Raw genomic sequence first — 72,089 nt, 5'->3', positions numbered from 1 at the left:
AAGCAAGGAAAGTGGGCCACCTTTTTCTAAATCTCAGGAAAGAGATCTAACTCCTGCCAGGCCCTCCTCAGTCACTCAGGACTCCTCCAGCTCCCTATTCCATCACTGCCCCTCCCAGATCCTATGTGAATGGCCTTATTCATATTTTACCTAAAATAAACAATTCACTGGAGATTTTTAAAAGTATATTAGGGTAGCAGAAGAAGGGTCAGTAAGCTTGTTGACAAATTACCAGAAAATATCTGACCTTAAGGATAAAAGGAAAAAAAGAAGCTTTAGGAAAATATTAAACAGTCTAATAATAAGATATAGCTAGAAAACCTGAAGGTGAAAAAGAAGGAATTGAGCCTTAACAAAGTATTTGAAGAAATAATATCTTAAGACATCCCAAGTTAGGGGAAAATCAACTTGAAAATCCAAAAGGCTTCATAAACCACAACGAGGGTAAACACAAATATTTTTCTATTTTATATATAGCACTTATGAGTTCTAGAATTTCCATTTGGTTCTTTTACATTGTTTGCATTTCTCCACTGAGATTTCATGGGCTTTGCTTAATATGATCATTTATCCCTTTATGTCCTAAATTATAACAGCTGATGTAAAGTCCTTAACTGCTAGTTCCAACTTCCCAGTCATCTTGTATTCTGTCTCTATTGAAAGTTTTTTTTTAAGTATAGGTCAATTTTTCTTGCTTTATCATGTCAATTATTAACATGCCTTTATATAAAAATACTATAAAAATACTGTTACTGAAAAGTAAATACTTCTGGGACCTCCCCTGGTGGCGCAGGTGATTGAGCGCCACACTGTGAAGCTGTCTGCAGCCTCTGCAGTGCAGGTTCGATCCCTGCCAGCTGGGGAGAGTCCCACATGGCGAGCAGACCTCTGCTGTTTCGCCTGCTTCTCCCCTCAGCAGTGTGTTTCGTCAGTCTGCCTGTTCTGTTCCCTGCTCTGTCTGGTGAATCCTCTCACCCTCCCGCGCATCTGGCATGTACCCCAGTTCTTGTATAAATAAATAGATAAATCTTTAAAAATAAATAAATACTTCTTTTGCCTGTTACAATTGTTAAGAGATTTTATTTAATGTCATAAGTGCAAATACCCAAAGCAGATAAGAATATGGTAAAATAGTAACTGTCACATTTTTTTTTTTTTCTTGGTGGGACCCTCACCGGTGGCCGGGGATCGAACTGGAGCTGCAGAGGCTGCGGGCAGCCTCGCAACCCAGCGCTCCCAGGAGAGGTCCATGTCACTTTTTTTTTAATTTAAATTTTATTTTTATATTCCCCATACAATTACAACCCCTTATTTTGACCCCAATCCCACCTTTCCCTGCCCTCCACGCGCCCATAGAGTGTCTTTGGTTCATAGTTGTTTGTTGATTTTGATATTTTCTTTCTTATAGTTATTCTTTTTCCTGGTCCCTTATTTAAGTTTTCTAGATTCCTGCTATGAGTGAGACCATCTGGTATTTTTATTTTCCTTTCTGGCTTATTTCGCTGAGCATGATCCCTTCCAGCTCCATCCATGTTGCTGCAAATTGCATGTGTTTATCTTTTTTGAATGCTGAGTAATATTCCATGGTGTATATGTACCACATCTTCTTGATCCAGTCATCTATTTTTGGGCATTTGGGCTGTTTCCAAAGCTTAGCTATTGTAAATAGTGCTGCTATAAACATAGGGGTGCAGGTGCTCTTTGGAATTGATGCTTCTGTGTCCTTTGGGTAAATATCTAGGAGTGGAATTGCTGGATCATATGGAAGCTCTATGTTTAGTAGGTCCAGAAATCTCCACACAGCTCTCCATAGTGGTTGGACCAGTTTGCACTCCCACCACAGTGCAGGAGAGTTCCTTTTTCTCCACAACTTCGCCAACATTTGTTGTTGCTAGTTTTTTTAATACCATGTCACATATTTTTGATGGGACTTTATTAGTATAATATTAGTGAAAAACAATTTGGCAATAGATATCAAGATTGTTTAAACTGTTCATGTGGTGATACTGTTTCTGGGAACCAAGTCTAGGGAAATATTTACAGATAGCTGTAAGTGGAATAGTTAGAAAGTTGAACAAATGGAGAAGGTTTAAATAAATATTGGTAGATGTGGTATATAACACAGACATGAATGATTTTAAAAGAATTTCATTGACATTTGAATGTGTTCATAATATTAATGTTGAATATAAAAGAAAAATGTAAAATTCTCCATATTTTATAATTTATAAGCAAAATCCAAAGACAGGAAGAGACTATACTTCATAGATGTATGGAATTATGTGTGTATCAGTGAGAGTTTGTCAGAGAAATGATATACAACCACAGTTCCCAAACTGTGTGCTGAGGCATCCCAAGGAGCACTATGAATTCACAGGGGTGTCATGGAATATTTCCAATTCTCACCTGACATTTCTTGGACACCCTGGGTCAGGACTTTAATGTCTCTCTGAGCCTCTTTTCATATTTACAGAAAAGGATAGTTAAGTCAAAGGCAGCTATAAAGACTTGGAATAAAGGTCTTGTCCTGTGGTTGTGATAATTGCTCATAATCCTTTTGTCCCCATGCTACTGTGCCCACCAGTTAAGGGAGTTACCATGTCCCTCTCCCCTTTTAATACTGGCTGGATTGAGCAGCCAGGTAAAGCCATGTAACAGGCAAGTGGGCTAGAGGAGGAGCTCTTGCTTCTGTGCCCCAACTTACACTTTGGTACTGCTGGGAAGGAGCGATAGAAAGAGACACATGGAGGACAGACATGTAGAGACGCTTGGAGAGACATGTGGGTGAGAGAGGTGTGGGGAGCTGACAGTGGCAGCCAATATCTTGCTGTGGTATCTGCTTTTGTCTCAGATTTCTGGGACCTGCTTCAGAACCCCTTTCCTTTGGCTCCCTGCCAGAAGGTGCCTTAGACTTGAGGCAAGTTTCAGGAACCCCACTTCTTTATTTTTTTTAATTAATTTTTAATTTTTAAACAATATTTGCTTCCCCAAACCCCCAGTAACCCACTTCTGATGAACTCTGTTTGACTGGGCTTTTGCCCATGAGGGGATGGGTAATTTGGCGTGTTTTATTGGGAAACTATTAGTAATATCCTTTCTTCTCTTCCCTCTCTATGCACACTAATTCTATCAAAGTTCTTTCACACTAAGAGTTTGCTTTACCTTTGTGCACATGCTTGGACAGACCCCTTTAGAGCAGGCAATTTTGGGGATCCCTGGGCATCCCTAGATTACATGCTAACACACTCTCCCTGAACCTCTCATTGCTTACTCTTCCCCAATTCTATCTCTCCCTTCCCAAAACAATGCAGATAAAGCTGCAGAGGTACAGAAATGGGTATTTGCTGAAACTGGCCACCTGAGGCTTGTCCCCCTAGTTTTATTTGCATTTCTTACAAGGTTGTCCTTGAAAGTCTGGATTAGAACATTTTCTTTGAAACTGTCACACTCCACTGATTTCCTTTTATTACATTATTGCCCAATACACTTTCAGGAAGCTGACACTCTTGACAGCATACTATCAAGACCACTTTTTGGTCTTGCAGTATTTGCTTAATTCTATACTTGATTTCTGACAGGGAGGGAAGAAAAGAAGTGGCTCGCTCAGTCACTCACATAATTTAAATTATAAATATGTGTCTTTGCAAAATTGCAGAAGTATGAACAGCTGTGTGCTTGTCCTGTTCAGTCGAAACTTGATTTTCTTTGTCTTTACCAGGAAGCAAGGGTGGGAGTTGTACTGAAAGTAACTGTGACAATGGCTGACAATGGCAGCCATTATCTTGATGTGGTATCTGCTCTTGCCCCAGCTTTCTGGTACCTGCTTCAGAATCCCTTTCCTTTGGCTCCCTGCCAGAAGGTGCCTTAGACTTGAGGCAAGCTTTCGGGAACGCCACTTCTTTTTTTTAATTAATTTTTAATTTTTAAACAATATTTTTTACAATATTTTTTAACAAAATATTGTTTAATTTTTAAACAATATTTGCTTCCCCCACCCCCAGGAACCCCGTCATGAAAGTGATCACAGAAAGGCTGCCCGGGTTTGTCCACAGCTGTGCTTATTGTGAAGGAGCTCCAGGAACTCCCCACAGGGCCAGCACTTATTTATAGCAGTAAATACTGTCTATTGCTTCTTCCTGCTTTCTGGGCACCTTTTGCATATTGAGGGTAAGAAGGGGATCAAACAAGTAGCAAACAGACAAACAAAAAATCCCCGAGGAATTGGTTAGATTCAAAAATGTTCTGCAACCAACTTGTAGCAGTTTACTAGAACCAATTGTGCAAAATCTTTCCAACTCCCGGATATTATGCATCACTGGTAGCTTGATATTGGGCTTGGTCAGAGCATTTACACCAGGGAAACTGGCAAATGCTACAAATCAGGGCTGTGTTTAATTTTGTTTTGAGAGAAAATTGTTAAACTCTTACCAGGGTCCCACTATTTATAGTATGATCATAAAGTAGAACATTAAGCTGTTATAGTAACACTATAGAAAAGTGTTTTGTAATGAAAAAGTGTGTGTACACAAAAAGATAAACTTAGACCCTTACATTACACACCAGACACCAAGATTAACTCAAGAATAACTCATAGACTTAGTTGTAAGAACTAAAACCATCAAACTTTTGGAAGAAAACACAGAGCTTCAGAGTTTGGGCCTGGCAAAGATTTCTTAGATGCAAAGCTAAAAGTATGGTTCATAAATGAAAAAAAAATTAACAAAATGGACTTCATCAAAATTCATACTGTTTGTACTCCCAAACACACCATTAAGAAAATGAAAAGAAAGAAAAAAAAAAAAAGAAAATGAAAAGATAGAAAAGATAATGGGAGAAAATATATGCAAAGCACATAACCTGATAAAAGACACGAATCCAGAATTTATAACGAATTGATAAACGAATGGAAGGATCCCATTTTGAGATCCAATTGTTTCAATTGTTTTGTAATGATTATACTGCATACTGTGATTGATATATTGTGCTTTTTCCACTTACCATTCTACTGAGAATAATTTTCTCACCATCATATAAAATCTTCATACATTCTTATGAATTATACAATATTCATTGTTTGGAGGTAGCATAGTTGACCTCACCACGCCTCCCTCGCTGACATTTAGGTAGTTTCCAGTTTAGGTAGTTTCCAGCTATTCCCTCTTGTGAATAAAAGCACAGTTGTAGCCTGATCCCCTCCATTTTGCAAAATGAAAATCTCCCCTAGACTAAATATAGATATAAGTGGAATTAAACTTTACTTTTTGTTCCCTGTTCCTCTTACCCCTTCCCTGTGATTAAATATTAAGTGGTTTCACCTGCATTCCTGGGAACTTGAAAATACATGCCAAATTAAGTTGATAGTGGCATGAGAAATAAACATCTGTTGGTTGATGAGAAAACACCCTGCTGGGAAAGTCAGACACTTTGCTCCTGTTGCTGTGCCCAGCGCCTCCTGGGACCTAGGCGTTCGAGGCCTTGCCCTTCTCTCACATTCTTTCCCCCCTCATATAATCCAAGCACCCCCACCATTTGGGCGGGTTGGGATGCATAACCACTGGCTCCCTGGATGGCCATTTCAAATAAACTCCTCTGGGTAAAGCTATTTCTTGTGGTTCAGAGTTTGGCTTTCTGCGTGGGCGTGAAATGCCTGGTTCTGTCACTTACGCAATGAGAATCTTTTTGGCTGAATTTTTGTTTTGGCTGAGTTTTTGCTTCATATAGTATGAAAAAAGGTTCTTGAAGTACCATCATTTTAGAAATGGTGGTTTTTTAAGACTTAAGAAGGTTGGCAGTTTCTTAAAAATTAAGCATGCACCTACTCTATGATTATTCCAATCCAAGATATTTGCTAAAGAGAAACAAGATCATATGTGCAAACAAAAACTTGTATATGAATTTAAGTTAGTTGCAGTTTTACTTCGTTGCAAGAGACAGAAAATTTCAAATATCTCTCAGTCTGTGAATGGATAAACATGGCTGTCCAGATGGACCCAGCTGGACATCTGCAGTTCCTCCCAAGACTTTTTAACTCCTCACGCAAAATGATTTTCCTCTCTCTCTAGCTCCATACACCAGGGATTCATCAGCTTTCATCAACCACAAAGGCAACAGGATTATCCTGGCTGCCATAAATTTGCCTAATGCAATGGGGACACTCAGGAAGACTTGCTCCGAGGTGATTATTCTGAAGCTTCTGGTCAAATATTGATATGCAAAGTAAATTCTGTTAAACTGAAGGCATGAATAAAACTATACGGTAGTTAGTAACTATTAATATTTGCAGAATATGTTTAAGTTTTTTTTTTTTTTTTTTTTCCCAGAGGATGATTTAAAGAAAACCAAAACCCCCAATACTGGCTCTGAGTTTATGTTCCAGCCTAACCAGGGTCCACCTGCTCCCCACACTGAGCCTTGCCTTTATTTAATGTATGCCTTTGAGATCATTTCAAATTTTTTTTAAATATTGTTTTACTCTTTTTTTTTTTAAAAGATTTATTTTTATTTATTTATACAAGCACTGGGTACAGTCAGAAGCGCGGGAGGGTGAGAGAATTCACCAGAGTCAGAGCGGGGAGCAGAGCAGGCAGAAGGACCTGCGCGCAGGGGAGGTCTGCGCGCCATGTGAGACCCTCCTCCGGGGGCCGGGGAGCAGCCGGGGATCGAACTGGCGCTGCAGAGGCCGCGGGCAGCATCGCAAACCCAGCGCTCAACCGCTGCGCCACCGGAGAGGCCTTGTTTTACTCTTTTTTAAAAAAATTTATTTATTTATGCATACAAGAGTTGGGGTACAGGCCAGAGATGCAGTGGGTGAGAGGATTCACCAGAGACAGAGCAGGGAACAGAACAGGCAGACTGACTGAAATACATTGCTGAGGGGAGCAGCGGGCGAGACAGGAGAGGTCTGCCTCGCCATGTGGGTTGCTCCCTGGCCGGCTGGGGATCAAAGTTATGCCTCAGAAGTTGGGGATTGCTTCATAGTGCGGTGCTTAACCCCTTGCACCACCAGGGAGGCCCCTGAGATCATTTCAAATTTACACAGAATTTCAAGACTAGTCGAATTAACTCGGGTTCCAAAAAAATTTTATCCAGATTCACCAATTGTTGGTATTTTGCCCTTTTGTGTGTTGTCATCCTCCTCCCTCTTCATATTTCATATGTATCTATATGTATGTATGTGTGTATGTCTATATATATATACACACACACACATATAAACTTTTCTGGACTGTTGGAAAGTAAGTTGCAGATTTAATGTTTCTGAATACTTCCTAAACACTTATTTAGGAAAGAGCCTTCTCTTACAAAGTAAAAGGCAATTTAACATCCAAAGCTGATTCCAATCCACAGTTCATATTCACACTTTGCCAATTGCCCTGAACTAATCCTTTGTGGGCAATGTCTTCCTATAATCCAGATCTAGTCTGGAATGTTGCTTTGCATCAATTTATCCTATCTTCACCAGCTTCCATCTGGAAGGGGCTGCAGCCCTCCTTGGCCCGTGGGTCTCTTAGGGAGGTGGATTTCCCAGGCCACAGGTGCTCGGGCACTTCAGCTCTCCACAGCCACACCTGCTGTCCGCCTACCCGCCTACCCGCCTCCTTCATCCCTCATCCTCCCGGAGCCTGACAGGTCAGGAAGTGACCCAGCAGCCGCCTAGGGCTGAGAGCTGAGGTAAGTGTTCCTACTGTCTCCTTGTGACTTCCTTCCAGCCAGGAAAATGTGATTCTGGTAACCCCATGATTGTTCCCTTTTTATTTTATCCACCTAGTATTTTAGAAACAATGTGCTGGTCATGCTAAAGGCAACTTCCTGGGAAGGAAAGAGAACATAATCCTTCTCTATGAACCTGTTTATTTTTATATCTGACAATCTAATAATGCATTTTATATGGTTGAAGTCATTGTGTTTTTTTTTTTTTAAATAAACTTTTTCACATTTTCTCAATATAGATTGTTCCTAATCACTCCCCTCCACATACAAGCTAAGGTGCAGACACAGCCTAGCATGACTTGTAAAAACTCTGCTTGCCTTATCCCCCAAAAAATGTCTCCCATGCTTCCCACACCAGGCCACATGGAGGTCTCTGAATAACCGGCTTTCTTGGCTGTTGCCACTGCTTGATAGTGCCCACCTGGCAACATCCCTTCAGAAGTTAACCTAAGCTAATCTAACCTAAAGGCCACCTCCCCCATGCAGGCACTCCTGATCTCACTCCAGCCCTCCCCACACCCCAGGCAGCAGTCACTGCTGCTTCCGAGTGGTTACCTCTTTTTCTAGATGTGCTCACATGAATGGTCACAACTTCACTGGATTGTGGGTTTCCTGTGGGCAGTACCTGTATGTTTTGTTTCATTTTCCAGCACCAAAGGCAACATATAAAAACATAAAGCAAGGTTAGTCATCATTTCAAATTATTTCTTTATTAATAATTGTAAATCATATTTGACCAGATGCAAGTCGAGTACACATTCACACACAATGGGAAGAGAGATCTTAAAGGGGCCAATTTGAAGAGATTTCTAGGGCTAGGGAGAAGCAGAAGAGAACAGAGGCCTCATGCCAGCCAGGAAGCATGGCTTCTGGACGTCTGGTCCAGCAGATGCTTTTGGAACAAAGGACTCCAGCCCTCTGACCCAACTTAAGCTCACCTGGGGCTGTAGTGCAACCTTTTACAAAAGGAAACCCAGGACTCTACCCCAGACTCTGTATCTAGGACTTTAGAGTGTACAGAGACTCAACAATAGAAGCTGCCCCTACCAGCTTCAGGGGCATTTGTCCAGACCAATGTTTCAGGAGTCTAACTCACTAATGCATCCCTGATGCATCAGTCAGGAATGAAGACAAAGGCTTCAAATGTACATATAGGGCCCTGGAAGAGGAGCCTAGGGGGTTCCAGTGATGAATACGCCCCTATCTAAGTCACAGCACGTTAACCATGTTTAAAGAAAAACTGGCCAATGACACTTGTTCCGGTGGGAAGAGGTGTCTAGATAGATGTGATATTTTGCAGTGGGTGAGAGACTGGTCTCAAGTCTGAATACAGCATGAACACGAGGGAATTTAGAGCCAAGGAAAGGGTAAGGGTTGGTGGGTAGATTACCCAGAGGAAACATCAGGGATAAAGGGGGTTCTGACCTTCTGTCCGGTGCAGACTAGCAGGATTCTTGCCCAGACAGAGTGATGAGATCTTCATCCCAGGGGGATGGTGGAGACGAGGTCCCTCATCAGTGTCCAGGGTTGGCTAATATTGAAGCTGGGGGTTCTTGCTTAACTAACATAGAAGGGTTTTGCTAAAACTGGATCTTAGAAAGAAGGGCACGGTTGGGTCACAGTTGAGAAATTTCTGGAGCCTGAATAAGATTGGCCAAGCAAAGGATCTTTGTCAGGCTTAAACCAGACTTAGAATTCAGAAAAGCTGTCAAACAAAGGGATGAGAAGTGGCAGGAATGATGAGCCAGGGAAGGTGGCACAGGCAGGTGCCTCGATTCTCAAAAGAGAGGACCATCTAGGAATGTGGCTTAGAAGTGAAGTCATGATGAAGGGTGACGGAATGACCCTGAACTTCACATCCACATTATTCATCCCTAGACTCTCCCCACCGGAACAAGTGTCATTGGCCAGTTTTTCTTTAAACATGGTTAACGTGCTGTGACTTAGATAGGGGCGTATTCATCACTGGAACCCCCTAGGCTCCTCTTCCAGGGCCCTATATGTACATTTGAAGCCTTTGTCTTCATTCCTGACTGATGCATCAGGGATGCATTAGTGAGTTAGACTCCTGAAACATTGGTCTGGACAAATGCCCCTGAAGCTGGTAGGGGCAGCTTCTATTGTTGAGTCTCTGTACACTCTAAAGTCCTAGATACAGAGTCTGGGGTAGAGTCCTGGGTTTCCTTTTGTAAAAGGTTGCACTACAGCCCCAGGTGAGCTTAAGTTGGGTCAGAGGGCTGGAGTCCTTTGTTCCAAAAGCATCTGCTGGACCAGACGTCCAGAAGCCATGCTTCCTGGCTGGCATGAGGCCTCTGTTCTCTTCTGCTTCTCCCTAGCCCTAGAAATCTCTTCAAATTGGCCCCTTTAAGATCTCTCTTCCCATTGTGTGTGAATGTGTACTCGACTTGCATCTGGTCAAATATGATTTACAATTATTAATAAAGAAATAATTTGAAATGATGACTAACCTTGCTCTATGTTAAAATATGCCTACCTAAATCTAGACCAATTCTAAGAGAGATAAACTACTGAAATATTTATTACTGATATAAAACATACAACTGATATAAAACATATAATATTTTTATATGTTTAGAAAACCTAAGTATATTTGGACCTTTTAATAAATATAAGAAATTGTATTATTAGGAAACAGCATAGATATTTTTAAAAGTATGTGAGATGGTATGTTAATAAATTTGTCTGCTATAGAATGTTGGTATTGACAGGCAATTACACAATTGCTTGCTTTCTAGTTTACTCTGTAAAAGAAAAGTTACCAATAGTTAAAAATTATAATGATTATAAGTAAATGAAACTATTAAGAATGGTAAATGTAGAGGAAACAAAACTACATATGCAAAGATTGCAAGAAAAGATGTTTTTGGTAAGAAAAGGCATGAGGTGTGAAGGATGTGTTGTGTTAAGGGAAAAAGAGAGTAATTTTGTCCTAATATAGAATGGTTTTTGTTACAGAATAAGACATAGCAAAAGTATAGGACAAAATGTAAATGAATACAAAAAAAGTTGTAAAGGTTTGCAAAAAAGAATTTATGTGATTTCAAGTTACTAAGATTTGAATTGATTTATTCAAAAACTTCTAAAAATGAGCTTACAGTCAAAAGACTGGTGTAAAATTGAAATTTGTTTTTTCTCATTAAAATGACAGTTTTCTTGGATGTTGGCCTACCTTTAACGAGAAAGTATAAAAGATTTCTCTTTACCTTAATTATCTGCTTGGAAACCAAGTTCCTGTGTTTTATCAGAATAGTTTCCTGTGCTTTATTGTTAACCTCATCTTGTTCTTGATTACTTAAGAGAACTACTTTTAAAAGAGCAAAGGTTTTATACATTGCTTACAATTTTGCCTCCCCCAACTCGAATTTTGGTTCTTGAACTTGATAGGGGTGAAGGATGTCCTGAGCAAACTCCATACAAACTTTGTGGACTCCACCACCACCACCACCCCCACCCCCTGACCCCGACACTGGGAACTACAAATCCCATCATCACCAAAGGGAAGATTGGGAGGACCCAAGAGCGGAGTTAAACAACTAGGCTCTTGGTTTGGGTATTTAACTGGCATGTGGCTGGGGGTCGCCCCTTTTTTGGCCACCAGGCATGCTAGGTTTTTGGCAGCTCAGCAGGTCATTGGGATTCCAGGTCAGCAGAACAGGTAGGACACATTTAGGAACGTATCTCCCTCTTTTTCTTCCTGAGTTATTCATTTCCCCAGCTCCCCTTCCCTTGTAAATAAACCTTTTATCAACCTTTTGTGATAAAAGGAGGTAGCAGTTTAGCATTATTAAGTCCCTTTTAAGCGTGTGGGTGAGGACCCACAGTCAGGCAACCCCATTTTATATCTGGGTTTGCCCTGTAACAAACTGACTTTGACGTTTCTCAGAAGGCCCCTGGAAGACCTCAAAGGATTTGTTCTTTCAGTTTGCATGCAGAAGTGTTGCAAATAATTTGGCTTATGTTAAATTGCATGGGAACCGTCATTATAAAAGAAGTGAAGCTTACTTAACCTCTCTAGGTCCTTTTTGTATGGATATAAGCATTTTATTATTAATATAAGCATTTTAGAAATTGCATGAAATTCATAGAAATTTCCAGTGTCTTCACTATTTATGTGTCTACCATAAAGCTTATGTCATAATCTGGTTATTATGTTAAAATGTTGCAAACCACAGAAATAACCAAATTTCCTTATCAAGTGAACTCTCATTAGATCTTTAACCTTATTCATTTTAAGTCTTTTGTCATCCACACATAATTTTTGTTCATTCTAACTTCTCTAAAAATGATTCAAACTGCTAACCTAAGAACTAAGTCAAACAAGAATTAATTTCATGAGATTAAAAGAGGGATAAAAGATAATTATGGTTTTGTTTGGAAGACTGCTATTTCTTTAATGTTCTATTTTCCAGACATATGGAATCTTTTTCCCAGTTCTCTTTTATTCTCAAGTATTTTATTGTCATAAACACACATGACATAAAATGTACTGTCTTAGCCATTTCTAAGTGGACTGTTCAATGACATTAAATACATTCATAACATTGTGCATCCAAATCTATGACTTTTCATCTTATAAAACTTATACTCTGTGCCCATTAAATGATAGATTCCCCTTCTTCTCTCCCCTACTCCTTTCTCTGGTCACCACTGTTCTACTTAGCCTTATGAATTAGACCACTTTAGGTATCGGTATCTCATATAAATGGCATCAACAGTATTTATATTTTTTTGTGATCAGCTACTTCACTTAGAATAATGTCCTTGAGTTTTATCCATGTTGTAGCATATGCCATAATTTCTTTCCTTTTTAAGGATAACTAATAATATCCCATCATATGTATATTCCACATTTTGCTTTCCTGTTCATCCTTGGGTAGACCCTTGAGTTGCTTCCATGCTCTGGCTACTGTGACCATACTGCAGTAGTCAAGGGTATACGAACATGAGACTGTGGCACTGCTGTCACATCTTTGGGTATATAACCAGAAATAAGGTGAGTAAGGTCCTAAGGTATTTCCACTTTTGAGGAACTGCTATGCTGTTTTCCACGGCAGCTGTACCATTTTACATTCCCACCAATTGCAAAAGACATCCAATTTCTCCACACCCTCATCAATACTTACTGGTTTCTGGTTTTGGGGGTGTTTTTGCTAGTATCCATCCTAATGGGTGTGAGTGATTCCTTTATCTGCTGCTAGCTATAACTTACAGCAATTTGGTCAAGTCTACCAACCAGTTGAATTGAAATTTTTATATATATAAGAATTCAGAAATTCTTATTCATATAATTCTATAAGAATCTGTTCTTACAACAGGACATTGTGTTTGGAAACATTGGTTATTTTACCAAGGCTTTGACTGCAATGGCATTACTTAAGAATGATGTGCATAGGAACAGATATATGCAGTTTTAAGAAACTAAGATTGTAACTATGGAGTCAATGTTTACAAAACCTCTTTTTTAAAAAAACTGGCCTGCTACCTGATTTACAGAGTTGCTAGCCTTAAAGTTGAATAGGGAAAGTTACTTTCTGGCAGATCCAGGTAACTCGGAATATTTGGGGGATCTTAAGAAGAGGGCCATTCACTCAAACCTATAGGTATTTCAAGAAAAATCTGCTGGTGGATTCTTGACTTGGCATCCTAACCTTGAGAGGCATTTAAAAGTCTAATCTGAAATTCCTTATGAAAAGTTCCAGAAGCGCAAACTAAAACAGTCTATGTGGTCAGTTGTCATTTTTGCTGTGCTTGTGTGAATAATCAGGCCAGATCTAATTGGGCCAGATTTATTTTGTAAATAAAAATCAAAGTGGGGATGACTGTGCAGGGGAAAATTATGTTTCCTTGGAAAGCTATAACACACCCTTGTGGGTTACATCTTGCAAAATTTTCCTCTTCTTATCACCCCTCCAAAGCTAACATTTCCAGTTTTCCTCCCACCTTCCTGACTTGTCATCACTAAAAACTACAACTGTCTTTCCCAAAGCCTGCAAGCAGAAGCTGATACCTTGATAAAAGCATCCGGGAAATCACCATCACAGATGATGTGTGGGCAACTTTCCTACTGCTATGCGCTGGGTCTCCCAGAGAATTCACCAGAACATTTGATGCCATCACCAGACACTCAAAAGGCAAACTAGAAATTAATCAGAGTGGCACTGCCTGTCCTCCACCATCAAGCCAACATCTAGAACCCATCTAGATTGGTGCTCTTAGGACACAGAAACTGAGTTTTTGGCTATCCTAGCCATTCACTTTTCTTTCTCTTATTTTCATAGAAATTCCCCATTAATGTCTGACTATTCATGCCATCCAATAAACCCTCTACTATCAAGTCCCAACACATAGTACAAGTGGCCCATAAAAACAAAAGGCAACATCCCCCCCCCCACAAAGGAACTTGTTATTCAAAGGCAAAAAAGAATGTCTCTTCTTTCCTTAAACATGAGACAAACATACAAAGATTCTTTGCTTGGATGATCTTTTTCAGACTCTAGAAACTTCTCCTAGACCCATCTGCACCTGTCTTTCTAAAATCCAGTTTTAGTAAGAACCCTACTAAGTCAGTTGAGCAAGGACCCCCACCCTCAATATCAGCCCCCCTGGACACTGATGAGCATCCTCATTTCCACCGTCCCCCCAGATGGTGTCTCATCACTCTGTCAACCTGGACAGGAATCCTGTAGGCTACGCTAGGCAGGATTATCTCTGAAGTTTCTTCTTGGTCATCTTCCACCCACTGGCCCCTACCCTGATCCTTGCTTCTAAGTTCCCACTTTTCCATGCTGTGTTCAGATTTGAGACCAATTTCTGCAAAATTTCATTGCATTGGTCCCTACACCTGCTTTCAACATGAGGTCTGCTTAAATAAAGTCTGCTTTATTGTGTCACTGAATATGTTTTTCTTTCACAAATCCTATCTCTCCCAATGACTAGTGTAACTTTGGGCAAGTGATTTTGCCTTTCTATCCTTGAGTTTCATGACCTCAAATTTTTTGCCTTCCCCACCCAGCTTTTATTACCCACTTACTAAACCTTGTCACTTTCAGGATCTGCATTACCAAGAAATCTTTAACTCAACCTCTCCCTCTATTACCACAACTTCCTATTGTTCCTAGTTTCTAACACCCTCTTATACCACTCCCACCTATTTTCTACATCTCTGGCAGCTTGAGCCTTCCATTTTTTACTGAATATTATCAGTCCCTCGCTCTCTTGACTTAATTCTATTTCCTATCAGGATAGATGATCATGATTCCGTCCACCTCTTGCCAATACATTCTCCGCACTGACCTCCAGCCATCTTTGTCCAGAAGTACCCCCATGCTGACTCTCTCAATTCCACTTCTGTTTTTATGTCCACTAGAGAAATTCACCCTGGTGAGAGCAGACCACAAATGCGGTCTCTAGTTTCAGCTCTGCCCGCCGCACCCAAGACTTGGATGTAGAAGTCCACGGTCATCCCAGGTCATGAAAAGTTTGTTGCTTCAATTTTCACTTTCAGAAAAATTTGTTCTCTGTAGGTTTGATTTTCTTACCACTAAATGGCAATCCCCAAAATGTAGGCCTTGCTAATGTTTTGGAGAGGATCAGAGCCTGGCACAGAGCACAGCATCAATAAATTCAAGGAATGCTAACAATTGCGATTACTGTTGTGGGCCGCCCTTCTACACCTGAGCAAGTGGATGTTTCTCTGAAGCAGTCCCAAAGCCTTCACCATTCTCCAGCCCCTCATCTGACACCTCCATAATCATTTGCCTCCTCCTTCAGGGAGAAACTAGAAGCCACTGGGGCAACTTCAGCATTTTTGTCCTCATTCACATTTATGTGCTCCCTCTGGTTCTGATCTCTCTTTTCAGCACTTAGCCTCTTGCTCAAAGCTAATTCCTCCCCTTGACCTTTGGCGTTGGCTCCCATCTGTGGGTCTTTGCTGCCTTGCACCTTCGATCTTTCCAGTGAGTCCTTCCTTCAAGCCCTTAGTCTCCAAACAAAAAAGACCTAAAGAGACTCCACTTCTGAGAAGCTGGAGTCAATCTATTTCCGGCTAGTTCCTTCTTTGTCAAAATATCTTTGTTTACTGATTTAATAGCCTCAATAGTTTTAGGTTTATTTAATAGAAATCTTCTACTTCTTTATAAATAGAAGATTTAGAAAGAAATAGAAATCTTCTGTTTCTTTATAAATCATTCTTGTTCAGCTGTGTGCTTTTAGGCGTTTGTCCATTTTATCTCGGTTATCCAATTTGTTGGCATGTAGTTGTTTTAGTCCTCCTTATAATCCTTTTCTTTCTGTAAAATCAGTAATAATGTCCCCCTTCTCATTTCTGATTTAAGTTATTTGAGTTTTCTCACTTTTTTGGCCAACCTAACTACAGGTTTGTCAATTTTGTTAATCTTAAAAACCTAATTCTTGGTTTTGTTGATTTTCTCTATTGTTTTTCTGTTTTCTCTCTTTTTAAAAATTTATCTCTATTCTAATCTTTATTATTTCCTCCCTTCTGGGGAGTTTTGGTTGCTCTTCTTTATCTAGTTTCTTAAAGTATAAAGTTAGGTTGTTGATGTGAGGTCTTTCAGCTTTATTATACACGTTTACAGTCACCAAAATCTCCAGGTATTTATTTAAAAAATGATACATCATAGGCACAGTGAGTGTTGAACAACAGACCCCCACATGTTTGCATGAATGACCCTCTTGCCCCTTGGCCTTTTCAAGCAGAAGAGCAGGTTCTGGCTGCTTCTTCTGCCCTAAGTAGCAGCCCAGTCAGACTCCTTCTGATGTCTAAATATCTCTACCTGGTTCTTGGCTCAGGCTGTGTGGAGCAGGGTATCACCTAGGCCAGGAATGGCCTCTATGAATTAAGGTAATTTTTTAAAAAGATTTATTTATTTATGCAAGAACTGGGGTATAGACCAGAGGTGCGGGGGTGAGAGGATTCACAGAGTGGGGAGCAGAACAGGTGGATTAACTGAAACACTGCTGAGGGGAGCAGCAGGCAAGATAGGAGAAGTCTACTACACCATGTGGGCTGCTCCCTGGCTGACCGGGATCGAACTCGTGCTGCAGAAGTTGGCGATAGCGCGATAGCTTGATAGTGCTGTCTTTAACCCCTGTGCCACCTGGGAGGCCAGAATTAAGGTAATTTTTTTTGTCAAATAAATTTAAGAGGAGGATCTGAGGCTACTGTATTCATAAATTATTATGGACTTTTCTCTTGCTGTGTGCTTCCACATTCTGTGTTTTCATCAGTATGTGATCTTGTTCTAAATGAATCAGCTGAGATTTAGATTTTTCATTTATTTCAGCAAAAGTGTTAGAATGGAGCACACAGCAAGATGGATCTTTTCATTCCTGTTGGTGGAATTGGCATGGAAATGTACCCTCTCTCTAGAAGGAATCTTATGCTAACTATATTTTAGATCTTAAAATCATTCAAACCTTTTGCCCAGGAAGTTCATTTCTAGAAATGATCCTACAGAACTAATAAGAGATTCATGTACAGGAATGGTCAGTGCTATTCTAGCATTCATATGGAAAAAATGGGGGATAGCTTGGTAACTGGTTAAAAATATTATATCCACATGACCAACTGTTTGTGTTTGATAATCATTAAAAATTATTTCAGAGAGGGCCTCCCTGGTGGTGCAGGGCTTAGGACGCAACCTATGGAGCTGTCTGCAGCCACTGCAGCGAGTTCAATACCCGGGCAAGGAGCTGCCCACATGGCACAGCAGATCTCTCCCGGCTTGCCCACTGCTCCCCTCAGCAGTGTATTTCAGCCAGTCTGCCTGTTCTGTTTCCCACTCTGTCTCTGGTGAATCCTCTCATGCCCCCGCCCCCACCCCACCACCTCTGGCCTGTACCCCAGTTCTTGTATGAATAAATGGATAAATCTTTAAAAAAAATTATTTCAGAGAATTGAAATGATGTAGGGAAATACAACACAATGCTAAGTGAGAAAAGTGGAAAACATTGGGACCTCAATTACACCTCAAAAAAGAAAGGGACCAGTTCCATAGTTTGCGTCTTAAGCCATGCGCCACCAGGGAGGCCCTCTCTGAAATAATTTTTAATGATTATCAAACACAAACAGCTGGTCATGTGGATATAATATTTTTAACCAGTTACCAAGCTACCTCCCACCTTTTCCATATGAATGCTAGAATAGCACTGACTATTCCTATACATGAATCTCCGATTAGTTCTGTAGGATATCTCACATTACAAGTGAGTTATTTTTGATGAGGTTTTATTTTTATTTTTGTTGTATTTCCCTAAATTTTCTCTAGCAAGTATGCATTTCATTTCTGAAATAACTTAAATATTTGTTTTGAAATATTTCAAACATTCAGAAATTAGCAAATATACATTAGATAGTTGCCTCATACCATAAAAAATTAATTCCAGATAGAAAATGGTGCATTGAGGGCCTTCCTGGTGGCACAGGTGGCTGAATGCCATGCTGTGAACCTGTCCGCAGCCTCTGCAGTGCAGGTTCAATCCCGGCCAGCCGCAGAGATACCCACATGGCATGGCAGACCTCTCCTATCTTGCCTGCTGCTCCCCTCAGCAGTGTATTTCCATTTCTCTGCCTGTTCTGCTCCCCACTCTCTCTCTGGTGAATCCTTTCACCCTCCTGCATGTCTGGCCTGTACCCCAGTTCTTGTATAAATAAATAAATCTTTTTTTTAAGATTTATTTATTTATTTATACAAGAACCGGGGTACAGATCAAATTTGCAAGAGGGTGAGAGGATTCACCAGAGACAGAGTGGGGAACAGAACAGGCAGACTGATGAAATAAACTGCTGAGGGGAGCAGCGGGCGCGACAGGAGAGGTCTGCATGCCATGTGGGCCCCTCGCTGGCTGGCTGGGATCGAACTGGTGCTGCAGAGGCTGTGGACAGGTTCACAGCATGGTGCTCAACTGCCTGCGCCACCAGGGGAGGCCCTAAATAAATAAATCTTTAAAGAAAAAAAAAGAAAATTATGCATTCATATGGAAAACAAAATGGAGAAACTTTGAGACTTTAAAACAAAATGGAGAAACTTTGAGACTTTAAAATTTTTTTTTTTTTTGGTGGGACCCTCGCCGGTGGCCAGGGAACGAACCGGCACTGCAGAGGCTGCGGGGCAGCCTCACAGCCCAGCGCTCAACCTCTGCACCACCAGGGGAGGCCCTAAAAAAAATTTTTTTAGACTATTTTTTGTTTATGCAATAGCTGGGATACAGGCCAGAAGTGCGGGAGGGTGAGAGAATTCATCAGAGACAGAGTGGGGAGCAGAACAGGTAGACTGAACGAAAGCACTGCTGAGGGGAGCAGTGGGCATGACAGGAGAGGTCTGCCGCACCATGTGGGAATCTCCCTGGCTGGCCCAGAATCGAACCCATGCTGCAGAGGCTGCAGACAGCGTCACAGTTCTGTGCTCAACCCGCTGCGGCACCAGGGAAGCCAAACTTTGAGACTTTAGATGACCCTTAATGATCTCAAGGTAAGGAGGACTAGCTTTAACAAAATGTGTATTATTGAAATCTTGTTACCTGACAAACGGGCCCAAAACTCAGCAACTTAAAACAGCAGCCATGTTCGATTGCTGGTGATGCTCAAGGTCAGCAATATAGGCTGGGCTGTGCTGGGCGGTTCTTCAGTCTTTGCTGTGTTCATGAGGGTGTCTCTGGCCAGGTTACCTGGGGCTGCAGGTGGCCTGGGCTGCTGGTCTCCTCACCCAGCAGTGCAGAGTGAGTGCCTCTCAGGGCAGCTGGCAGTCTGTGGGAGAGCAGCTGGTGGAGGAAGGTCCTGCACTTGGAACTGGCCAGCACAGTTCTACAGCTTCTGCTGGGCTGAAGCCAGACTAAGGGGGAGAAATAGACTCCCCCCTCCTGGAGGAGGGGCTGCAAAGGCACAGGGCAAGAGGCCAGAACACCTGGAAGGATAAAGTAGGGACCCTTCCAGCTCTCTGCCCTGAAAAACAAAGTGCACAAGCCACAAGGTCTGCAAATATGTCACAATTTAAAATTGTGGAAAAAATGATATCTTCAATATGTATTCCTTTAACAGGGTGGTCCCCAGGAAAAGAGGAAGTCCCAGGTTTCCTGCCCCACCCAAGGGAGAGCTGAGCAGGGAGAAAAGAAGCTGCAGAGGAGACTGAGGAAGGAAGGAAGCAGGATGCAGAGCCAGAAGGAGACCTGGAGGTATCACATGGAGCCGAGACACGTGAAGAAATTGCGCTTGCCTTTGGTCGTGGACTGGTTGGCACAGATGTGGGTGAGACCCGTGGGGAGGTGACAATGACAGTTTTTGTCTTGCTTTTGATTTTGCTCGTTTCCTTCCAGACTCGCCTGGTTGTTTCTGATCCTTTTCTGTGGGTCCCCACTGGAAGATGCTTTAGACTTGTGGCAGGCTTTTGGGCCTTGCTCTGGGCCAATCCCATTTGGGTGGACTTTTACCCACGAGGGGACGGGTAACTTTGGGTGCTTGATTTAGAAACTATATTCTTTGTCTTTTCTGTATTTTTTACTAATTGTATTAAAGTTCCTTCCCATTAAAGTCTCATGTTTTGTGTTGATGTGGCGGATGGCAGAACCTATTTAGAGCAGGCAGGTTTGCAGGGTCTGGGGTGCCCCTCTCCCTGCCCTGTAACATTCCTTTGACCATCATAAACAATAAACAACATTGATAAAGACTTCAGGATGCTGCACCAGATCACATTATTACTAAAACAACAACAATAAAACCACTGAGGCAGAACATCTATGTAAAAATCTAAACTGCCCAATGAAGGAAATTATTGGGTGAATAATTGCATTAAGCCTGGATATTTACTCCTCACACAGTTGTGTTCTAAGATGGAGTGAAATAGTCAAACCCACCTTCCACACTTGAAAAGGACTTTAATCCATAGAAATTGTTCTCCCAGGCCAGATCTATTTTACATAATAAGATGTGCCTATTCCAAATTTTAAAGGTTTCTTCCTCTTAACTCTTCTCACTCCAGAAAGATTACCTCATCACCAGAATCTTGCAGGGGGAGTTCTGTTTTTCGGAGAAGCACAAAAATTGAGGATTTTGATCTTTTCTGTTTTCAGGAGGGCATGAGGAGCACAAAGGGACTGAATCTGAGAACTCGCCTGTGGGACTACAGCTCTTTTCTTCCGAGTTCGTATTCAGAAGTTCAGCCCCATCCTTTTCTATGACTCTAGATATTCCCCAAACACCAGACACCCTGTGACCCATTCCAAGGCCAGGTTTGAGCAAGTTGGGGTCAAATCACCAGTTACTTATGCCCCTCAACCATTTGAAGGGAGAGGATTAAGCTTCCTCAAGGATATTAGCACAAATGCACCTTCGTAGGCAGAAGGAAGTCTGCTGGGTGTGTCAAAATGAGTAGAAGGAAAACTTTTGGCTTCTAGAAACAGCCCTGGCTCCTATCTGATTTGTACCCTCAGAAGAAAAAAGAGAAAGGGAATAACAGAAAGGGAGGATGTCACCGAATCTTTCAGATGCTTCTTTTCATTTGTCTTCCCTTCACATTTATTTACCGTACTAGCTGGCTTTTGGCTCAGAGAACTGTAGGTAAAGAATAGGGGGTAACAAGGGACAACAAAGAAAACAGCTGACCAATGATGTGGTTTCTTTACTGAGACGTGCATAGTGGCTTCCTGACAGAGTGGGGAGTAACACAAACCAAACCTCCCTTGCGACCTGCTGGCCTGACTCTCTGAGTGGGGTGGGGTGGATGGTGCCTTATTTGTCCTTGGCCCTTTTTGCAGGGATCCTTTAGCATCACTTGGCAGTGAATATGTTAGCCTGCAGCCCTAAGACAGCTGGCCAGGGGTGGAGAGGTCTGGGGCTCTGTGTGGCCCATCTGGAAGACAAAGGAGGGCCTGGTTAGGAAGCCAGGGGACAGAGAAAGGAACAGCATAGAGGAGTGTTTGAAATTTTGAAGCCCCATGTGCTGGAGAACTATCTCCTAGTTGGTGCTATTAGTATGAGTCATGGACAACCGTTAGATGCAGTAGCTAAATGTTGGCATTTAAAAATGGAAACCTCTCCACAATTGGGAGAAAAGAAAGAAAATAGTTTTATTAAACTATGAACCAGAGACACCTTTTGGGGGGTGGGGAGCGGGAGGGAATATAAAAATAAAATTTATTATTTAAAAAAAAAAAAAAAAGAAAATAGTTTTATTATTGAATAAGCATTCAAGCAGATTAGAAGTTATGTCACAGGTCATCTACTGATGAGATTACAAAGACACAAAGAAAACTCACTATTTTTTAAAATTTATTTTTAATTATTTTATATATTTTTACATCATTTTTCATTTTTGTACAATGTATGCATTTTCATCTTGGTCATTGTCCCTGTAAAATTCCCACCACCCATTCACTCTTGAACTATCAGCATGGTCCCTTGTGCTCTTCCCACCCTTGTTTTGATCCTACTCCCTTCTCCCCCAACTGCAGAATATCTCTGAGTGAGACCATCTGGTATTTTTCTTTTTCTTTCTGGCTTATTTCACTGAGCGTGATCCCTTCCAGCGCCATCCATGTTGCTGCGATGGCATGAGTGAGGTCAGGTCTTGGTGCCAATGTTGCATCAGATAAGGTCCCGGGATCCTGGTTTCCATGTGGCCTGCCCAGAGTGGTAGAAGCAGAGGCTGATCACCTCTCAGGGAGACCTCGAGGGTCTCATTTAGCTTGGGTAGGGATCCTTGGAACTCCCAGAAAGGGAGGGATGGTGTGGGTATTGTTAGGGGGAAAGGATGTCCTAAGCTAATTCCATACAGGCTTTGTGGACTCCACCCCCACTCCAGACCAAAGCCATCAAGACATTGGGAAAGATAAATCCCGTCACCACCAAAGGGAAGGTGGCTGGGACTTGAGGGTGGAGTTAAGCAGCCAGGTTTGGTATAAAAATCAGGCACGAGGGCCTTGGGGTCTCTCATCTCTTGGCTTCATGGCTCGTGGCTCGTGGCCAGCTCTCAGAGTGCCATTGGGATTCCAGGGCAGTGGAAAGGGTAGGATGCATTTAAGACTTTATTTCCCTCGTTTCTCCCTGAGTTGTAGATTTCTTCATTTCCCCTTCCCTTGTAAATATACCTTTTATTAACCTTTTGTGTGTGCCTGCAGTAGCGTATTAATAAGTCCTCTTTAAGCGCATAGGTGAGAACTCATAGTCAGGCACCCCATTTTATATTGGGGCTGCCCTATAACAGTATAATCTTCAATGTGTGTGTGTGAGAGTGTGGTGTGTGTGTGAAATCATAGCTGCAGCTGCGGAGATAGACTGGGCTTTGCCTGTGGTTCTGTCAACAAGTGATATGGCTGATGGGTGACTGGACTTGTCAAAATCTCTAAGAGAGGAAGGCCAGGAAAGCATCTGTGTGTTCCCCCTTCTCTTGCTGTAACATTGAATCCAATAGGAGGGATTGGGAGCAAACAGACGGTCCTGGAGACCATGCTTTAAAAAAAAAAAAAAAGAGCAATGAAACATAGGGAATTTCTGCCCCACTTTCTTTAGAACCTAAGGGGCATTCTTACAAATATAACTTGAGGAATGATTTCTTATCTAAAAAATTAGTTAAAAATATTTAAAAGTAAATTAATAATTGTCAGCATTGTCAGAAATATTGGTAAAATAACTATCTCTAAAAATTAGTGCAAATGGCAAAAATTCTAAATGGAAGAGATTTCTGTGTCTGTGTCTTTGCCTTTGTGTCTTTTGTCTCTGGAGGGTTGCTGTGTTAAATTTGTTATAAATGGCGTCTATATAAATTCTAATAGAAATGAACCCAAATTTTGAGATCACGATCTAAAATTTTTGATAAACAAAAACTAATTCAAAATGTAATGGTTTAATTAAGCATAATGCCTTAAATTTATAATGTTGAAAGTTAATAGATTTATTGTATGTTTAAAATGTGTTTAATTTGGGGAAAAGAAAGGAGCTAGGAGTAGTCAAAAGGAGCTATTGACCTGGTCTATGTTAACAGAGATAAATGTTGATAAATGTGGTTTTGTTTGTACCTGGACTTCCCCAGGTGAGCATCTTAATTGATTTTTCCTTCCCTTGTCCTAGCTAAGAGAAACCTCAGGTATGTGAAGTTGTTTCATTTGTAACTCTGCAATTTGAACCTCCTGTCCTAAGGAAAACTAAAGCTACAGTTGGTATTTCTATTTTAAATCTGTTCTCTTTTTTAATATTTTATTTTATATAATTCTTACATCATTTTTCATCTTTGCACAATGTATGCATTTTCATTTTGGTTATATTCCCCATACAGTTGCACCCCCCCTTATTTTGACTCTAGTTCTTCCTCTCTCTGCCCCCCCCCCATAGTGTGTCTCTGGTTTATAGTTGCTTGTTGATTTTGATTATTAATTTGTCAAAACTACAATGAGATACCATCTTACACCAGTGAGAATGGCACATATTAAAAACACTAGCAACAACAAATGTTGGTGAGGTTGTGGAGAAAAAGAAACTCTCCTGCACTGCTGGTGGGAGTGCAAACTGGTCCAACCACTGTGGAGAGCTGTGTGGAGATTTCTGGACCTACTAAACATAGAGCTTCCATATGATCCAGCAATTCCACTCCTAGGTATTTACCCAAATGACACAGAAACAGTAATTCCAAAGAACACCTGCACCCCGATGTTTCTAGCAGCACTATTTACAATAGCTAAGTTATGGAAACAACCCAAATGTCCAAAAATAGATGACTGGATCAAGAAGATGTGGTACATATACACAATGGAATATTACTCAGCATTCAAAAAAGATAAACACATGCAGTTTGCAGCAACATGGATGGAGCTAGAAGGAATCATGCTCAGCAAAATAAGTCAGAAAGAAAAGAAAAATACCGGATGGTCTCACTCATAGCAGGAATTTAGAAAACCTAAATAAGAGACCAGGAAAAAGACTAATCAATACAAAGTAATAATCTTGTTCCAGATCTTAATGGAAATGCTTTCAGCTTTTTGTCATTGAGAATGATACTGGCTGTTGGCTTGTCATATATGGCCTTTATGATGTTGAGGTATGTTCCTTGTATCCCAAGAATTTCAAGGGCTTTTATCATGAATGGGCGTTGTACTTTGTCGAAAGCTTTCTCAGCATCTATTAATATTATCATATGGTTTTTATATTTCTTTTTGTTGATGTGTTGGATAACGTTGATTGATTTTCGGATGTTGAACCATCCTTTTGTCCCTGGAATGAATCCTACTTGGTTGTGGTGAATTATGTTATGGATACATTGTTGGATTCTGATAGCTAAAATTTTATTGAGGATTTTTGCATCAGTGTTCATTTAGGGAGATTGGCCTATAGTTTTCCTTTTTTGCATTGTCCTTGTTCAGTTTTGGTATTAGTGTAATGTTGGCTTCATAGAACGTGTTTGGTATTGTCCCTTCCTTCTCAAAGAGTTTGTAAAAGATAGGCCCTAATTCGTTTCTGAATGTTTGGTAGAATTCATTTGTAAATCCATCAGTTTCTGGGCTTTTGTTTGTGGGAAGGTTTTTGTTACAATTTCAATTTTGCTACTTGTCATTGGTCTGTTTAGGTGTTCTATTTCTTCTTTATCTAGCTTTGGGTAATTGTAGAGTTGTAGGAATTTGTCCATTTCTTCTAGATTGTTGAACTTGTTTCCATATAATTGTTCATAGTAGTTGCTGATTACTGATTATTCTTTTGATTTCTGCTGTGTCCGTTGTGATTTCTCCTCTTTCATTTGTGATCCTGTTTATTTGTGCTTTCTCCTGTTTTTCCTTTGTGAACCTGGCTCGGGGTTTGTCTATTTTATTTATTTTTTCGCAGAACCAGCTTTTGGTTTCATTGATCTTTTGGATTGTTTTTTTAGTTTCGATTTCATTTATTTCTGCTTTGGTTTTTATTATTTCTTTTCTTCTGGTTTTGGGGTGTTTTTTTGTTGTTCTTTTTCTAGTTCTTTGAGCTTTGAGATTAGGTTGTTTCTTTGAGTTCTTTCTTGTTTCTTGATGTGAGCCTCTATTGCCATATATTTTCCTCTTATTACTGCTTTTGCGGCATCCCATACATTTATGAAATTGGTGTTCTCCTTGTCATTCAATTCAAAGAATTTTTTAATTTCTTCTTTGATCTCATTAGTCCAGTGGTCTTTCAGTAGTGTGGGTTTCAATTTCCATGAGGTAGGAGAGTTCCTTGCCTTCTTTTTATGGTTTATTTCTAGTTTGATGCCTTCATGGTCAGAGAAGATGGTTGGTATGATTTCAATCTTGCTGTATCTGTTGATGTTTGTCTTGTGTCCCAGTATGTGATTGATCCTGGAGAATGATCCATGTGTGCTTGAGAAAAATGTGTACTCAGATTTTTTTGGGTTTAGTGTTCTATAGATGTCTGTTAAGCCCAAGCGCTCTAGATCCTTATTTAGAGTGTTAGTGTCTTTATTTTTTGTCTTGTTGATCTATCCATTGTTGATAGTGGTGTGTTGAAGTCTCCTACTACATATGTGTTTTCTCTGATGTCTGTTTTCAAAGATGATAATAGTTGTCTGATATATTTTGGTCTCCTTCATTTGGTGAGTATATGTTAATGAGTGTTATTTCTTCTTGAAGTATTGTCCCCTTGATCATAATGTAGTGACCATTGGGGTCTCTTTTTACCTTTTTGAGTTTGAAATCTGTTTTATCTGATATAAGTATAGCTGTTCCTGCTTTCTTTTTTGGTCCATTTGCTTGTAGGATTGTTTTCCATCCTTTGAGTCTATTTTTATCTTTTGTAGTTAAATGTGTTTCCTGGAGACAGCAAAATGTTGGGTTTTGTTTCTTAATCCAGCCTGCAATTCCATGTCTTTTTATTGAAGAGTTTAATCCATTTACATTTAGAGTTAATATTGATATGTTAGCATCTGTATATGCCATTGTGTTTGTCTTTCCTCTGGTTTTATTTATTTATTCTTTTAATAACTTTTTTTTTGGCCTTCTTTCATTGTTATTCATTCCTCTGTTGGTTCCGGCTTTAGGACTCCTTGTGGTATTTTTTGGAGAGGGGGTTTAGTCGTAATGAAATTCCAGAGTTTCTGTTTGTCTGGGAAGGTCCTTATTCTTTCTTCATAGAAGAAGGAAAGCCTTGTGGGATAGAGTATTCTTGGTTGGCATTTGTTGTCTTGGAATCCCCCCACTCTCTCCTTGCCCGTAGTGTTTCTTTGGAGAAGTCTGATGTCAGTCTGATTGGTTTTCCTTTGTATGTTATCTGTTTCTTCCCTCTTGTCAGCTTCATTATTTTTTCCCTTGTCTTGGATTCTTGGGAGCTTTACTATTATGTGTCTTGCTGTATTTTTCCATTCGTCATGGAAGTTTGGTGTTCTTCTTGCTTCTTGTATGTCTATTTTCAGCTCCTTCACATTTTGGAAGTTCTCTTCAATTATTAAATCTGTTCTTTTTATCATTATTTAAATGGTGGTATATTTCTCCTATAAGACTAAGGATTTACTAAGTTTAATAATGAAGATATGTTGACTGCTTAATGAGCTTTTAGTGTATTTTTGCTTCTTATTGTAGGAAAACTAAACTTTATTGTCATCACCTAAAAATATATATAAAACCTATGTTTATGTATGAGTTATCCATTACAAAGGAATAATAGCATAACACCTCTTACAATGTCTTGAAGTGAAAAATGTGAAGCTGACCTGTTAATTAGCTGAAGTTAGGTTGGCACAAGGCCTCAGTGTAGACTAAAAATTTCAGGGAGTAACTAATGGACTTTCTCTGGCCAGGAGCCTGACTTGTGTACCCCAGATGACCAGATGAGAGTCTCCTGCTTGCTTTACATTGTAAATATACCCCTATTGGGGAAATGGATGCTCTGTTGCCTAAATACTTGGGACGGGGGCGGCTCAGACTTAGGAAAAAGGTCTCCTCTGGGCCTGGGGGCATAAATAAAGATGAAATTCTGCCATAATAGTCTTACAATCTAAAAATTAAATGCAAATAAAGTGGTCATATATAAAAGAAACTCTTTGTCTCTAGACCAATGCTCAGACCTTATGGGACTACCCAGGTCTGGGACCTCATGCATGAGTAATAAAGCTTTCCTGACCTTTCCATTCCTGAAGTACTGCTTATTCTTCCCCTGTAAAAGGCTAGAATTTATTTCTGCAACAGTAGTGTGTCTCTGATTTATAGTTGCCTATTGATTTTCATTTTTTACTTCATTATAATTAGTTTTTTTTTCTGATCCCTTATTTGGATCCTCTACATTCCTGCTATAAGTGAGACCATCCGGTATTTTTCTTTTTCTTTCTGGCTTATTTCACTGAGCATGATCCCTTCCAGCTCCATCCATGTTGCTGCGATGGCATGAGTTTATCTTTTTGGATTGCTGAGTAATATTCCATTGTGCATATGTACCACATCTTCTTGATCCAGTCATCTATTTTTGGACATTTGGGTTGTTTCCACAGCTTAGCTATTGTAAATAGTGCTACTGATTGGAAGAAAATTTTTGCACACAATGCTAATGGTAAGGGACTGATCACAAAAATCTACTAAGAGCTGATAAGACTCAACAAAAACAAAGTAAATAGTCCAGTCAAAAAATGGGCAGAAGAGCTAGAAAAAAACTTCTCCAAAGAGGAAATGCAAATGGTCAACGGATATATGAAAAAATGTTCAACATCACTTGTAATCGGGGAAATGCAAATGAAAACTCACTATTTTCAAACCTCTGAGTACTGATAATCTGCTATAAACACTTGCCCAGACTGACAGCACTTTGTCTTCCCATGGGAGGATCTGGAAGCTCCATGGGCTCTGCATTCTTTTGTGGTTTATCCCAAGTTCACCTGCCGAATGGGGCACCTGCCCTGGAGCTCATTGCATTGATCTGAATTGCCTTTTATAGGGTAAGGTAAAAGTATCAGGCTTTTCTGCCCTCCTGCCATTAGGATAGATGATGGATCTGCTGTCCCGAATGCATGCCTGATGGCGGGCACCTGGACTAGGGTGTGGGCATAGGTAGATGGGATTCACCTGGGCTAAGACTGGGCTTTTTAAGGGAGGTGTCACGGGGACACCAAGAGGAGCAGAGAAGCCAAGAGAGAAGCAGAGCCATGAGAAGAGCAGAGAGAATGTGAGAGAAGGCTGGTGAGCCCAGAGTGAAGACTTGCTGGGGGCTGGGAGGCCTGCCAGCCTCCCGGCCCCCCAGCGCCTCTGCCTCCTGTGTACCTGGTAATCCCAATAAAAGCCTGCAAAAGCAACTGAGGTCTCCAGGACTCTCTCTTCCTTTACCCCGCCTGCATGGGATCATAGAAAACCTGCACTGTGGCCCATTCCTGCCCATTACACCTTTGTTCCCTGCCCAGCAGGGGGCTTAGGGTTAGGAGCTTGTTTCTAAGCTAAGCTCCCATTCTGACCAGCAGCGGAGGCAGCAAAAATGGGAAACTAAAAGATTTCCTGGCTTTTAAAGCTGGCAAGCAGCTCACTTAGCCTTTACAAATATACACCTGCTCATCAAAGAGACAGAGGAAGGGCTCAAAAACACTAGGTTTCTCTTGGAAATGCTCTAAGAAAGCGAAGGAGGTCTCTTTTCCTTTGGACCACCGGGAAAGTTTATTGGGTAAATTCACCTTTACTAGGTGATGGTGAGGCACTAAGATATGGGGGAGGCATGAGATGCCTTCCCTAGATTTTGTGGAAAATTCACAGCCAACTACCTTACTAATTTCCAGAAGGAAACAACTGGGAAAGCTGTGATGATTAATGACTGACACAAGGGGAGTTTCTGTAAGGCCTAGGAGATGGGAACGCCTTTCCTGCTGGAGTGCAGATGACTCTGGTTCAGATAAGGGGGATTTTTTTTTCCCCCCAAGGAAAGTGTCAGATACAGTTTGGTATCACCTTTGTGAAGGGGTCCAGAGACAGTCTTGTATGAACTCAGTGCACAGAAGGGCGGCCCCATGAGCCCCTGTGGGGGGGGGGTCTCTTTCTGTGAGTACAGTCCCCTTGATGGGGCCCCTTTCTGACACCTAAGTCTAGGTAAAGTGCAGTCACTTCTAGAAACCAGAGAAAATTGCAGAGGTTTCTAAAAGTCACTCCTGCAAACCGCAGCGGTTGCCTGAAGTACCCCACTCCTCATCTTGAACCATGGCTGTCATGGAAACTGAGGTGCAAGAGGAAGTATTTTCTCTTGAAGACCAGGGGAGCCTCAGAGTTGACTGTGGAGGTCAATCTATTGTTTTCTAGAGCCCCCACCCCAAGAGAATTGACACAGACTTGGCAGTGTTTAAAAGACACTCAAAGATGCTAAGGGGAGAACACAGTTCTATAACTCTAGAAGAAAGAGGACATGTTCAGAAGCAGCAGAAAAACCATCATGATTAGCCTTAGTTTTTTCCTTGTTTTATATATGTGTATATATATATATATAACACCTCTTGAGCCTGGACAGGCCACTATGGCTATTTTAGAGACTAGAATGTGGTAGAGAAGGTCATGTAGCTTCTGCCAGTGTCTCTTTAGTACACTTACTCCAAGATCCCAGCTGTCGTGTAAGAAGTCTGGCTACTCTAAAGCCACTTTTGGGAGAGACCACAAGGAGGGGGTGCATGGATGAACAGAAAGAGGGAGGTGGGAAGAGAGGACCCATAGATAGATGAATATGCTGCTCCGCCACTACTTGAGCATTCCCAGTCAGGGCTCTAGACACGTGAGTGACCTTCAGACGACCTCAACCCCAGCCACCATCTTTCTGAGGCTGCACCTCAGGCCAAGCAACAACCTCCCTGCTGGACATTGTCAACTCCAGAGTGGTTTTGTTACAGGGCAGCCCTGATATAAAACGGGTTGCCTGACTGTGGGTCCTTAACTGCGCACTTAAAAGGGACTTAATACTCCACTGCAGGCACACACAAAAGGTTAGCAAAAGATTTATTCACAAGGGAAGCAGAAATGAGGAAATGTACAACTCAGGGAGAAAAGTGGGAGATAAAGTCTTAAATGCTTCCTACCCGATCCACGGATCTGGAATCCCAAATGGCACTCTGAGAGCTGGCGGTGAGCCAAGAGCTCCAAAGGCCCATGTGTCTGGTTTTTATACCAAACCTGGCTGCTCAACTCTACTCTCAGGTCCCAGGAACCTTCCCTTTGGTGGTGATGGGATTTGTCTTTCCCAATGCCTTGATGGCTTTGGTCTGGAGTGGGGGTGGAGTCCACAAAGCCTGTATGGAATCAGCTCAGGACATCCTTTCCCCCTAACAGTTTTGCTTTAAGTCACTGTTTCAGGAGGTTTGTTACACACCAATAGCTATCAGAACAACCTTATTTACTTACTTAATCAGAGTTGATACTTATCGAAAAAATTCTCACACTGTCTATTATCTGGTATTCCCTTCTGCATGCTCTCTGGTTGAGCTCCCCGTCAATATTCCAGGAAAAATTAGTTCTTTGGTGGCAGTCACTCTAAAAGCTGAAATTGTTTCTGGCCCCAAACTGTAAGGATTCTCATCAAGGGTAATTGTTATTTCCATTACAAATGAAATCATCTGAAACAGATGAAAGTCTTCAAATTCTTCCCCTTCACATCCTGTCCTGCCCATTCCTACTCTTACTCAACAAAAAAAATCCTGAAGCTTTAGAACTTGAAAGGAACCTATGGGACATCAGGGTCAAACCACTTACTTTACAGATGAGGAAACTGAAGCTAAGACCTGCTCCAGGGTAAGTAAGTGTGATAGAACTAGAACCCATGTCTCCAAGCAACCAAATTGATTCACTCATTCCATGGCATGTCCTTACTTTTTGCCTTGGGCTGGATGGTAGTGGGCAGTATCACCTTTCACACCCTGAGTAAGGACTAGCGTGGGGCAAAGTCAGACTCTAATCTACTCTCAGGCCATATAGTCCAGAGAAAGCTGGAGTGTCTGCTCATCCACCTACTACCCTCTGGGTCAAATCAACACCCATTTAGGCTAACACATTTATATAAAGAGCTAGTGAAAGCACATAGAACCAAACAAAATAAAGTCAAAACAAACAGCTTTTTTTTTCATTGAAAGTAGAAAATAAATGAGGGTTGTCTGTGCTCTTCAATATTAATTATATGAAGCAGCAGGAACAGATGTGAGAATTGAAGCAGATCTGAAATTCTCCCTACCACACAAATCTATTAGACATCAAAGATTTAGTTTAAACAGGCAAAAATACTTCAGAGCTCTGAAACCAATGAAGGACCAATTGCCACTATATGTGCTACTTTACAAAGTGCTATTGAAAGCAGAACTAGAAGATTCTTACCATCTAGTGATTTACACCCAGAAACAGTATGGACGGGAACAGGGTGGAAGTATGAGGGTGTGGACCAGAAGCTGAGTGTACAGATTCTGAAGGCTTACTGAAATCCCCAATTTTGAGGAAGTAGATGGGTAAAGCAGTTTCTAGAGTAGAAATCCTTTCTACCAACGCAGCAAGAATAAAAACAAACTCATTGAAGTACTAAGGGGAAACTAGGGAATGGTTCCAGTCTCCTCCCTCACTGATAACACAAGTTAATATAAATACATGTTTTCATATCATTGAAATCATGTGATATGTACAACTTTATATGCTCTTTTCACTGAGTATTCCATCATAAAAATTATTCACATTATTTAAAAGTCTCCCTAAACATAATTCTAAGAACTATATAGCATTTGTTGGCTATACCATAATTTTTACTGCAAGATATTTTCACCCACCAGCCATATCACTTGTAGACAGAACCACAGGCAAAGCCCAGTCTATCTCTGCAGCTGCAGCTATGATTTCATACACACACCACTCTCTCTCACACACACACACTGAAGGTTATACTGTTACAGGGCAGCCCTGATATAAAATGGATTGCCTGACTGTGGGTTCTCACCTATGTGCTTAAAAAGGACTTATAAATACTCTACTGCAGGCACACACAAAAGGTTAACAAAATATTTATGCACAAAGGAAGGGGAAATGAGGAAATTTACAACTCAGGGAGAAAAATGGGAGATAAAGTCTTAAATGTGTCCTACCTGATCTGCCGATCTGGAATCCCAAATGGCACTCTGAGAGCTGGCCGCAAGCCACGAGCCGTGATGCCAAGAGGTGAGTGAGAGAGCGAGAGCCCCCAAGGCCCACGTGTTTGGTTTTTTTACCAAACCTGGCTGCTTAACTCCACCCTCAGGTCCCTGCCACCTTCCCTTTGGTGGTGACGGGATTCGTCTTTCCCAATGTCCTGATGGCTTTGGTCTGGAGTGGGGGTGGAGTCCACAAAGCCTGTATGGAATTAGCTCAGGACATCCTTTCCCCCTAACATAAGAAAGAGGCCAGCAAACCAAAGCTGATGATGAGTTTCATAAGAATGGAAAGTGGATCTCTGTCAAATTTGAATTTTGGAGGCCAATGCTTAGAGCTTTTCGGGGGCTACAGTAGAAGTGGAAGTTATTATTCTGGTAGGTTGGGCCCTTCACATTGGAGCCTCCTAAAGTTGGCAAGTATAGAGGGGTATAACAAGAGATTGATGGAATGACTGTACCTAAATTCCTCTGGGAACTGGCCTCATTTACCCCCAGTCCTGTGGGGGAAGAAATATTGTAGCAGCTCTTATTGCCTCGTCTTCCATGCTCTGAGTCCTAGCCCCTCCCTGTCAATTTTTATTATTTTTAAAGATTTACTGCTCTGGTTTTGTTAGGGGGAAAGGATGTCCTGAGCTAATTCCATGCAGGCTTTGTGGACCCCACCCCCACTCCAGACCAAAGCCATCAAGACATTGGGAAAGACAAATCCCGTCACCACCAAAGGGAAGGTGGCAGGGACCTGAGGGTGGAGTTGAGCAGCCAGGTTTGGTATAAAAACCAAACACGTGGGCCTTGGGGCTCTCACTCTCTCGCTCGCCTCCTGGCTTCACGGCTCCTGGCTCGCGGCCAGCTCTCAGAGTGCCATTTGGGATTCCAGATCGGCAGATCGGGTAGGACTTATTTAAAACTTTGTCTCCCACTTTTCTCCCTGAGCTGTACATTTCCTCATTTCCCCTTCCCTTGTAAATAAACCTTTTATTAACATTTCGTGTGTGCCTGCAGTATTGATAAGTCCTTTTAAGCGCGTGGGTGAGGACCCACAGTCAGGCACCCCGTTTTGTATCAGGGCTGCCCTGTAACAGTTTCATCTTTGGGATAAAAGCTGCAAATATTCCTAGAACTCAGAGCATGGAAGATGAGGGTGAAGTGAAACCTATCCATCTATGCCCACTTGCATATCCAGAGAGCTTTCCATCAGCATTTCATTCAGAGAAGAGGAAGCCCTTCCCCAGTTACTTCAATTAAACAGGCCAGTCTGATATGCATAAGTAGGTGTGGGCTTCCAGAAATCAACATCAACATTACACAGAAAAATAAAAGAGAAGGCCCAACCTAAGCAAAGAGAGCAAGCAAATCTGGAGAAGGTAGAGCTAAATAAAGGGGAGAAAATGAATAAAAGTCCTAAATTCCAATTATCCTCATTGAGAATCAAGATGATACACCCACAAGATAGAAGTCTTCTATTTAACAGGAGTAATTAGAAACTAAGAGTTTGCTTTAAAACGCTTTTTAAATGTACTTACTTTTAAGTTATTTAAAATAAATAATTTTAAGTTTTATGAAATATTATAGAACAATTTTAATATCACATTTTAATCATATAAAATAATTTATTGATTTAATTATTTTAATAAATATAATGCATGCAATAAAATAATCAAAATGCAAACAACAGAAAGATTGCACTAGAAGTCAAGATAAATAGGTAGGTAGATCATGGCCCAAATATAAAACCCATCAAAAAGTATCATGAAATTCCACTGGAGAGAAATGGAAACAAATTCCACACAAAAACTCAGACATGAGTGTTCATAGCAGTATTATTTCTATCAAACAGTAGAATCAATCCAAATGCCAAATGCCCCCAGTTGTTGTAGAGCAACCCCGATTCCCAGCCACCCTCCCTTTGGTGGTGACGGGATTTGTCTTTCCCAATGTCCTGATGGCTTTAGTCTGGAGTGGGGGTGGAGTCCACAAAGCCTGTATGGGATTAGCTCAGAACATCCTTTCTCCCTAACACAGTGACTAGATGAACAGCATAAGGCATATTCATGTAATGGAATATTAGTCACAAAAAAAAAATGAAATACTGATAAAGTTAGGAAACACTGTGCTAAGTGAAAGAAGCCCAGGATAAACGGTAGCATACTCTATGATATTATTTATATGAAATGTCCAGAAGAGATAATCCCATGGAGCCAGGAAGTAGACAAGCAGTTGCTGAGGGCTGGGGTGCTTGGGTAATGGTGGGAGGATTGGGGGATGAAAGTTAAAAGGCACTAAGTGTCTTTTGTGGGGATGATAAAAATGCTCTAAAATTGACCATGGTTATGGTTGTATTTCTTTGTGAATATACTAAAAATCATCACTTTAAATGGGTAAATGATACATGTGACATATACAATGTTGTAAACCAATGTTACTGCAATTAAAAAATAATTTTAAGCCAGTGTTAGAACCATGCATGGACATGAGCACACCATGCATATAATTTGTCCATATATGTAAGTGTACATGAGTTCCATGAGTATAACTGCTATAAATACCATAAATGCATGCATGTAAATACTCATAAGGGCTCTATCTGCTGTTGTTGGGGAGCTGAACAAGATTTCTACTTGAAATCTGAAGCTGTCAGGCACTCTGAGCCTGGTGTTCCTCTAACAGGACTGTAGTCCTTTGCTCCAACACAGAGTAAAGTTCACATGTATGGAGTGCACATAGAAGAAAGCCCCAAACCCTGCACTCTGAGAGTTAAGGATGAGCCCTGGTTCTGTTCACACCTTCAAAGAAACCCAACATCACTGGGGCTGTGTCCTTCAAGGGAGGGGGGCTGGGCTCTGTTTTGCAAGAAAAGCAGGAAGTGTATTGAAAGATGTAGCCACAGCAAACACCACCACACCACACTGAGAGACAGCCTCCAAGCGTAGAGAACTGATGCTCCACCACAAGACAGATGGACACAAGCCTGCTGCCTGTGGGGTGCAACTTCTCTCTATGCCTCGGGCCAGGAGTGTTTTATCCAAAGTGAAGTTCTACATATGGTGACGAGATTAAAAACAATAATAATAGAAGCAGAAACTTGGTGGGGAGGTGGGAATTATGTAACAAATGACAATTCATTTGCATTTATAATTATATTCTGAAATTGTACGGTCTACTTTGAATAGTCAGGGCAGTTATGCAGGAATATCCACCTGTAATGAGTGGCGAGTCTACAACCTTACATGCAGCAGCCACAGCAACCACAGGAAACTTTTAGATCTGCTGACTCTTCGGCTCCAAGACACACCTGCCTTTGACCAAAATCTCCCGGTGATGCTTTGGGCACTAAGGTGTGAGAGATGGTGGTGTACAAGATCTGTGAAGCTCATACACTCAGCCACATCAAAACTCAAAGAATTAACTCAAGCACAAGGTCGAGTGCCTGGGCTCACAGCATCACTCCACGGAAGATGCCATTGATGTTATGTTGTTATTACCACCCCCGTGTGCAGATGAGGAAACACAGCAGGGTTGGGATTTATTATAAAGCTACCAGGAGCTTGGTGAGCAGGCTTACAGAAATTGGAAACCTGTTTAAGTCAAAAGGTAGAAAAGGGCAGATGTGGGGCTTGAAACAAGCTCTCCTTGTTTCGAAGCCATTCTACTCGGTTACCTCATTGGAGTTGAATGTTTGCAAGTAATTTGTCTGAACAGTACACCCAGTTCATAGCATCTTGTGAACCATTTTCCCAAAATGCCCTTTTAGGAAACATCCTTAGGAGTTTTCTTTTCACCCCTCACTCAACTATCTGTGTGGACAGAGATGTGCTGCTACCTGGAGTGCTTTACCAGAGGGTGGGGTCCTCTTAGGTAATTGAGTCCGAGTCACAGTGCCACACGGTGACAGCCAACCCCGGAAGCAAAGCCTAGAAGTGCCTACATTTAAAAGCAGAAGACCAAGGCTTCCAGGAAGGGTGATACACTCTATGATGCATTTAAGTTTCAAAATGACTGAAGATCCCCTCCCCACTCACCTCCTCTGAGCTAAATCATCCTCTGCCCACTGACGCTCTGGGGTCTGAAGGCGGAAGGTTGAGAGGAAGGCAATTGCAGCTAACAGGAACCTGGCTTTTCAAGAATCTGGGCCCCAGGACCTCTCTGGTCCGGGCTGTCTGAGCCCCTAATAGTATAACCTGGCAAAATGAGGGTTTTCTGGAAAGGAACGCATGCTTTGCCTTGGATGCAGGGAAGGGAGAATTGGGAGACCCCATGAGTGAGCTGCTCAACAGCTAATTCTTTTTTTTTTTTAAGATTTATTTATTTATGCATACAATAACTGGGGTACAGGCCAGAGGTGTGGGGGGGGGGGTGAGAGGATTCACCGGAGACAGTGGGGAACAGAACAGGCAGATTGACTGAAATATACTGCTGAGGGGAGCAGCAAGCAAGACAGGAGAGGTCTGCTCACCATGCAGGTAGCTCCCTGGCTGGCCAGGGATCAAACTCGTGCTGCAGAGGCTGCAGACAGCTTCAGAGTGCTGTGCTTAACCCCTTGTGCCACCAGGGAGGCCCCCAACAGCTTATTCTTCAGCTCTAGTTTTTGGTGACTTCACAAGGAATCATCTTCTCTAGTCACAAGAATTAAGTTAGATACAATTATAGAAAAAGCAATAATAATAATAGTGACTTAAACCAATGCGTCCCAAACTATCATGTGCACATAAGCCACCTGTGGGTCTTGTTAAAATGCAGATTCTGATTTGGAAGGTCTGCATGGACCCATCTTCTTGTGATGTTTGAGTAATGCAGGTGAGTCCATGCCATCCTATAGATGCCTTCCTGGCAGAAACTGTCCTGCCCCAGGCCCCAACCCTGGGACACATTGCCAAACATCTCTGTGCAAAGGTGGCCACTGATTGGATCCAGGGTGGGTATCACCTCAAGGTGTCTGGCTTGAAGGCAACAATGATTTCCCAAATGTAAGAGTGACTCAGCCACCAAGGTCAAGCCCCAAATAGCATGGCTAAAATAAGTGAAAATTTCCTTTGTTCCCACGTGGAAGTGTAAGGCAGGAGGGCAGTCCTGATGTGCAAAGGGGCTGGGGACTTTGGCTCTGTCTGTCGTGATACTCTGCTACCTGTCGTGCTGTCCTCATCTGCACTGCCCGCGATGGCTTCCTCATGTCCACATTCCAGCAAGTGGGAAAGGTAAAGGGAACCCAGAGAATGTTTCCCTCCCCCTTAAAAGCCCAACCTGGAAATCACACCGATGACCTGACTCACAGCCATTGGCCAGAACGTGATCCCACATTCAGGTGGCAGGAAGGCTGGGAAATGTTAGTCCCCATCGAGGGAGCCATGTGCCCAGCCAAAAATCTAGGCTTACACTCTCATGAGAAAGAATGAATATTAGGGGATGTCTCCAGCCTGCTGCTCAGCTCTGTCTGGAATCTGGCACTGGAGAAGGCAAAGACGATTGTCTTCTTGAGAGTAAGAGGAGATGGAGGAGGAGACATGCGACCTCTATGGGAAGTCGAGAGCACAGACCCCAAAGGGCCGGTGGCTGCAGCCCGGTTCTGCTCCTGCACGTGCAGTGGTGTCCTCTCCGGAAAGGCCCTTGCCGTAGGGAGCCTGGGGGACTCAGGTGTCTGCTGCATGCCCATGGCATTCAGTCCCGTAAGAGGTGAGGTCCAAGTAACGTCTTCACAGAGGTTCCATTCTACAGATAAGGAAGCTAGGTCCCAAATGCTTCATGGCCCCTGGGCCCTGATCAATCACCGAAGAAAAGATGCATCGGAATCTGTTAGTTTCCTCTTCTTGGTTAGTTAGTGAGATGGAAACAAACCATCAATATATGATGCTATCTGGCTTCCTCTGTGTGGAAAGGGCAGATAGAGATCGTTGAGGACCCTGTTTGCTGAGACCACAACCCAGGGTGACTCAGCCACATAAGTATCAACAACAGAGACTTGACGCTGGATGTTCAAACGGATATAGAAGGCTGGCACCGGGCCCACCTGTGTATGTTCTGTGTCTCTCTTGAAGACCACAGTGTAGCTGCACACAGTGCGGCAATCTGGGCATGAGTAGGAAAGGAGAGTGGGGTCAAGACCTGGGATGTGGCTAGTGCTGAGGGAATAGGGTCAGCCTCAGGTCTCAGAAGATGTAGTTCTTACCAGAAGGCAGAAATGGTTCCCAAGGGGGATGGCCAGCGAGATACCTTTCCTGGCAATATAATTTGAGAAGAAGAAACCAAAATCACTTAATGGGTAACTGGTCTGCAATATGCTGGAGCTGGTCGTGGCCAGCCCAGACAGGTGACCGTCCAGCAAGTCTCATAACATACGCTGACAGAGTGGGCCCCATGGCCTTCGCCACAAGCACCGCAGACCCCAGCAGCATGGGCTCCGGCAAGGACTAGAGTGTCATCTTGTAATGCAGCCACTGACTGTGGCTGGTGGACAAATTTGTCAGAAAATGCAAAGCAGCTTGAGCAAAAAAGGGAATCTGTGGGCTGGGGGAGCAAACCATGTGGAATGTGGAAGTACAGCTGGACCAGGGGTATCTGGATTTAGTGATTTAAATGTCAGCACTTCCTCTCCCCGCCTGTGTTGTCGTCAGTGCAGGCTGTCATGACAAACTCCCATAGCCTAGGTGGCTTACATAGCACGCATTTTATTTCTTACATCTCTGGAGGCCGAGAAGTCCAGGATTAAGGTGCTGGCTCATTCAGATCTTGGTGAAGGTCGACTGCGTGACTTGCAACTGCCACCTTCCAGCTGTGTCCTTCTGTGTGTCAGTGCACTTGGGGAAAAGAGTGAGCTCTGGTGTCTCGCCCTCTTCCTAGAGGGGCACTCAGCCCACCACAGGGCCGTCACTCGCATGACCTCACCAGAACCTAGTCACCTCCAAAACCCTCAACTCTGAATACCATCATGTTGGGGATTAGGGTCTCAACATATGGACTTGGGGAAGGGACACAAGTATTCAGCTGACAACAGCCTGTGTCTCTAATTGCCGTGCATATCAGATTCAGTGTTGCCACTTAACTGTCTCCACAAGGCCAAAGCCACGTGGCCTTGAGAAATCGGCTATTCAAATGGTAGACAGGGAGCTTTCAACCTAGACCTTGGACTTCTCCCAGGTTTTCTGCAGAAGGAAGGAGGATTTCTGGAGTAGAAGGGGGAAGAAGGAGGCATAGGGCTGAGCACTGTGGGCACTAGGCCAGGAAGAGAATGAGATGCTATGAGAGCCTGGAGGGAGATTTCAAGGGGTTCCTGGACACGTGTGAAGCTAACCCTTCCCTGGGCATCACCTCTGAAATGTTTATCAGTTCCCCTGTGCTCACTAATGCAATTGCACCTTCTACTCCCAGGTGTTGGAGATGACCTAACCCAAGTTAATCACCTCTAGCCACGCAGTTCTCTTTGGTTACCTCAACAGCTGCCATTGGTTAGAGGAACTGCAGATCACCTATTCTCCTGTAACCTACTGCAGGTTACCGTAGATCAAGTTTCAGAACGAACTTGTTAGCCATCAGGCAACTCTTTTAAGTGCAAGAGGATTTCTTGGAGCCAGAGAGGGGTGATGAGGATAAAAAAGGAGATCTCAAGCAAAGATGATCATCTCTCTGTGAGAACTGGTAGAAGTGAATTCTCTGTATATTTACTTATACACACCTACTATTACTTTATTCAAAACTGTGTTGGAGGTAAGGACTGTTTATTTTTCTCTCAAAATCCCCAGGCAACCTCACTTCCCAACCAGTGGGGGGGAAATATGTTAAAATATGAACTGCGTACGAATAAATGAACCTGTGCGCTGTGAAATCTGAATGATTCTTTGGTGGAAGTGTAGATATTACAGATGTAAAACATGGGATGTTGCACCCCACAAGCCAAGCTTTTCTCCTCACTGTATCTACCAGGAAGCTCTACTTAGAGACTCTCATGATGGTGCTCAGGGAATTGTGGGAGGGGTAGGCTTCACCTGATGAGCTGCAGGTGCAGGAAGGAAAACCAGCCCAGCCGGTGGGGCTGTGCTTCTGTAAGGTGCACCGTACAACAGGCCAAAGCCGGGTGAGCATTTAGCACTGGGGTGCAGCTGTGTACCAACAGGGCAGAACTCAGAATGCAGCAAGGAGGACCCCAAGAGTAGTGGTCCTCACAAATCCAGGGTGATGGGCAGCAGGTGGGAGGTTCCAGGACAGCAGTTAGATTGTAGGGCAATATCCAGTGCAATAAAGTTTTGGAAGAGAAGAGGACTCTAGCCCTGAGCGGAAACCGAGACTGGGTTCTGTGGGGAATGATCACCATCAGGCACAGTTGTGAGAGCAGAGAGAAAATCCCAGTTATCAGAAACCAAGTCCAGGTCAGAGGCACGCTGACCATACCTGAAGCTTAGGCCTGCAGTGTTGAGTTAAATCTCCTTGTATGTCTGCTCCTACAATCAGGGTTAATTGCAGAAATAGGAGTGGTTTAATTAGGGCACATTCAACTGCAAGTAACCAGAAACCAAACTCTAAGAGGCTTAAACAACAAGGACATCATGAACTCATAAAATGGGGAGATCAGCAGAGCAGACCTATGGCTGACATAATCCACCATCTCCAACTCCATTTTCTGGAGACTTTCTTTGGTTCTGCCTGTCTGGGGATGGTGACTTCGCCTGCAAGCTGGGAGTACAGTAACTGCATGTTGCCCTTGCATGCAGACAGCAACACCGCAGAGTCAGCTCCCCTGGGGACACGCAGCTACAAGGAAGGATGATGCCAGAGTCCACCATGGTGAGGTGGAGCACCGGTGGGCAGAAATTGCATTCTGTACCTCTGACCAGCAGTGTGAACTCAAGTGAGAGACTTGGGTTCTTGAGACCTCAAATGTTTTCATCTTACAATGAAATGTAAATGGAGAATCTTTAAGATTCTGCCCAATTATAAGCAGTTTTTGAGTCTGACATGTTCATGAATGTAAAGGGGCAGGAACGGGCACAGTGCAGGTTTTCTGATCCCATGCAGACCGGGTAAAGGAGGAGTCAGAGTCCTCAGTAGTTTTGCAGGTTTTTTATTGGGGTTCACCAGGCATATGGCAGGCAGGGGTGCTGGCTGGGGGGCTGGGAGGCTGGCAGGCCTCCCAGCCCCCAGCAAGTCCTCACTCTATCTGGGCTCTCTGGCGTTCTCTGCTTCTGCTTCAGCTTCTCCTTCAGGTTCTGCTGCTGCTGGCTGGGGCTGCTGGCGTCCCCCCGTGACGCCGCCCTTAAAAGCACAGTCTTAGCTCAGCTGAATCCCATCTACCTATGCCCACACCCTACTCCAGGTGCCCACCATCAGGCATGCATTCAGGACAAGGATCCATCATCTATCCTGATGGCGGAAGGGCAGAAAAGCCTGATATTTTCTTTACCCTACAATGAATTATTCAATACAGATCTTTAAGTGGGAGATAATTCGAGTCCTTCGTAGAAGATGATGTTTTCATAAAAGACCATAGCTTCTCTCATTCCACATGTCCATCTGCAGTGGGATTTGCCACTTTGCCTCAGGAAATGAAGTATAGTGTTTATCCCGTTCAATCTGTGCTAGTCTCATGATTCATTTATACCTGGGGAGCCACAGAACCTTATAACTAATAAAAACTATGGGAGAAGGGACACTAACAGACTTCCCAGAGACCATGCAGATTCCACCTGGTTTTCTCAGGACACTTGCTGCTGGAGAATCCAGGACCTTATAAGAAATCCAACCACCCTAAGACTGCCATACTAGAGGCCATGTGTAGGTATTCGTGTCGACAACCCAGCTGAGCCAGCATCAGCCCCCAACCATGAGGGTAGCCATCTTGGCTATCCAGGCTCAACTTCAGTGACTGAAGCCTTAACTGACATCATGCAACCCCATGAGAAATGCTACAGGTGAAGGGTGCAGCTGAGCCTTTCCGGAATTCTTAGCCCTGAAAATCAAGAGCAAAATAAAATGGCTATTCTCCAGCCCGTTTGGAGCAATGTGTTATACAGCAGTGGTAGCCAGGATAACGTCACAAACAAACCAGGAAGATTCAAGTCAATTTTGAGAAGTTGTTTCTGATAGTTGCAAAGCATGGAGGATATTTAAATTCCTTGTTTGTGGCTGTTTAAGGAATCGGGTGGGTACATTCTTCGAGGAGTTATCTGGGGCGTCTTGCCAGGAGGTAATGGCAATGGACTGTTGCACTTACGCAGCCCTTCAGAGTTTGGGAAGAACAAACTAAAGGCTAGAGCACCACTCAGCCTCCGTCTTGGTTCAGTGCCCCTCCTGGCATTCCTCAGCCTGTGACCCACCGGTTTGCTTTATGGAGCACACTTACGGATAAGAAAAGCCTTCCTGCAGTCAGCACCCGTGTGTGATGCACACATCGCCAGGCACTTTCTTGATCATTTCCACGCCGTACATTCACATGGGGACAGCAGGGAGGCTTCTGTGCTTTCCTGGCTGGCTTCCCACTTTCACCAGTGGAGCTTCCTGTGATGGTCTTGGGATCCAGCCCCAGCAGCCCTTATTCTGTTGAGCAGCTGCTGACTTGACTCTTGACAGATGCATCCTCTGGTCAATGGTTTTCCTCAAAGTGAGTGTGCAAACAAAGCCTTACGCATGCTCTGTGAGGTCGGAAGGAAAAACATCACCTACAATCTCATGGCATTCAGCCTTCAAGATGGCCCCAGTGGTTCCCCTCTTGGTATTCACTTCCTTAAATAGGTTTAACTTCTGTAACAAATAGGATCATGCACTAATGACAGTTTGACTTCCATAGTTTGGTTGTAAAAAAGTAGTGGTTTCTTTCTTATTCTCTTAGATTCCTTACCCTGGGGGAAGCCAGTTACTGCCAGGAGAACAGTCAAGCAACCCCGTAGAAAGATCCATGTGGCAAGGACCAGAGGTCACCTGCCAACCAGCAGCTCCCTGAGTGAACTCTTTTGGAAGCAGATCCTCCACCCCAATCAAGCTGTCAGTTGACCGCAGCTCTAGTAGCATTTTTTTTTTTTTTAAACGAGATGAAACCTCCCCTTCATTCTTTTTATTTATTTATGCATAGAAAACCTGGAGTGTAGGCCAGAGGTGTGGGGGGGTGAGAGGATTCACCAGAGACAGAGTGGGGAGCAGAACAGGCAGACTGACTGAAATACACTGCTGAGGGGAGCAGCGGGAGAGACAAGAGAGGTCTGCTGCACCATGTGGGTAGCTCCCTGGCCGGCTGGGGATCAAACTCATGCTGCAGTGGTTGTGGATAGACTCATAGGTTGCATCTTAACCCCTTGCACCATGAGGGAGGCCCCTCCAGTAGCAATCTTGACCACATCTCATGAAATACTATGAACTAAAATCACCCCGGTGAGTTGCTTCCTAACTCCTGACCACAGAAACACTGAGGTTATTAATATTTATTGCTTAAATTGTTAAGTTTTAAGACATCTTTAAAAGAGTGATAGATAATGAACACATTTTGGTTTATAAGTGAGAAACTGAGACTCAGAGACATGCAGCGGCTGCCCAGAGGCACACAGCTAGAACCACAGCCGAAGTGGGAAGAGAGCCCTCACCTTGTGACTGCTGAGCCACACACCATGGGTTCTCTTTAAGCCCCATGATGCAGCAATTCTCGAATGTGGGCCTAGGAAAGGGAGAGATGAGCGTGCAGACATAGTGTAGTGACTGCCCCAGTGATCCTGGGCCACACTGAGGCCTAGACCAACGTGGTTCCTTGGACTGGAAATCCAGGCTAGGGAGGGCAGAGGGCACCCTTTGTTCCCACTTGTTTGGAGCGTCCATGAGGGGAAAACAAGCCAGCAATGAGAGCTCCTCACCTGGCAGAAGCACACACACAGCCTCACACACGCTGGGCGCACCTGGCCACAAGTGACAGTGCCACTGACCCACAGCGCTGCAAAGGGGCTGCACTGCGGTGGAAGGGGTTTGTGGTGCAGAGGCCTGTGCTTAAGTCCACCTGCGACTCAGGGGCTTGGCTTGCCTCCCAGCTTCCCACTGCTGATTCATGTCTTCTCTTTAGAGAAGTCACCCCACAAGGGCCGCTTTCCACTCCCTGTGAATCACTGGCCATGCGGATGCCAGTCACCCCAACACAGGCCAGGCCTGTGGGTAACATGGGCTATGTGCATGTCACTACTAGTGACAGAAAATGGTGGTCATGGGTCAGCCAGTGACAAATCTAGCTGGCTTGTCCTCCTCTTTCCAGTTAGATTAGATTTATTCGACCTGAGGGATAGTTTGGCCCCCTGGGTAGGACTGGGGTTGGGCCAGCAAGAAGGCAGCTGGAGACTAAAGGCAAGAAGAGTCAAGCAGTCACTGCTGTCTTCAGGGTCTCCTTTCAGATTGTCAGCCCCATGGAGGGAGCAGCCTGACGGGGCCAGAGAGCTTGGACTAGGAGTCCCAACGGGAAGCAGAAGGATGCTTGTGGGATAAGCAAAGAGTAGCCCCTTGGCCGCACAGGAGACCCATGGGAGGGAATAAAAGGGAGAGGTCTGTGGTGGGGACCTTTTTTGAGAAAGTACCTTCAAGGCCTAACAGAGGGTCTTGAGCCTGTCCTCGTGTGGCATGCAAGGACCTCCATATAGGAGAGAAAAAATATGAGGTCTGGAACACTGGGTGCTGATGTAAACTCAACTCTATCACTTGGATAACCTTGGAAGAACTGTAGGCAAATTTGGGCCACAGTTGCTTCATAAGTAAAGCTAAGCAAATGGTTTTCAAACTGGGATCCTTAGAGCCCTAGGGTTCTGTAGACCTACCTTATAATTAGCCATTGGAAGACAGCCTCTAAACCAGTTCTTTCTGTCAGAAATAGAAAGTAAGTCACACATAGAATTTCAAATTTTTTGTAATTACCATTTAAAAAATATAAAATAAATAGATTAAGATATGGAAACAACCCAAATGCCCAAAAATAGATGACTGGATCAAGAAGATGTGGTACATATACACCATGGAATATTACTCAGCATTCAAAAAAGATAAACACATGCAATTTGCAGCAACATGGATGGCGCTGGAAGGGATCATGCTCAGCGAAATAAGCCAGAAAGAAAAAGAAAAATACCGGATGGTCTCACTCATAGCAGGAATCTAGAAAACTTAAATAAGAGACCAGGAAAAAGACTAATCAATACAAAGCAATAATCAAAATCAACAAGCAACTATAAACCAGAGATGGGGGGAAGAGGGGAAGTAGGGAGGGGCCGGGAGAGGAAGAACTAGAGTCAAAATAAGGGGGGGGGAATTGTATGGGAAATATAACCAAAATGAAAATGCATACATTGTGCAAAGATGAAAAATGAGGTAAGAATTATATAAAATAAAATATTTAAAAAAATAAATAGATGGAGTTATTTTTAACATTTTTATTTAATCTAATATATCTACAATAAAATTTCAGCATATAATTACTCATAAGATATTTTATATTCTTATTTTTGTACTAAGTCTTCAATGTCTGCTGTATAACTTGTACGTAAGCTCATCTAAATTCAAACCGACTGCATTTCCAGGGCTGTATGGCTTAGAGATGTAAACTTGGCTGGTGAAGTTATGAACGATCTCCCCCTGGTGGAAAAATCAGGAAAGTACATGAGACCAAAGGCTTAGAAGGAAGGGAGCCTGGGAAAGCAGTGAAAACCCAGGTGGGTTTGAGGACACAGTGACTCAGTCCTTCCAGAGGGTGAAGGTAGGGGACAGAGTGTGAGGACAGAGGTCATGACAGTCTTTTCCTCTACGGTGGGTTTTTCATGACATCTCATCATTTTCTCTGCAAATGTCTTTGTATTAGAGTGTGAACTATCACACGCATTTCCTTGGTTCAATCATCATGTATAGCCAAGGAGATGAGTGAAGGCATAGGGTAGAGCACATACAAATCAGAGAAGTGGGTCAAGATCAGACTCTTCAGGAATTTGTAAGTAAAAGCAGACTCACTGTTCACAGAGGAATTCACTGTGAAGGGGGAGGCATACAAAGAACAGGCACAGATTTGAGTGTTTTCAATGGAGAAAAATATTTGGACAACAATACAAGCTGTAGAACAAGGGTCATGATCAGATCAAGGGAATCAGAGGCACTCAAGAGGCAGAACAGCAGATCCCGCTTCATTGCTAGTGTTCCCTGTAAGATGCCATATCTAGTGATTGACCTGAAATTGACAATCAGTAATAGTCACTGCTCTCCATTCCCTGGTAACGATGATCTGAAGAATGACAGTTCAGTGACATGTTTGTAAAATCTGCAGTAGACTTCACAATGCAGGTTTGGTTGCCCCAAACCTTCAATGAAAACCAAAACTACAATACCCGAGAAGCGCATAAGACAAAGCACAATGAATCAAGATGTGTCTGTAGTGTTTTCTACACAGAAGTGACGCTGTGGTTCCAGCAGATGGCAGTCGCTGGCACGCGCTAGCAGCAGCCTCACAGTCACGTAGAGCCACTTCCAGCCCTGCCAGCTCCATGCACAGGAAGTCCCCACCCAGTAGATTACCAGCTTTTATTTTTTCTACTGCATTTTCACTCAACCTATCATTTAACTGTTCTATCTAGGTAGGTTTAGATACACAAAAACGGCTGTGTTATAGCTGCCTAAGTGTTCATGACAGTAACGAGCCAGGTAGGTTTGGAGCCCAGGAGCTGGGCCGTGTCTAGGTGTGGTGCAGGCTACCCGGTCTAGCTTTGGGGAGAGGACACCAGGATGTTCAAACAATGACAAAATCATCTACTGACCACAAAAATGTTTGAGATATTTCAAGACACAAAGTGATCAGATGCTGGTTGGGAAAATGCTGCCTGGACTTGCCTCCAAAAGGGTTACCTTCATTTTATAATAACCTATGTGTAAAACCAATGAAGCGAAGGGCACTAAAACAAGATGTGCCTGTATCCTCTGCACAGAAGTGATAATGTTGTTTCAGTGGAGGGCAGTGGCCAACCACGGATTTCTCTAGCATCTTTGAACTGACATTGCCAAGAAAGCCGGCTTCTTGGCCTTGAAGGACATTTGGGGCTTTGGGTTACTCCCCTTATTTTACCAAGAGAGAAATTTCCCTACTTCCCAGAATAATATGAGGCCTTATCGGGATTCACAGTCCTGTTTTTTAGTTTTGAGGATTTTATAGATAAAGATTTACATCTAGATCTTCTCAGACATGGATATGTGGTTTGCAAATATTTTCTCCCAGTCTGTATGTTACCTTAACAGGATAATTTGCAGAGCAAAAGTTTTCCATCTTGATAAAGTCTAATTTATCTATCTTTTCCTTTATGGATTATACTTTTGATATTATGGCTAAGAACTCTACCAATTTTAGGTTCCCCCTAATTTTCTTATTTTCTTCTTCTTTTTTTTTTTTAAAGATTTATTTATTTATTTATACAAGCACTGGGTACAGTCAGAAGCACGGGAGGGTGAGAGAATTCACCAGAGCCAGGGCGGGGAGCAGAGCAGGCAGAAGGACCAAAGTACACTGCTGAGGGGAGCAGCGGGCGCAGGAGAGGTCTGTGAGCCATGTGGGGCCCTCACCCAGCAGCCGGGGATTAAACCCGTGTTGCAGAGGCTGCGGGCAGCTTGGCAACCCAGCGCTCAACTGCTGTGCCACCGGGGAGGCCCAATTTTCTTCTTTTTTTCCCTAAAAGTTTTTATACATTTATATCTAGGATGCATTTTGAGTTAATTTTTGTATAAGATTCAAAATTTAGGTTGAGATGGGGGAAGGGTTGTTTATACAATTGTGATGATTATACAATTGTTCCAGCACCATTTGCTGGAAAGACAACCCTTCCTCCACTGCCTCGCTTGCGCACCTTTACCAATAACCAGGCAGGCAGAGCTGTGTGGGCTGTTTCTGAGTTTTCAGTTCTTTTCATTAATCTTCATGTCTATCCTTCTGCGAATACCACACAGTCTCCGAAACAGGCTGCGGATTCCTCGCAATCCTCTTTTCAAAATGTGTAAGCTATTCTATCTAGTTCTTTTGCATCTCCACATAATTTTTTAAATAAACATGTAAAAACTCTTGGAGGGTTTTAATAGGGATCGCATTGTAACTTTACCTCCTTTTGGGAAGAGCTGATACTTCTACTATGATGAGACTTTCAACCCATGAACCTGGCATTTCTTTCCATTTACTTAGCCCTCCTTTGACTTACATTTTTTCATTGAAGTAACATTGCAGTCTAACATTATTGACGTTCAAGGGGGCATCGTGGAGAATCATGTGCCTATATAACACAGTTCAATTCAATCCTTCTTCCTGCCATTGCGTCTTTCCCCAATTTACCCGCAAATCTCCTTTGATTTAATTCAACGTTTTGTAATTTTTAATAAATGTTTGTGCATATTTTGTTGATACATGCACATACATATTCTCTCTTTTTTGAGGGAGACTGAAATGGTATTATACTGTAATTTTGCTTCCACATGTTTATGGTTAGTACATAGAGAAATACAGTAGATTGCTCTATGTTGATCTTGTACCCTGCAACTTGGCTAAACTCCCTTCTGAGTCTGGGGATTATTTCAGCTTGTTTTGATTTTGGATATTCTGTAGCATTCTCCATGTTTGTCATCTGCAAACACGGACAGTTTTATTTCTTCCTTTCCAATCTGTGTGCCTTTGATCTCCCTTTCTTGCCGTCTTGTGCTGGCAGGGACTCATGGTGCTAAGCTGGGTGAGTGGTGAGAGTTCCTCCCTACCCAATCTTATGGGGAAACATTCAGACCATTAGCATAATGTCAACCGCAGGTTTTTTAGTAGATATTCTTTATCAAGTTGAGAAAATTGATAAACCCTGTCCCTAGGTGTAGTGGCAGGAAGGCCACTGTGCAGTTTCTATGATTCGAGCAGACCAGACAGGTAAAGGGGAGTCCAGAAGCCCTCGGAGGCTTCTCAGGCTTTTATTGAGCTTTTACATGTAGTGCAGCAACCAGGTACATGGCAGGCAGGGGTGCTGGGGGGCCAGGAGGCTGGCAGGTCTCCAAGCCCCCAGCAAGTCTTCACTCTGGGCTTCTTTCTCCCCTTCTCTTCCTCCTGCCTCTTCTGCTTCTGCTTCTCTTGGTGACAACCTCAATACTGAGCCATGGCCCACAGAAGTAAACTAGACAGCTTACAACAATGTAATAAATGCAGGTGCCCCATCAGGCGGGGCAATCCTAATGGTAGGAGGGCAGAAAAGCCTGAAAACCTACACTAGGTTTCTAGGAGTTTTATCATGAATGGGTATTGAATTTTGTCCAATCATTTTTCTATATCAAATGATCTAATGATGTGATTTTTCTCCATTAGGCCTTTACATGATGACTACATTACATTAACTGACTTTGAGTATAGAGCTGGTCATGAATCTCTGAAATAAATCTCACGTTCGGTTTGCTAGTACTTTGCTAAGGAATTTTTCATTTATATTCATTAGGGATATTGGTCTATAGCTTTATTTGGTTTTTGTACTGTCTTTGTCTAGTTTTGGCATCAGTGTAATTCTGGTCTCACAAAATAAGTTAGGAACTGTTCTCTCGTGTATTTTCTGGAAGGAATTGTGTAGAACTGGTGTTGATTCTTCAAACGTGGAAGAATTTGCTGAATTATCTGTACCTGGAGATCTCTTTTGCAGGATTTAAAAAAAATTATGATTTCAATTTCCTTAAGAGTTATAGGACTGTTCAACTTATTTATTTCATATTGGGCGAGTTGGGGTAGTCTGTGCTTTTCAAGGAATTCGGTTCCTTCATCTAAGTTGACAAATTTGTGTAGAGTTGTTTGCGGAATTTGATTATTATCCTTTGATGTCTTCAGGATCTATAATGATAGCTCCTGTTTCAGCCTGGTGTTAATAATTTGTGTCCTCTTTTTTTTGTCAGTCTTTCTAAAGGTCTATAATTTTACTGGTCTTCTCAAAGAGCAAATTTTTTGTCTTATATCTTTTGTTTTATGTTTTCAAACTTATTAATTCTTCTTTTATGTTTATTTTTAAGCTCTTCTACTTTGGATTTTCCTTTTCTTTTTCTAGGCTTTTATGTTAGGGACTTAGATTATTTATGAGACATTTTGTCATGTCTACTTTAAGTCTTAAAATGTTATAAATTTCCCTCTCAGAGCAGCGTAATGTCCCACAAAATTTGATATGCTGTATTTTCATTTTTATTTCATTCAGTGTATTTTTTCATTCTCCTTGAGATGTCTTTGATCCTTGGATTATGTTAAAGTAGATACTTATTTTCCAATCACTCACTTGATGAGGGTTTTCAGGAACAGTGAATTGGCTTAGTATTTTTATCATATTCTTTTTCAGCTGTTGATTTCATAGTAAGGTTATGTTAGAAGGAAAACCACATCACTGTTATTGCAGGAACCCAAGACTGTTAGCTAACTCATGTAGATATGAAAACATATAAGAAACTGCACACACATGCACACACATACACACCATGCACACACATGACATACTCATACCCATATCCAACCAGCAGAGGCCAAACTCTCATAAAAAAAAAAAAGACAAAAGGCAAACACTGTGGTAGGCAAAAAACAAGAAAAGGAAGATGCTTAGGAAGGGGAACAATGAGGTTAACACTTCAACTGAAAACAAAAAATAAGGCCAACCAAAACCTCCAGCAGAAATATCAGAGATGAGTTGAGTTGATGGTAGACATACTGTATTTTTTGTAAATTGGCAAGATCTGCCTTCTAAATTAATATCTGCCCCACTTCCCACCATCATTGTGCTGATCGTAACAAGGTCAATCCAACTAATTTGACTTTGAAAAACTGCAAAGAAAAAAGATACTGCATTTAATACAACAATGGAATGGGAAGCCCAGAATTAAAGATATAGCAAGAGGAAAGATAGCAACGGCTAGCAAAGGCATTCAATCTCCAATATATAATAATGTCCTTCTAAAATGGCATGCACTGAGGATCATAGACATATTGTATTTATATGTAGTATATATAAACATAGAAGGATATTTATAAAGTCTTTTTCCCGTCCATCTGATAAGTGTTTCTGTCTTCCAGTTTTCATGTCTTAATTTCTTACATTTAAATCTATCTGGAACTGGGGCCTCCCCGGTGGCGCAAGGGGTAAAGCACCACACTTTGAAGCAATCCGCAGCCTCTGCAGCACGAGTTCGATCCCTGGCAGGGAGCTACCCACATGGCACAGCAGACCTCTCCTGTCGCGCCCACTGCTCCCCTCAGCAGTGTATTTCAGTCAGTCTGCCTGTTCTGTTCCCCACTCTGTCTCTGGTGAATCCTCTCACCCCCCACACACCTCTAGCCTGTACCCCAACTCTTGTATGCATAAATAAATCTTATAAAAATTTATCCAGAACTTCAGATGGTTGCAGCTTTCTATCTGGCAGTGTCTAGGATCCCTCAGCTGCTGATTCATAAAATTAGCTCTTCAGGCTCCAAGTTGTAAATATACAGTGAGAGGCAATTTCACCTCCCATGGAAGCCAAGGAGTTAGACCAGGGTTTCTCAACCTCAGTAGTATTGCTGCTTTGGTAATTTTCTATTTGTATGAATTTGGCCTGTTCACTTCCACTCATCTTCAAGACTTAGCCTATGTCATCTCCTCCAGGAAGTTTTCCCTGAAGTGGCACCCAAATTATTTAACATTCCTGCATTTGAGAGAGAGCATTTTCGTGGGTAGGGGTTTGGGCCTCTGTGACTTTTATTTTTCCTTACATTTATTTTATATATATATATATATATGTATAAAACATCATTCTTTCTTTTTGTACAATGCTTTCTCCTCTCAGGTGTAGTCCCTGTAAAATTCCCGCCACCAATCTACCCGTACGCCATCACCCTAGTCCCTTGTGTTTTTCCCTTCTGTTTGATCCCTCTCCCTTCCCCTCCCCTGCAGTGTCTCTGATTAATAGCTGCCTGTTAATTTTGTTTTTTTAATTTATTATAATTATTTTTTTCTCTGCGACATTTTATACTCTCCACACCAAAGCAGCATGCTGACTGACCAATCCAGGGGGAGTGTTACTCAGTGGTGTGCAAGGTGACATTTGTGGTAAGGACACGCAGTGCGTGAGGAGAATGCCTCAGAACTGAAGACTTCAGGCAACTCAACTCAACCCAGTAAACGGATATTGCTCATCTTTCCAGCCTCAAATCCTGACAGTCCAGCTTTTGCACCACATACCTCACCCACTCTGCAGTGCTGGGAGGCCTGGGGTGCACTGTTACATAGGTGTTCCCAATACCTGGCATTCAGCTCCCTATCCCTGATCCCTTCTATTCATGCTCCAGATCTCCCTTGGAAACCTCCTTCTATATCCAATAATTATTTCTAGAGAGCTGACCTGTGCAGAAGGTATGGCTTCCTGTAATTCGTCTGCTACCATCATCCAGATAGCTGGAGCTAAAAGCTACTGAGCATGCACCAGGCGCTGTTCTTGACACAGAGCTCATTTACTCTGGCTGATCCTCATTCTAGTCAGCCTCGTTGATGCTGTGATTATCTGCAATTCATAAGGGGAAACTGAGGTGCCAAAATGCCATAGGCACTGGATCCTGGAGTCAGAGACCTTAGAGCAGCAAATAGCAGTTTCGTCTTTGATGCTACTGACAACATCAAAAAGACTCCATTAGGACCTCCCCGGTGGTGCAGCAGTTGAGCACTGGGCTGCGTGAGAGGCTGCCCCCAGCCTCTGCAGCGCTGGTTCATTCCCCGGCCTCCAGTGAGGGTCCCACAAAAAAAAAAAAGGCTCCATTATAACTCTCCCCACTTTCAGGACAGACCTAAGGAGTTTAGTCTTCTAGCAACCAACTATCCTCTGAATTCCTCACAAACCAGTCTTGGTGATGACAGCAGTGGTTTGCTCTGCCTGAGACAGGTCTGACCGAGGGAGCAAAGGGGCTGGAAAGAGAAACCACCCCAGCCAGCCACTGAGTCCCCCCAGTTCTCAATGTAAACACACTCTAGCCAGGCCCAGGTGTGGTTGGGTGGGAGAACAGCTGTCACAGAAAGGGCTGTGAGTAGGTGGGAGTAGGTGATTTCACTGCCGCCCGAGACCGAAGGGGTACCCTGTGAAGATTTAAGGGATGACCCAGAACAATTCTTCTGTCAGCACTACATGGTAAGTCAGGCAGGTCGCACTTCAGGGATTTCCCAACTGGGTTTTAATGGAAGCTAGGCAGAGAAGACACCTCTCTTAAAGCCACGTTAAAGGGGGAGACTGAGTAGGATGTGTGCAGGAAGGATGGAAAGTCAGCTTGGGGATTTTCCCCACACTGTCAGTGTTATGTGTTCTAACAAGTGTGTAATAAAGCACCCCCAAATATAAAGTCTTAAAATAAAAGCCATTTCATTATATATCATAATTTTGTGACTCAACAGCTTGGGCCAGGACTCAGCTGGGTAATTCTTTTTCATGTGGCATCAACAGAGGCCCATTGTTGCTACCGAGCTGCTAGAGGAGCTATTTCCCTCTCCTGTCTGGCCTACAGTCAGGACTTCCCTTATCAACTTTCCCTGTTTCTATAACACTGAAAGGCACAGAATAGTCAAAGCAAAAATAATCAAGGCAAAGATACAGAATAGTTGAGGCACATGATAACCCAAGCTCCCATACCCTGGTGATTCATTCACAATCATTCTTCCCCAATGAAAAGTCCATTGAACTAAAAAGACTGGCACTGGCCACTTTGGGTTCCTCATACCCCTGAATCAATAGACAAAAAAGGTATTTACTGTGCTGGCTGGGATGATGGATCCTGATGCTGGAGAAAAATTGTTCTGCTAATCCACCATCGAAATAAGAAAGAATGTGTCTGGAATACAAGACAAAAATCTAACACAGTTTCATGACTTAAAAAAAAAATTCAACAAACTGAGAATAGAAGGATCTTCTTCAGTCCCATAAAAGCCATGTATTAAAATTCTGATGAAAATTCTTATCACACTTTACAGGGAAAGGCTGGAATCAAGGCTCTCCTCTCTCACAGCATTGTACTGGAAGTTCAGTAAGGGCAATTAGGAAAGAAAAAAAAAGGCTTCTAGATTGGAAGGAAAGAAATCATAAGCAAATGAAATAATTTGATAAATGCAAATGTTTAAATTAGCCAAAAAATCAATTTAAGCTAATAAATGAGTTCATGTAATTCTTAACAGTTCTTTTCCAGTTTCTTGATAGCATCCTTTGACACACAAAAGTTATATAGCTTTAGCTCTTAATATTGGGATTTTAATCCATTTTCAGTTAATTTTTGGATCTCATTTAAGGTCAGTGTCCAGGGCCTCCCTGGTGGCACGAGGGGTTAAGACACTGCACTATGAAGCTATCTGGCAGCCTCCCCTGCAGCACGAGTTCAAGCCCTGCCCAGGGAGATACCCATAGAGCATAGCCAATTCTCCTGAATTTGTTTCAGATCCTTAACTAAAGCATAAGGAGAAGCACAGTTCCAGTATTGAGTCAGGCAGAGGTATAAAATGGTGTAGTACAGGTGAGTTCCTTTACAGACATTTTAAAGTTATGTTTTCCTCTAATTTTAATTGCCTATACCAGGAGTTTGGTGGAATTCAGAATCACGTGGAGAGCTGGTAAACCTGCAGACTTCTGAGTCCTGACTCCACAGGTCTGGGGATTCCCAAAAATCTGCTTTGCTAAAAAGACTCTCTGTAGACCATACTTTGACTGGAACTGTTATATACTGTTTTTCTTTTCCTTAAGCTAAAGAAAGTTTAGGACTTACTTAGTTACAAGTCTTTATGTAAGCTATTATTATTTCTAATAGTTGGGTAATTTTCAGCTGAGTTTTTTAGTTCAAATAATATTGTGGAGTAGAAGGCTAAATGTGCTGTTTTATTTTATTTTTTTTTCAAAGATTTATTTATTATACAAGCACTGGGTACAGTCAGAAGCGCGGGAGGGTGAGAGAATTCACCAGAGCCAGAGTAGAGAACAGAATAGGCAGACTGACGAAATACATTACTGAGGGGAGCAGCGGGTGCGGCAGGAGAGGTCTGTCGCACCATGTGGGACTCTCGCCGGAGGCCCGGGATCGAACCCGGCACTCCAGAGGCTGTGGGCAGCTTCACAGCCCAGCGGCCAACTGCTGCGCCACCACGGGAGGCCCTAAATGTGCTGTTTTAGCACACTAATTTTTAGATAATTGGTTTTACACCTTTTTTTTTCTGTCTAGTATAAGCATTTAAAACTAGATTTCTTTCAAAGTGCTTCTTTAGTTGTAGCCAGAGAATTTTAATATGTTATTGTCATTATTATTCAGTTCAAAATATTTTATACTTTGTTTCATCATTTTGGTTTTGACTCAGACACGAATCAAGAGAATTATGTTGTTTCACTACTAAATTATTGGGCTTTTTCTTGATATTCCATTTTTACTGATTTAAAGTAAATGATATCCCATTTACTTGATATCCCATTTTTACTGATTTACTGTCTTTTGTATGATTTGTTTTTCTCTGCTGAGACATTTTATCTTTTCATTCATTATCAATATGGTTTCTTTTGTTGCCTTAGGCATTGTCACGTGGTTTTATTTTATTTTATTTTTTAATTTTTTAATTTTTTTAAACAATATTTGCTTCCCCCACCCCTCAAGTGTAGTCCCCATAGAATTTCCTTCCCCAAGGCACCCATGCACCATCACCTCAGTCCCCTGTGCTCCTCCCTCCCTCCCACCCCTCTCCCTCCTCCTGCCCTGCAGGATGTCTCTGACTCATAATTGTCTGTTTTTGCTTTGCTGTGTTTTGTGCTGTTATTAAAATGTGGTTGTATTTTAATCTTATTGGCAAAATGTAACATCTGGAGCAGCACAGGACCAGTTTTTTCATTGTCTTTTCTTTTTAGTACAGGCCATGCTTTCCCATTTTTTTATATGCCAAATACTTTTGTCTAGTATCCTGAATGTTGTGCTATCCTAGGTAACGTTTTAAGAGACTGGATTCTGTTTCGTTCTTCTGGAAAGTATTGGTTGGTTGTTTGCTTAAACAGAAAATTAACCTGATTGTCTCAAACTCTATAAACTCTGTCTTCCCTGACTTGGGCAGCCACTCAAATCTCAGCTCTGTTCTCCCAGACACTGGTGCATTCATGGTTCAGGAACTGGTCAAATATTGGGGCAGGTGCACATAAGGAATTTGGGGCTCTCACTCTCTAGCCCTTTGCTGTCTGTGACTTTCCCCCCTCAACTTTCCAGGAACTGTAGTTGCCCTAAACTTGATTGATTAGTTTTTAAGATTGAAAAATTGTGAGTTTTCTGCTAGAACTTTCGCTGCTTCTCATGACCAGGTCCTGTCTTTAGGTGAAAGGCATAAAAAAGGAAATCTCATCCTATGCCATTCGGCTCTTTTTCTTTTTCTTTTTTTTTAATATTAGACATATTATGGCTGGATAAATCATTGTATATCCACGATGCAGCCAAAAAAAGAGCACATTAGAGCTGTATCACTTGACATAGAATGATTCCCACCAGATAATGGTTAACAAGAACAGTAAGAAAAAATGGTATTTTATTATCTGTTTTGGAAAGTCATGACGCAAATCCTCCATACATATACTGGCAGCAAAACAAAAAGAATGTAAGGAAACGTTGAATCTTTTTTTTTTTTAAAGGATTCCTCACTTGTATTATTTATCTTTTTTTTTTTTTTAAGATTTATTTATTTATTTATACAAGCACTGGGTACAGTTAGAAGTGCAGGAGGGTGAGAGAATTCACCAGAGCCAGAGCGGGGAGCAGAACAGGCAGAGTGATGAAATACACTGCTGAGGGGAGCAACAGGCACGACAGGAGAGGTCTGTCCTACCATGTGGGACCCTCACCGGTGGCCGGGGATCAAACCGGCACTTCAGAGGCTGCAGGTAGCTTCGCAGCCCAGCGCTCAACCACTGCGCCACCAGGGGAGGCCCTTATTTATTTTTTTTTAAATTGATGTAGCATTGGTTTAAAATATTATATAGCTGCTCTCTTTTTTCAAATACCTTATCCCTTCCGGTATTTACCATCATTTGGTAGCTCAACAGTGCCTCCAGGAAGATTTTCAATTTTGTTTTTGGTTCTATTCTAGGGTTTATAATTCTTATGCATAGAAGGGTTAATCTCATCCGAGTTTATTGGGATTACTGAAAAGTAGAACTCAGATTTTCTCTTTTATATAAAATAAATAATCTAGCATTGATAACCTGATAGTACAAGGGCTGCAAAATCCTCTTACCAACCCATTCCCATGGCATTATTCAGGATCACAGATCATCTGAGCCTCAATTTCCTCTTCTGTAAAAGAGAGGTTGTCATAACTACCAGTGAAAGGCAGGATAAAAGGAGCGGTGAGTGAAATGGATTAGCCCAGTGTCTCGCACATAGCAGGTGATTAGAACTCCCTCCCCTGCTCAGGCAGTGCTTAATCCAAGTTTCCCATCCTCTTTCTTTAAGGAACAATGACTTTACTTCCCTCTCTGAACTAAAATTCCAGCTCTGCCAGCGCTTACTTTGTCTTGTTTCTCCTTGACCCTCTATTCTCTATCTAAAACCTAACTAATTCAAATGATTAAATCAACTTGATTCAATATTGTTTTCTCGATGACTCCCCTCCTATTGGATACTTGGGTTGTTTCCACTTACTTGCATCTGTAAGAAGCTCAGAACTCCTGTGTGAAGAAGCCTTCTGCTCTGAGAGTTGATCCTTCCTGGGAGGGAAAGTCTGATCTCTCAAAGTCTCAGTGTCCATTGTAGTCTTGACATTATTTCATACTTTGGTTTATATGAAAGATGTTTGCTTCCTTTGTATCCTCTCTTCTTCCACCTGTTCCAAGAAACAGCAAGTTTCTTTTTTTTGTTAAGATTTATTTATTTATACAAGAACCAGGGCACAGACCAGATGCACAGGAGGGTGAGAGGATTCACCAGAGACAGAGTGGGGGGCAGAACAGGCAGATCTACTGAAATACACTGCTGAGGGGAGCAGCAGGCAAGACAGGAGAGGTCTGCTGCGCCATGTGGGTTTCTCCCCAGCCGGCCAGGATTGAACCTGCACTGCAGAGGCTGTGGACAGCTTCACAGTGTGGCGCTCAACCGCCTGCTCCACCAGGGAGGCCTGGAACAGAAAGTTTCTTAACACAACCTTGCTATCGGAATTCTGCACTTTTTAGGAAGGAAAGGAGCAGCACAGGAAAATAGAAAGGGAGGAGAGGAGGGAAGAAGAGATGAGAGGAGGAGAGGAAGAGTAAATGTTCACTAGATGTTTGTTGAAGAAATGACTCTGGAATCATTAGCCTTATTTTATAGATGAGGACGTACGGTTCAAAAAGGTCAAATAGCTTTCCCAAGAGCAAAATAAGGGGACCCATATTTGATCTCAGTATCTCAAATCGAGTTCTACTGCTCCTTCCCTATACCTGCTGAGTATAGCTGTCTAGCTTGTGCTACTCAAACAGCAGTCTTCATGGAGAGAAAGGCTTGTGACAGAATGCAAACTTGTGCACTGCATCCTTCATGAAGAAAATCACACTGAAAAAGAAATGCTAACCAGGGCCTCCCCCGTGGCGCAGCGGTTGCGCGCTGGGTTGCAAAGCTGCCTGCAGCCTCTGCAGCGCTGGTTCGATCCCCGGCCACCGGGCGAGGGTCCCACATGGCGTGCAGACCTCTCCTGCCGCCCGCTGCTCCCCTCAGCAGTGTGTTTCGTCAGTCTGCCTGCTCTGCTCCCCGCTCTGGCTCTGGTGAATTCTCTCACCCTCCCGCACTTCTGCCTGTACCCCAGTGCTTGTATAAATAAATAAAAACAAATCTTAAAAAAAAAAAAAAAAGAAATGCTAACCAAACTAAACAGTGCGATTAGTGACTTCATGTTCTGGTGAAAGGTCTTACCCCACTACAGTTTTCAATGAGGAGTAAGTCTTGGGCCACTTTTTTTGTAATATGGATCCTAACCCCTGAGCCCAACCATGTGGCTTTAAATTCCATGCCTCTATCATTTCAGACACTCTCAACATCTAATGGAGCTCTCGAGCAGCCCGGGGACCATCACCTATGATTATGACAGTAATAGCTTTCTGTGTGAGTATGGGAACTTCAATGCTGCCACCTCTACCATCAGCACCCTGTACACCTTGGTGTGTTTCTTCAGCCTGCTGGGCAACAGCCTGGTGTTGTGTGTCCTGCTGAAGTATGAGAGCCTGGAATCCCTCACCAACGTCTTCATCCTCAATCTGTGCCTCTCAGACCTGCTGTTCTCCTTCACATTGCCTTATTTGATCTTTGTTAACTACAAGGGCATGGTGTCAAGTGACTTCTACTGCAAGCTCAACAGCATGGTCTTCTCCGTCAGCCTCTACAGCAGCATCTTCTTCCTCACCATCATGACCATTCACCGTTATGAGTCCATAGTGAACCCCCTCTCTTCCCTGCGCATCCACACCCTCAAATTCCGCGTGGTAGTGATTGCAGTCGTGTGGATAGGCAGCATCCTGTTTGCCATCCCTGATGCCATGTTCCATACGAGCATTTCAGGTGCCTGTCGTTATTCAGAAACGAAGTGGTTTGTACTCTCAGTCTACACGCACAACTTCTTCTTCTTGGTCTCCCTGGCATCTATCCTGTTCTGCTACATGGAGATTCTCAAGACCCTGCTCCACTCGCGGTCCAAACAGCGCCACCGGACAGTCAGGCTCATCTTCACCATCGTGGTGGTATACTTCCTCAGCTGGGCTCCCTACAACCTGATGCTGTTTGCGCAGTCACTAAAAGATCTTGGAGTCATACAAAGCTGTCACACCATAAACCATATTCGGGAAGCCGTGATGATCTGCCGCATCATTGCCTTCTCCCACTGCTGCTTCAACCCGGTGCTCTATGTCTTTGTTGGAATCAAGTTCCGCAGCCACCTCAAAAGTCTGCTCAGGCAATGCTGGTTCTGCTGGCAGCAGGGGTCCAATGTTCCCCTAACACCACATTCCCCAGGTGCCTTCAACTTTGAGGGTGCCTCCTTCTACTGAAAGGAGTTTGGTGGTGTAGGCAAAGGTGGACAGAGTTGGAGTAGAGGCATAAGGAAATGGTCTGGGCAGGATGGAGGAGACGGTGCAACATTGAGGGTGCTATGGCTGTGGGGGTGGGAGCGAAAGAAATACGTCACACCATGCCCACTCTTGTGAGTAAAGCGGCTTCCCAACTGTAAATTTTATATTGCCACCCAGAAAAAAATGTTTCTTGGGCTCTGAGTTCATCATTCATCCCTCCATTTATTCCTTTAGACATGGAGACATGGCTTTCTAAAACATGAAGGGAGTCCCAGAAAGGACCATCCTTCACTTTATGAGGGATGAAACTCAATTATGTGTGAAAATTGTGCAGACAGCTTGCTGGCAAGATGATCTTTTCCCTGTAATGTTGTCCATCCCAGCTGGTTTTGCAGTTGTTGCTGACTGTGGACGCATCTGTCTGCAAAAGTAGCAATATTCTCAAATAAGCATAATTAGAATGAAGTTGGGATTCTAAACACCTACAACTAAACTGGACATGTGTTCTGTATCATATTTCCAGTTTCTAGTATGCAGACTGGAGGATGTATATTTAGTCCATAAATCGCTCGTTAAAGGAATGAATTGCACAAAGTGCTACTTCCTGCACAAAATATTTATTTGGAAGACATGAAGATGAACAAGATACTGTTACCACCCTGCCAGTAGTTCAACTCTGATGGCCCCAATTAATAAACACCCACCTTGGCCAAGATTCCTCCAACATTCCCTCCTGTCCAGGTGGATGTTGAGGCAGCAGTGCAGGTTTGTCACCTTCCACCTAAAATATTTCCCCCCTGCTTGGTTGATGGCACCAGCTTCCTTCCAGTCATCCACACTCCAAAGTGGAATCATCTTGGAATCCTGCATTTTATATCCCTCCCCTCCCATAGCCAAGCCCTATTGACTGTCTTCCCAGTGCCCCTTAGAGATGTTCTTGCCATTACAGGTCCAAGACTCCATCCCAAATGGTGTTACTTCCTCAGCATCTTTCCCATTGCTCCTCTCTTTCCCCTTGAAGCCATCCTCTGAAGTGACACCAGGGTGGTTCCTCATTATGTACAAATAAAACCCAAATACCTTAGCATGCCCCCTACAATCTGGTTCAGGTGAATTTTCCAATCTTATCCCACCCTAAGCCTCCAGCCCCAAGTATCTTGAGATACAACCATAAAAGGCCTTTTCTAGACATTCTTCTCCCCAATCTCCTGCCACTGGCTATTCTGTCATTCTGTCACCTGAACCTGGAGCACCTGCCCTTCTACCTCCAAGCCTACAGTCCCCAGCTGAAAGTTCAGCTCCCTCAGGAAGCCCTTCCCAGTATGTAAATCTGGTTGCCATGGCACTCTGCTTGCCCCCTTTAGAATATCACTTGTCACTCTTCCCCTTGTGTCACTGATACACAAGTGCATGCCTTATCTCCCTGCCAACCATGGAGCAGGCATTCTCACTGTGTACTAAGCAGGAGCAAAAAATGATGACTGTCATTATTCCACGTTTTGTTTCTTGGAAGCCATGCCACAGGGGCACATTGTACCTTCCTTGCCCCAGGCTATTTCTTTATAGATATTAATCTTTCTTCCCTTGTCTTCCCTTCTCAGAGTGCACTGCTTATCCTCTGTGGCAGTGGTTATCCTTGATCTTGTTTTTCAACTAGTGATACACACACCCGCCCTTATACTACCCCATAGCTTCATATCCAAAGGTATAGATAAAAGCTATGCTTTAAACTTTGCCATTCCTCACAGACCTGGGACCAACCTTGTGAACGTGATTCAGTTCTAGATGGGGCCTTTGGAAAATCTTACTTGGTGATTCTAATTTATGTCCCAGTTAGGAATATCTGGCTACAACTGCTTGAAAATGGGAATTCCAGACTCTTCCATAGTTCCTTGAGCATGCCTTTGCAGAGTAAGTACTCAATATACACTTGTTGAATAAAGTAGCTTCTATCACAGTCTCTGAACTGGAGACTTATCAGCTGGAAACTTAAGAGCTTGTAAGTCATTTTCCCCACTTCAGTTTCAGGGATCTATTGGGTGGCCAGCTTTGCAGGAGTTTTAGAATGCTCAAGAATTTGCTAATCAGTAAGGGAGGGAGGGGTGAACGCTCACCATGTATGGGAATAAACAGCAAAAGGAGGGAGACAGTGAGGTAGTTATGGGGTCAGAGCTAACCTATGGATTTCTGTCAGGTTAATCATTTGGCACCTCTCCAGACTGATAAAATTGAAATTTTGTTTAATTTGTATTCAGAGGGTAGGTTGAGTCCAGGGCCCAGAGGGCAGAGGACTCCAGCTCACATACCCTCTTGGCCAAACCGAGCACCATGGGTTTTGAGTCTATTTTGCTTAGAAGGCAGGTAGGTTTGAGGGCCTTATATCATTCTAGGACAGGCCTTTTGAGAATCTCAGTCCACCATCTCCTTCTCTACCCTATTCGTGCACACCCTAGAATGCTTATTTAAGTATTTCTTCCCACACATCTAGTCATATCCCTGGGAACAATTAAATACAATTATGTCCTGCTCTTTACATTTCTAATAATGCTTTGGCATCCCCGATAAACTAACTCCGAGGGTCATCTTTAATCAATAATCTGCTCTCAACTAGTCTTTAAGAATGCAAGAGAAGAGGCACAGAGAAAGGGCATTCTGAATGGGGAGGAGGAGGAGTATCTATCCGAAACGGAGCCGCAGGTGAGACTGCCGGAAGGAGTAGCCAGAAAGTTAGACACCAGTGACCACACACCACATTCTTTGACCACAATCCTTCATGCTTTCTCCTCCCTCCACTCATGGAAAAATCACTGTTCAACCTCAAGTGGACTCTTGTGGGTATATTTCTCCTGCTGTAGTAGAAAAAGCTGTCCTGGACCCAGGGCTGAATATCTCCAACCATGCCTAGAACCTAAAATGCCCATAGTGGTTCCCAGGGAAGATCCTAGTTACAGCATCTCCACCTCCACACACTCTGGGACAAAATCAGGGAGAAAAGAAACTCTGATCTTTGGGAATGTGCCTCCCAGCCCAGGGCAGCCCCAGAACTTAGATGACCTCAGTAAGAATGGGAGTTACTTTAGGACATCAACCCAGGTTTGCATTTCTAGAACCTTCCTCAGTAACCTTAACTTCTCCAGTTAAACTAAAGAAAAATTCCCCAAAGAAGTTCCTTGCTAAGCACCCAGCCAGAAAAATGTATAATTTCCTATTAGAGCCAATATTTGTGGGGTTTCTTTACTTTCAAAATAAACAGAAGATGCTTTTAAAAATTAGCAATGTTTAGTGATTTTTTTTATTCTCTTTATCCTTATTATTGGCAAAGATCAGAGTTAGATTGCTGAAATAATTGTAACCAAAGTAGGAGGAAGAGATAAAGGTGGGTACTTCCTTTTCTAAACTTCCATCATTCATTGCAGTAAATCTTTGTCAATCATTCAGGCCAGAAAAATATGAATTACTATTGCAATATAGTATTACTATTGCAATTTCCCCTTTTGTAAAAAGGAGAAATTTGGACAAAGGGACAGAGCCATGTAAAGACTGAGGCTGTGTTACTACAAACTAAGGGACACAGGAGATTGTCAGTGACCATGAAGCTAGAAGAGAGGTATGGAATAGATTTTCCCTCACAGCCTCACAAGGAACTAGCCTGCCAACACTAAGCTCAAACTTCTAGTCTTGAGAACTGTGAGACATTACATTTCTGTTGTTCAAGTCACCAAGTCTGTGGGACTTTGTTATATGGCCTGAGCAGAAAGCACAGGACACAAATTTCAGCAGATGGGAGGGGAATACTGGGACATTGCAGAAGGCTCCGTGAAGTTTTGGTGTCTACCTTGCCCTCAGGAGGCTGCACCTAACCAAAGACTCTCACAGGCGAGAGGAAACTGACTTTACCAAGACCTATTCTGTCCATGCTGGGTCTATGCATTTCCACAACTGGCAAACACCTGTGAGGTTTCGAGGTTTCTGTTTCATCTCAACAAGGCACACACTCCAACATGCAGGACGTGGTTCTATTTGTAGGCAGCATGCTAGATCACATAGGAACTTGAAAAATACCGGATCTGGGTCCCACCCCCAGAAATTTTGATGTACTTATCTGGGGCGTGACCCGGCATCGAGATTCTTTAAAAGTTCTTTAGTGCCTCTCATACAGAGCCAAGTATGAGAGCCACTGATCTAGTGTTTGGAGTCACTTGGTCATGCACTCAATATTTACTGAGCACCTACTATGTGCTTATACGCACCATGCCACTTTCTCACTACAAATTGCAAGGTAGACCCTCACTATTGCCCAAATGAGAAAAGGGGTGCTGGAGAGATAAATGACCTACTGAAGTTCAGAATGTCAGTTAGATCCACATCAGAGATTTCCAACTCAGCTGTGTCTTGTTCCCCAATACCTACTCATTCCTCACATCAAGCTGCTTTTCCATTCCAGAGATGTGTCCATCAGGATTCTCAGCTATAGTCAGCCACTGGTTGCCAAAGCAGAAGAGAAATGTATGGAAAAGACATGGGGCATGACTGCATTGTGAGTATGTCAGAGATGCCAGGGTACAATGTCATGATGTCTACAATTATACTGCAGATGATTCAGCAAAAAGAAAAATGAAAAAAACGTGTTACACATAAACATGTTAGTTATACAAAATAGATAGGAAAACAGGAAAATTGGGTGGAGCAAAAGGAGGCTGTCTGTGGCACAAGCACCCTGGGAGCCAGAGATCACAGATGCTCTAGAAAGCCTTCTGCCAGCCCCTCTGCACAGAGCAGGAGATAAGCCAAGGCCAGTAGCCACATCTGGCCCCATGGGAGCTAGGAAAGCAAACTTCGACTTCTTGGTTCCTGCGGGAGAAGTGGGCTCTCTCCTACCAAGACTCATGTGGTGAGGAATCCCCCCAAGCCAGAGAAAAGTCTGGCCACCAAACCAACACAGGGTCACAGCCTATGGGAAAGTGGTATCATGATAATGATACATCAGCCTTGCTGAGTCTACCTTCCAGCAATACGGGAGGTCAGAGAGGTCACACCAGCGTGCTCATGTGAAAACATTTTGGAAAGAAGCCTTGACAAGCAGTAAGATCAGAGCCATTCCAAACTATTCCTTTCAGCAGTGCAGCTCCTGCTCAGGCCAGTGAAGCTCGTCAGTGAGACAACAATGCTCTTGGAAAACGGCAGGTTCAATTACTCTCTTTATTTATTTATTTATTTATTTATTTATTTATTTATTTATTTATTTTCTTACATCGTTGTTCATTTTTGTCAATTTCTTCTCTTTAATAGTATTGAAAATTTCCATCCTACCAGCCATTTACTTAAAGGTTATCGCTTGATAGCAAAGATAAGAATTTTTCTTAAGGAGCCTTTTTGTGGTTTCCCCCCACATATGAGCTGTAATTGATTTCCTTTATTCTGAGTATCAAGAACCAACTTAGAAAAGAGAACTTTATTTTTCTATTAAAAAAAAAAACCTTATCATACCAACAATATTGGGCATGAAGCACTTAAAGCCTCTTTAGGTTTGCCTTGAGAATTTGAGTCTTCAGTGGAAAAAAAATCACTTAATTAGGAATCTGAAATCCAAGATTCTAGTGCCAGCTGTGCCACTAGTTGGCTGGTTATGCTTCTGTGAAAAGTGATGATAATGATGACAATGGTGGTGGTGGTGGTGGTGGAGGTGGAGGTGGTGATAGCAATGATGGTGATGATGGTCCAGTGCTAAAAATGGTGATGCTGGTAATGATAATAGTAACACGGCCATCAATTATTCAACACTAAATTTTTATCAAGCACCATCCCAGAGTGCTTGTCTTAGCTCATGTAATACAAAATATGACTTGAAGTTGCTAATATTGCCTCACTTAAAAATAAAGATCAAGCACAGAGAGGTTAAGCAAATTACCCAAAGTCACATAGACAAGGATGCTGGATCAGATGACCGATATGAAAACATCTCTTATTTTTAATATCTCAGAAAACAGTTCTGACTGGGGTTGGAGGAATAATTTCCCTTTGCCATGTCCATCCCCCTCTTCCCTTCTCCTTTCATAGTTTTTAACAGGAATAATGGAAGTCACTTCTTCCCAATCATTGGAAACTGATTAGTTCATCTAGCTAATTTACAGTGGCATCTACATCTAATTTATAAATGATGAGGTGTCATAGCCTAAAATTAACTAAGAAATTGATTTTCTTTTCTGTATTATTCTATCCAGACAACTACCTTCATTTGTAATACTGGGGCTATGGCTCCTGATTGGACACGGCTAAGTAAGTCCTGTGAGGAGAAAGCTGTTCCTGGCTGAAGAGGGGGGAACAAGGGTAGAAAGTAAAGGATGATGTAGCAGTAGCTAAGAAATGGAGCCCTGTGACAGGCTGAAGCACCCTGTGTACTACTGCTCTTCTCTCTTTTGCCTATTGTAGACATTATTAATAAATGCACTTTGTTCTATTAAGTCCAGCCTGGGATTGCTTTGCAACTTATAAATAGAAAAAGAAAATAGAAATTGGACTGAGAGTGGGGCAGAGGAAAGGGTGTCAGTTCATTCAGTAAAGCATAGTTTCTGAGTAGAGATTTTAAGAAGGTTTCTGTTGTTAAGAAATGAGAAGGCCTCCCTGGTGGTGCAGGGGATTGGGCACAGCACTGTGAGGCTATGGCACTGTGAGGCTATCCGCAGCTTTGGCAGCAGGAGCTCAATCCCCCGCCTGCCAGGGGGCTACCCACATGGCGCAGCAGACCTCACCTGTCTCACCCGCTGCTCCCCTCAACAATGTATTTCGGTCAGTCCGCCTGTTCTGCTCCCCTGTCTGTCTCTGGTGAATCCTCTCACCCTCCTGCACCTCTGGCCCATACCCTAGTTTTTGTATGCATAAATAAATAAATAAATCGTAAAAAAAAAAATCTTTAAAAGAAGAGAATCAAAAGATGTGTCATTAAGCTCATCAATAATAATGCTTTCTATTAATACGATATATTAAAAAGATTATTAATATTTCAACATGTAATTAATATAAAAATGTTAAAAACTAATTTACACTCTTGTTTCTTACGAAGTCTTTGAAGTCAGGTGTATTTTTCACTTACGGCACACGCATTGTTCAGCTCAAACTAGCCACATTTCAAGTTCCCAAAAGCTACACACGGTCAGAGCCGCTTTCTAAATCGCAGACCTATGATTTGTGGGCACACATGGAGGCCGGGATCGCAAGGGTTAACCTAGCGTTAGTTCCAAGGGGCAGAGTTGGGCTTGGGACCAACCACTGGGAAGTTTTCGAAGCTCGGTCCTGAGGAGCATGCCGGGAGTTGTAGTCCTCACCCCTCTGTCCATGGAGTCCGGCGGGAGTTGTAGGCTTCGGGCTGCAGAGCATGCCGGGAGTTGTAGTCCTTGCCCCGCCGCAGCGGGCTCTGCGCATCATGGCCGCGCACAGCACCCTCCAGTACTCTTCCGCTTGGCCCCAGAAAGTTTCGGTTCTGCCAAGCCTTGGACTCATGAGCGCGTAAGTGCCATGGGGGTCTGGCCGGACGTCAGGGGCACTTGGGCTACTCTGGGCTCCACAGCGGAAAACTTCTCTCCGGGTGTGGCTTATCACCTGTTGCTATTACCGCATCCGCTCCTGGCCCTTCGCCCCACGACGAACCCTGCCGGAGCCCTAGCCTTTGCCCTCGCCCTTGCCCTCGCCCTTGCCCAGCGAAGCACTTCGGACCGGTGAAGCCGACCCTAGAACCCAGGTTGCCTCTTATGATCAGTTAGAGAGAACCCCCACCCCCACCCCACCCCAGTTCCAATTCCATGACCCCCAACGACTGAGGGACTGCAAAGGAGCCTACATGTGGGGAGTCTCAGAACAAGTCTTGCATCCATTAGGCACATAGGGACAGAACCTGGAGTTTCTGCTTACGTTGTCCCAGAGACCGCTGACCTTCAGAAGTTCAGTTTCTGGCTTAGCTGGGCTGGGACAGCCTAAACCTTTACTTTGCGAGATTCCAAGGATGCCTGGGTCTAATCCCTTCTATGAGGGGACGGTTTGTTCATCTCCAGCCATCCTCATACCATGGCCCATCCTACTTACCCACTGTCCTTTGTATCCAGGCGCAGGGTATGGAGATAGCCTCCAAATGTTCTTTCCTGAAACACCTGTGGATTAGTGAATTGTCTCTGGTTTACTGCACTGAACTTGGGCTAGAGTCCTGGCCATTCAGAACCTAGATTGGGGTCACAAAGAAAGAGCTGAATTTTATTTTACTTCATTTTTAAGAAAAGCACATGTGACTGACACCTTAACTGTGTAGCTCCCTGTTAATGCAGGTGTCTTCTGAGGTCTCTTGTCACTCATCGCAGTTACCATTAGCTACCCCACTTACCATAGTGTCTCTGTTGACCACAGCCTCTTAACTTATTTTACCACAGCAGTTTCCTTTCCTCATGCGAAGTGGGTCAAGGTTCTTTGAGGGCAGAGGATCAGGCCTTAATCTGTTTACTGCCCTACTGCCATTGAGCCTTGTAGTCTCTTGTAGCAAGCTAATTCTGCGGTCATCTGGCTAATGTGACTGCCAGTTGTTAGAATGGAAAAGAACTGACACGTTGAGGTTTTCTGCTTTCAGTGGCTCCCATTTTTTTGAGTGAGCCCATGCTGAATGGGTTCCACTTGCCCCTCTTGCCTGTGACACCACTATATACTGATACTGTTTTCTATCAGTTGTAATCTATTGTTATCATCCTGGAAATCAGAGTTAAATATTTCTGATTTTTATCAGTGATGGGACTTTTTTGATCAGAAGGTTCTGAAAAGATTCTTTCTTAAAGAAACAGGTTTTTGACTTGTATTAGAAGTGCTTATCTTTCTGTAGTGCTTCATTTAGTTTAAGTTGTTTTCAATATTTTACTAGGAAAATAGTTATACAGAATCATTGAAGGAATTGTGTAATGAGTATCTGTATACCCTCTTGATGGTTCTACAATTAAGAATTTACTTGTTATTTTTGTGCTTGCTTTAGAGTTGACCCTCTACCTGCATCTTGGATGGTCGTCACTCCTGTGACTGGTTGGGAGGCACTAGTGTGGGTTCAGGAGCCTTACTTTAGCCTAATACTTTTAGGGGGGGACGTACCCCCACAGATGTTTGTGATGAGAGGAACCACCCACAACAGAACAAGATCAAAGCAGCTGGTGCTCTCGGCCCCGTTGGTCTCCCACAGCTGTGGACTGCTGTCTCCAGAACACATAGAAGGCACTCAAGAAATGGCAGTCCCCACTTCCTTTTAGGGAAACTGGGCTAGTGGATAACTTGGGTTTCCTAGTGATTCCCAGGACAGTTGTGGTGACTCAAGACTAAGATGTTTTTAAATACGAGGCAGAGGAAGCATATTGTTTAGCTGTGGTCTCAGGATGAACACAACTGTTAGGAACTCAGCATTTGGGGGCACATTCGGTGGAGCAGCCTCCAGCAGCAGAGCAGGTAAGATTCATTAACTGGTGCCTTGTAGCCAATCAGAGGCTGTGAGCAGAAAGGAGTCACGTTTGACTTTGTCAATATCTGCTCAAGGTCTGGTATGTTACGGCCCAGCTCAAAAGATTAAACATTTTCTATTTGTTTGTCATCTCAATGCCAGGTTGGTGAAAGAGCCTCTGTTTGAACAACTAAATAAATCAGGAGGGTAGGTACTGAAATATTTCCATGGGCCTGTGTTTATCTTCTTGCTGTATTTAGATATGTCTCTAAAAATGGCCAAAGCATCTGTACTGTCCCCTTGAGATAGTACAGCTAAGACCTCCAACCTCAGAGCACATGGGCTTCCTGAATTCTAGAGGAGGATGGCAGAAGCTGTGCTCAGTTGGGCAGGAGGCATTTTCCCCACTTCCTCATGTTGGAGCCAGGCAGCCTGGTAGATTTAGTGGCTTCAGTGGTGCTTGCTGTTCGCATGGATCTCTGTGACATTTGAAAGGCACCAAATGCCTGCTTTTAGTTTGGGCCATATCCTGTGTTCAGGCCTGAGGATGTGGCATCACTGTGGTTCGAGAACAAACTTAAGGCTAATCTATGGTTTGGTTTTGCTGCTAGTGGCCCTGGTGGCTGATTCCAGGAGCTCAAGAGTAGGTATAACCAATCACCTCAGGAGCCTGGGGTACAGCACCTCAGTCTGGGGCAGAAAATCAAGTTACGGGGTCCCTTGGAGTTCAGAAGAAAAATCCAAAGCAAAGAAAGCATTCCAAGCAAGCCATTAGTGTGCAGGGAACTAGGCACACTAAGAATCCCTGTAAAAGGTCCAGGATGGACCAGACAGTTGAACCAGAGGTGGTAGTTTAACATGGAGGTAGAAGGAATTTCCTGGAATTGAACCTGTAGCCCCAGGTACTTTTTCCAGGGCAGCTAAGGCCTTAGTCAAGAGCAGGAAAGGGACACTTAGAAGCCTCAGTCAAAGTTAACTGTTGAGAATGTCTGTTCTTCCCCTTCCCCATATCTTCTCTGAAGAAAGGTGTACAGTGAGCTGTCCACATTGCACCTGAGTAAAAACACCACCACACACAGGTAGCAAAAGGTCTAATGACTTCCCCAGGACAGACGGGTTTGCTAAAATTGCCTGAAAATAGTTTGGTGAGCTAATCATGGAGCTCACCTGATCATGGCACAATCTTCATTGCATTAGTTACTGCATGATAGGTAGTGGAAGTTGCACATGACTAGCCTGATGGCAAAATTCGAATAGGGTCCAAATAGGCAAGACTCAGCTTCAGTTGATAAAAGAGAAGACAAATATCTCGCCCATTGTTACAACTCTAACTTCAGGGTCATTTGGGCCTTGTCCCTCCTCTAGCCTCACCTCCTTCCCCATCTGCAACCAGTTGCTGCTCTTGTCATCCAAGAAACTCAGCAAAGCGCAGATCCATCAATACTTGCCCCACCCTTGCAGAATTCCTGTTTGATGATTCCAGGAGTGGAAAGAAAAGGGCCTTGGGCCAGGTTGGGTGAGTGGGGGTGGTGTGGTTGTGGCAGTGATTATCCTTGGATGCGGTAAAAAGGCGACTTCTGGAAAGGCTTGGGATGAGAGCCAGGGTGCACACTCACCTGTGGTCATACTTAATCCATCCGGTCTCTAAATGACATTATTTTGTTTACTCTTGGAAAAGTAACTCCATATTTTCACAGTAGTGACAGTATAACATGTGTAACTACTACTTGATCTTTTAAGTACATTCTTTTAGTCAAAATAAAAGTAATTTATGATCTATAAAGCAAAGTTAAAAAAATGAAAGAATAGACTTTTTGAAATCTTAC

At 42.9% G+C, this 72,089-nt stretch overlaps 2 protein-coding genes and 1 long non-coding RNA gene across 3 annotated transcripts in view; 2 read left to right on the top strand and 1 right to left on the bottom strand.

Annotated features, from left to right (window-relative positions):
- The window catches only part of CCR1 (C-C motif chemokine receptor 1), an 8,048-nt gene extending 6,996 nt beyond the window's left edge, over positions 1–1,052 (top strand). The window contains exon 2 of the mRNA XM_037520249.2: positions 1–1,052. This exon is cut by the window's left edge and continues 3,494 nt beyond it. The gene's annotated coding sequence lies outside the window, so the exon portion shown is untranslated.
- A 45,178-nt stretch (positions 1,053–46,230) lies between these two features.
- On the bottom strand, positions 46,231–68,539 carry LOC129145523 (uncharacterized). The gene is made up of 3 exons (XR_008551219.1): positions 67,900–68,539; positions 58,420–58,600; positions 46,231–46,376 (listed from the first exon to the last, which is right to left on the bottom strand). It is a non-coding gene; the product is annotated as an uncharacterized LOC129145523 (long non-coding RNA).
- Positions 59,790–60,828, top strand: XCR1 (X-C motif chemokine receptor 1). The gene has a single exon (XM_037527794.1). The coding sequence runs from the start codon at positions 59,790–59,792 to the stop codon at positions 60,786–60,788; it is 999 nt and encodes a 332-aa protein (XP_037383691.1). The 3' UTR covers positions 60,789–60,828.
- Positions 68,540–72,089: the final 3,550 nt, after the last annotated feature.

This window comes from Talpa occidentalis, unplaced genomic scaffold, assembly GCF_014898055.3.
Source record: "Talpa occidentalis isolate TD23 unplaced genomic scaffold, MPIMG_talOcc4v2.1 talOcc4.10, whole genome shotgun sequence".
NCBI classification, from domain to species: Eukaryota; Metazoa; Chordata; class Mammalia; order Eulipotyphla; family Talpidae; genus Talpa; species Talpa occidentalis.
This window is presented reverse-complemented; position numbering and strand designations above follow the sequence as displayed.

What these genes read in the sequence shown, in the direction of transcription:
- XCR1 (XM_037527794.1), top strand. Translation starts at nt 59,790, where the DNA reads ATGGAGCTCTCGAGCAGCCCGGGGACCATCACCTATGATTATGACAGT.